The sequence below is a fragment of the Maylandia zebra genome, linkage group LG23 (assembly GCF_041146795.1).
Source record: "Maylandia zebra isolate NMK-2024a linkage group LG23, Mzebra_GT3a, whole genome shotgun sequence".
NCBI lineage: Eukaryota > Metazoa > Chordata > Actinopteri > Cichliformes > Cichlidae > Maylandia > Maylandia zebra.
The window spans coordinates 9612861-9684949 of NC_135188.1; the positions used below are offsets into that span (position 1 = coordinate 9612861).

General features: G+C 40.4%; 1 protein-coding gene across 2 annotated transcripts; it reads left to right on the top strand.

Annotated features, from left to right (window-relative positions):
• The first annotated feature begins 8781 nt into the window (after positions 1-8781).
• On the top strand, positions 8782-51873 carry prdm5 (PR domain containing 5). Of its 2 annotated transcripts, XM_004557085.3 has the most exons (16): positions 8783-9065; positions 9779-9862; positions 12304-12426; positions 14961-15126; positions 15253-15430; positions 16216-16308; positions 16431-16552; positions 17240-17319; positions 20702-20786; positions 20883-21040; positions 21538-21631; positions 24113-24273; positions 28309-28402; positions 39472-39557; positions 46473-46577; positions 50140-51873. In XM_004557085.3, exons 1-16 carry the CDS (start codon positions 8967-8969, stop codon positions 50302-50304), a joined length of 1893 nt encoding a protein of 630 aa, XP_004557142.1. In that variant the 5' UTR covers positions 8783-8966; the 3' UTR covers positions 50305-51873. The 2 variants fall into 2 exon arrangements, 1 of the variants encoding a protein (XP_004557142.1); XR_013095625.1 differs by lacking the exon at positions 39472-39557 and having other exon boundaries at positions 8782-9065; positions 50140-50271.
• The last annotated feature ends 20216 nt before the right edge of the window (positions 51874-72089 follow it).

Consider the following 72089-nt stretch of genomic DNA (forward strand, 5'->3'; position numbering starts at 1 on the left):
CTAGCTAGTGGCCGAGCCTCTGGAAATTAAAGCAACAGTCACAAAGGGAACCACTTTTCACTGGGAAAATGCAAAAATTAGTGTTCCTCAGATGATAAGTGGGTAACTGTAGGAGGTTGTTTGCTAGTCGCAAGCAAACCTCCTGCAGTCGTCCTGCTTGTTGCAAAGAGGTGTATGGTACCACACCTAAAATATCCCAACTTGATCTGAGGTTGCACAGTTTGAAAGTTGGGCTTTTTAAAATGACTTGTTTTCAGCTTCAAACTTTTACTTTGAAAGCAAACATTCTTTTCAAGTTTAACTCATGCTTGGTGGTTAGCGAGTGTGTGCAGGCATGCCATTATCTTCTCTAAATACTGTGAGCAAGCTTGGCAATATGCTAGCAACCAAAGCATTCACACGGAGGGTTTTGTACATTGCCAGGTGGGGTCGCCAACCAGTCTTTATGCCTCTGTGACTGGAGTCTAGGTCTTCTTTCGTCTGTTTTATCGTAGTTACAGAGAATACAGAGCTAGGTTCTTCTTATAGCTAGCTAAAGACCCATAGTTTGTGGCAGTGGTATCACTCAGTGAGTCTAATGAACGTCTCTTTCGCAGAAATCAAAAACGCCATTTTTGAAACCTGGCATTGAGAAAAATGGCAACACTGTGGTCTCTGAGTCTGTCAAAAGCCATTTGCATAGCAGCAGGTACACCATCGACTTGACTTCCTCCATTGTTGTGGTGTTCATGTTGCACAAATGATGTCACAGAAATATCGGCTAATTGGCACGCACATTAAGTGGAACTTAATTGTAATGGAAAACAACATAAACCGAGTCGAGTCACGTCAAATCAACCAGGTACTAGTGGAAAAGGGCTTTATGTGTTCACCCAACTTAGATCTAAGAAGCCCTTCTCACTTTTACAGGGCAGTGTACCATCAAAAGGAATTTTAAGCTAAAATTGTTTCTTAATCAAAACTAAAAATTGTAAAAATACCTTTACCCAAAATGATTATTTAACTGCCAGTCTAACTAGCTAGCAGTTGCTAGCAGCATGATAAATAAAACTGCCTCCTAGAGTTTTAAAGCTCACCAGTGACCATTGTTAAGGACTTTACACACAAGACGCATAAAATTCATGTGAAAATTTTGCATGTTAGAAATATCTTTTGAACTCACCTAATCTTAACGCAGCCATTCGCACCGACTCTGGAATTTTGTTGGATGAATTTGCAGCATTTATTTTTCAGATTTTTTGCATGAAAATAAACAGATCTGACCAATCAGATCTTTTTGAAGATTAATTTAACAACTGAGTCAGCGATTATTTATCGCCACTCTAATGAATAATTTAACCTCATTCTCAACAAGAAACGCAAAAAGATTATTTTAAAAGAATTTCAACTGCTGTTAAAGTAGTGTAACATTTCAGCAGATGCAGAGGCCTAAGAAAATAAACGTTTGTACTGTTAAACTGAGCAAGCCAATGTAATGTCACAGATGTGCTTTGTAGTCCTATAGCTGTTAATTTGTTGCAGAATTTCCATCACCCTCTCTTCAGGGAGGTTTCAGGAGTTGGCATTTGTGCGAGCGTTTTGTGTAAGTGTGCATGAATGCACTTGCTGCTCAACTTAGAGCTGAGTGACACTTTTGGACAGAGATCGTGAAAAGAGAGTCGAGGCTCGAACAGAATCCAAACAGAGACAGACAGCAACCAGACGGGCACGCTGGGGGGGCTTTGACTCCAGCTTCTGTTGTAGAGAAAAGTAGGGAAACACTGTTTTGTGTAAACTCAATAGCAAAGTGAATGAAGGGCTTCTGCTATCTATTGGGTTGGTACTATACTTGTGGGTGGTTAAATTAAATGATTCAGTTTCACACTGGTGCAATGTGCTGCAAATCACCAAAGTAAACAGTGTGAAATGAAATTATAATGCTTGAAAACTTGACACATGCACACAGAGGGAACCCCTTCTAGGGACTAAAGAGGCATAGACCATGATGAAAATGATTCCACTTCAGCAGTTCCAGGGATAGATCATTACCAAGGCTCAGGTCCAAACCAGCTCTACAAAGCTCTGATTTAGCAGAGGGCCAGGCAAAAAAATCGGAGGCTTCCTTCCAAACCCATCCTGACCAAGAGCCCATTCCCAGGAAGGGTGGAGAGGGACCAGTGGCCCTCGGGCATTACTCGTCTCAGCCGATCTCCATTAGGATAACTCAAGCAGTGAAAAAACACAATGACTGGCTCCTGAATATGACTTTCATTTAACTCCACCATGTACTTAACTGTAAGGTCAATTTTATTATCGTACACAGAAAAACAATCCTCAACACATGATACGCATTTGAGGATGAGGAAACTGTTATGGTGCTGATTCATCTGCACTTGAGGGAGATATGTGTGTGTGTGGGGGGGCATGTGTGTGTGCGGATGTGTTTATATATTAACACTGTGCACATGCAAGGCCATGTGTGTTTGTGTACTCACTGCCATCGGTCCCTCTTGCCTGCATGGGGGTGGTCCCTAAGCTCTCTTGTGCTCATGAAATCACTTCTAAGTGCCTGTAATTTCTCACGCTTCATCAGTACTGTAATTTCAAAAGGCTCCCTCTGAAGACCCTCCTTTAGCGGCGACCTGGGGTTGTCAAATGAAAACATCATTTATCCAGTGACCTCGGAGCTTCAGGAAATGGTTTGCTGGCTATTCAACGACAGCCTTGAAATAGGGAGCTGTGGTAAGGAACTGTGGGGGTTTGTGAAACATGAAACAAAAGGTGGTCTGGCCCCTAAATCTACAGTATCAGGTTTGAGAGATTTCAGAAAAATGCACCCATCCATTTGGAAAATCTTGTGTGGAACCATTTGTATGTTTGCCAAACTGAGGCTTTTTCCCCAGTGAAAATATTTACTTAGAAAAAAAGGAATGCTGAGAGTATTTATTTCAATGCAGTGCTTTCCTTCACTGTGCCCTAAATGTGGTTTCTGTAGTTTTTGGCCTTCAGAGTCTCAACCAGCAGCACAGCAATGAGTGGCTCAGTTCCAGGGCTGGGTACGTTCACGTTCAAAGGGAATGTCCTATGGTGACCCTAACCCTCTCTTTTGGCAGTATTTTTTTTTTAAAGTCCCCCCCGTTTTGCATTGTTTTCTCATAGCTTTAATCTTGCAAGGCATGTTGGTTAAACGGGTTGGTCCATCATTTATCGTGTGTTGGTGATTTTCCTCCAGCATTTTCATAACTGACCTGTCCTGTTGCTGTAATGACACAACTTTGCAACTTTAAAGAAACAGGCCGAGGAAATGTAGACGAGGAAGTTTGGTGTTAAGTTAGGTCTGGCAGAATGACGGAACAAAGTCATCCTGAGGAACAGGCTGTGGTGGAGGAATTGATCTATTTCACTTGGAAGACACTTTTTGTTTGACTTTTTTGTAATTTAGTTGGATTATTTATTTATTTTTCATCTTTTGTTTCAGCTTTTAGTTGAAATGAACTGGTTAAGATTAGGACCTGACCATTGTTTGGATTAAACTATGCCTTTTCACAAAAATCATTTGTTGTTAGAAAAACAAAAAAACCCCAGCTATAACTGAGTGAAGCTCAGCCATAATCCCAGCAGATCAGCTGATCTCGGTAACCCACAGTTTCTACAAATTTGCAGCCTACTTCAGCAGAGAGATTTCTTGTGTGCGTGCTACTGTTTAACTTGAAGCTCTGCTGTGATGCCTTACTGAGCTGCTAGCATGTCTGTGGAGTCCTGAGCAATTTTCCCATATGAACTAAAGGTGGTGTTTGTCTTCAATCAGGTCAGGATATTGTTAATATTTCTTATATTAAGCATACAACAATAGATCTGGACTGGATGTGTAGTGGCGAATTTCTGTCCCAAGCTTTGAAAAAAAAATTCTTTCACTTCTTAATATGAGCTGTCCAGATTTATTTCTAACTTGTACATACAAACAAACGATATCACGGTCAATAAACTATTTGCTGCTACAGCGCACATTTCCATTACCGTCCTGGCTCATTCTAACCTGCTACCACACATGCGCTGTGCATATATTCTCTAACCACATATTATACAAAATCATACATGTAACATAATAACTGAAACAGTATCAAAAATATTTCTCTGTAGATTGGCTCTAACATTTCCAGCCCCCTCATTGGAGGGCGTCAAGACTGACAGTTAGCGAACACTTACAAAAGAGCCAAATAACGTTAACACTTCCGGTATCACACAAAATATTTCTCTATAGATTGGCTCTAACAGGATGTGTTCTCACTGAAATACTGTTTTTGGTTTAGGGAAGGGTTGATTGTTAAACAGAGTGCAGAAGCTTCGAAAGATAACAGCCTCAAGCACATTGTGCATCCACTGAACACTTACCTGAACTCTTCTCAAATGAGTCCAAGAGTGGATTAGACTTTTGTATTTACCCATGCAGCACTTCTAGGTAAAGTCTAGAAAGATTTAGAGGTGTAGTGCATGTGTGAAATTGGCCTTCTCAGTGTAGTAGTAGTAGGCTAGCAATACAATGCTGTCCTTCGTTTTTGTGCTTAAAAACGCTGATGGAGCACATTTACGGACAGAGCCTGGCCAGTTTTTTTTAGACGACTTATTTAGCAAGTCACAAATATACCAAAAAGTAGTACAGATGACAAGTTTGACAGTTTTACTACTATTCATGCAAACTGCTGCCATCTTGAATTGTGAAGTTGGTGTTGGTGGGGCTTCTCCAACTTTCTGACTGGAACTCTGACCTGAGGGGTCAGAATTTAGTAGAGCATTGCAGGTTTATGCCTTGAAGAACTATCTGCACTTAATCTAGCTGATTTATGTCATTTTGCTTCATAGATGACTACAACTTCATGTCATCTGCATGACATCTAGGCACTGAACCCTGTGCAACTCCATGACTATTTTATTAAACGAGGACAACTTAAAATCTAACATGAAAAAATTCAATTTTCTCACATTTAGTAGTAAATGTTTTGAGATTCTTGCTTAGACCATGGGATTTTTGGATGATTCCAGTATGCCTAAACTTAGCTCAAGATACGCTAACACCAAAAATATTGAATTATCTGTACAGACCACCACAGACTCTCACTGATCCTAAAATAACGTAATGGTGTCCCTGCTTTCAGGGAAGACTCCTCTGCGAGCCTCTTTGTGTCTTCAATGCAGGTGTTGGGGATAACCAAGGGATCTTAGTGAAAGCCGAGTGAAAGTTAATGGGTTTGAGGGTCCTCAGAGGGCACAGAGGGAAAAAGGGGTCATGACATTTGATCGTCCTGCCCTGACAGGCCAAGGCACTGACAGAGAGGTCGGGGTTGGAGGGGGAGCAGAAATGTACCAAGAAGCACATGGGTGGGGCAGGCACGCACAAAGACCCTCTCAGTGCAGTGATCAGGCTTGTCACCCAAGTGTAACCCTCTCCTATGGCTTAACTCTCCGGAATACACTGGGAATATGACTCCAAGCCACTGATGAAAACATTTCGAATACAAAAGTGACCTGGGAGGAAAAAAATCCCTATTGAAGGACATGTTTATCCCCGTTTTGAAGCGCAAATCCTGTAAAAACAGCAGTCGAGACATTCAAGCGCACCAGCTCATTGACTCTGATGTAAACGCGTACATCATGATTCAGTCTTCTTCGTAGCCGTCTACCAACGCTTGTCATATGGACCAATCATGGAGCAGTTGGGCATAGAGCCACAACATAACAGGAAGCAAGTGGCATAAACACGGGCTATAAACACAGTAAACAAAACCAACAGAGCACTGACATGCTGCTGATTAAAAGGGTGAGACGTTTGCTGAAGAGGTGTTCAGAAAAAGAATGTACACAAACAGTCGGTGATTAGAGATGATACTAATCTCTCTCTGCAGGGCGAAAGTCAACAAATCAAGGTGAGGGGGAGATAAAAAAAAGAACATAATGGAGATAATGCGAGGTCTGTTACTTTCAGCGTTTCCACAGCACCATATTCAAGAGTTATGGTTGTTGTGAAACCACAACCAGTGTTGGCTGCTTGAACTGTTTGTCAGATAAAGAACAAAAGAAAAGTCATCTGGCATCACTTTAAAGAGCTTTAATTTCAAATGTCATGTATTCGCTTTACACTGATCCAGTCTGAAGTCCATTTTCTCAGCCTCCTCAAATAATAGTGATGCTATTCAACGTTGTTTTCTTTTTTGAGAAGTAAAGTTTTGACTTGCAGTCCATTTTAAATGAACATTTTTACAATTACATAGTTAAACCAGCACTTTAATAGGACAGTAATGCTGCTTTTACTGGAAAACAGAACCAATAAGATAATAATCCAATGTTCCCTTTGAGGAATAATGACTCACCGGCCACTTTATTAGGTACACACTGATAGTATATGGTTGTACCCTGGAACTACTGCAAACATTCATTTTGATCCAAATTGACGTGACAGTATCACACAGTTGCTGCAGACTTGTGGGTTGCACATCCATAATAGGACTCTCTCGTTCCACCACATCACAGAGGTACCGTTTTTGGATTGAAATCTGGTGACTAGAAGCCATTTGAGTACACTGAATTTATTGTCAAGCACAAGAAACCATTTTTAGGTGATTTGAGCTGCTGGAGTTGGTACACTGTGGTCATAAACGGACGGACATGGTCATCAACAATACACAGCCGGGCTGTAGCTGTAGATGCTCAGTCGACACTAAGGGAACCAAAGTTTGCCAAGAAAAGATTCCCCACACCATTACACCACCGCCAGCCTAAACTGTTGATACAAAGGAGGATGGGTCCATGCTTTCATGTGGTTCACATGAAATTCTGGCCCTAACATCTGAAGGTCACAGCAGATATTGGCACTCAGCAGACAAGGCAATGTTTTTCCTCTTTCTATTGTCCAATTTTACTGAGCCCATGTGAACTGTAGCCTCAGTTTCTTTGTCTTTGCTGCTGTAGCCACATCTGCTTCAAGGTTCGACATGTTGTGCATTCAACCACAGGACGTTCAACGTCACTTAAATAACCCGTCTTCTCAATTCTGATGCTCAGTTTAAATTAAGTGGGTTGTTTTGACTATGTCTACATTCATAAATGCACACAACTGCTGCCACGTAATTGGCTAATTAGATATTTGCATTAATGAGCATTTAAAAACGAGCCGGTGAATGAAAAACATATCAAAAGAAATATAATCTGTTTGATTTTTAATTTATATATAACAGAAAGATGTGAATTAAACAGGCCAAACACATATGTACCATTATTTTGTTTTATTTCATTATTATAAAACAAAGGTTCAAAGACGTTGAGATTATGAAATGTTGGACATCATTTACCAACAATGGAAAACCATCATCCTCACTTGCAGGACACTGTCTACTTTGAAATAAATGTTTGGTTCACATGGTTGTTGAGCATTGTGGTTGAGTCTATAACAGACATCTAGAAATCTGTCTTAGCAGCCTGAGTTTGTTGGTAAACTGTGGTTTCTGGCCTGCTGTTAGGACTGTTTTAGACTGAAAGGGTCTGTCAGGCCTCTGGTCTTCTGCTTGTTGGTACAGTGTGGTTTCTGAATTACAGAACAGATATGTTCAAGCCAAAACACACAGAACATCACAATATTGTGAGGTTTCTGGGGTTAATGGAGAATGGAGTAATTGAGGGGGGCTGTATTTCTGTGCTATGTGAAGTGCAGGATTGAAGTGTATTGCAACATTTTTCTATGTAATAACTAATCTCTGCGAGCTAACGGTAAGTAGTTTTAGTGATGATCAAACTGGCACATGAAGCTCCTACAGTCTACACAACAACTGCATTAGTGTAATATATTTTCTCATTGGATGGTATGTATGAATTCATTTCAGTCTTACTTAAATGGGCAAACAGATGCTCAATAACATATCCATCTAGTTACCCTTTATGGTAGTTACATTGTTACTAAGATCCAGCATTTGTATATAGAGAATACTCAGTGCTAAAATACAACTAAGTACATTTACTCAACTACACAAAATGACTCTGAAGTATTCTGTTTTATATTACTTCTTTTTTTTTTGGGTGGGAATTATTTCCCACCAAACAGTAACATCTGTTTTTTTTTTTTTTTTTTACCTTATTCTTGCCATATAATACAGTGATAGTGCTGCAACCTCATATTTAGTCATGGCCAAAGATTCAAATAATGAGGTCAGTGTATGTATAAGTAATCCCTGAGAGCACAAAGCTCAAGCTTCAGTCTGCTCTTTCAGCGGTTGTTCTGGTCTTAGCTCTGATGATCTCAAAGAGAGTAGATATCACTCAAATTATTTAGGCGCATGAGTCCTACCCACCAGCTTTTCAAACCTTTTTCTTGCTAGTAATAGCCAATCAACAAAGTTGGCTCAAAGGTAAAACAGCTTGTACGATCTGAGGGACTGCACCAAGTATTGGTGTCAGATAACCACCGATTACTTTAACCTGGGAATCATGAAAAACTACTGTTGTAATGTATAAGAATAAACATATAAATGTGGAAATGAGCATAAGATGTCCACTTAGAGTTAAAAATTTGCAGAACATTAAATAAAAGTATGGAAACTTTTATCTATTCCTAAAGCTAAAAGATTCATTAAACTAATCCATGAGCTCTTAATGGAGCCTTTCATTAAGTGAGCTGTCTTTATTAAATAATGTCATTACTTTCATTTCTGTAGCTCCTCTGATACTCCTGCACAACCATCGTCAGACTGGGTAAGCTGGGAGTGCAGGCTGAATGAAACAGGCAGCAGCGTGTTGCTCGACAGAAAAGGTAGCTTCTGGTTACAAACTTTGGACCAATCAGGGCGCTGCTTCGCTTTCCTGCAGCAGGAGCAACAGAAGTTCAACCTGGACCCCTTCACGAAGAAACTATCTGCTCTAAATTCATACTGACAATGCCTTTTCACTTCCGCTGACATATCTGATAGCCAACTAATTGTCACCGAAGGAAACATTTCCGAGCGATGACAATGTTGGGCATGTATGTGCCAGACAGATTTTCCCTGAAGTCGTCAAAGGTCCAGGATGGAATCGGTCTATACACGGCGAGGCGAGTCAAAAAGGTTTGTAGTTTCTGACTCGGGCAACTTTGTAACCAGGTTTACACGCGAGAAAAGTTTCGTGTTGCTTTTTAAGAGACTCCCAGAGGTGTAGATACTTTTTTCTGTTCGCCTTTTCCCACTGATAGTCGCTGTCAAAATCTCAGCCAGAAGCCAAGGCGTCTGTGACGTGAAGTGCCACGTAGCTACAGTAACTGCGGCTGTTTCTCCGGGTTCACTTCACGTATTCCTGCCTGCAAAGAAGGCTCGTTCCGCGGATAGACATCCATGTTAAATCCAACGTAAAGATTTTAACTGTTCACGCCAATTAACTTATACATTCACATTCATGTCCCCCCACCCTTTGTTGCCATATATGCAGAAAAGGAGGTGGGAATGTTGCGGAGGATGAGTGGGTTGAAGTGTCTGTACTGGGGATGTTTGGTCATTTAAATGTGTGGTAAAAGTTGCAGAGTGTGAACATGAATACAACAAGAAGAGCGGCACAATTTGACCACGCCCCCTGGGAAGTCAAAAGGAAAAATGTCCGTACTGAGGGACACATGTACATGTCACATTAAACAGTAGGCGGGCCCACCATCCACCCAACACTCATCAGTGCAGAAATCATGTCCTCTGGGGTGTATTATTATGGTTTAATGTCATTCATTTTTGGCTGCCACTGTTTTCTTTAAAGGCATCGTGTTTGACAAGTGATCCCTCTGTTTGTGTTAAAGGGAGAAAAGTTTGGCCCCTTTGCTGGTGAGAAAAAGCTGCCCAGTGAGTTGGATGAAAGCTCGGACACCAGGCTGATGTGGGAGGTGAATGCGCTTCTTTTTTAAAAATTTAAAACCTCAGGGAATGGAAATGCTGAATCTTCAGCCAGTTTGACAGACATCCTTCAGACCAAGTAGTTTTAACTCCAGAGTTCCCACGACTGCACCTCTGATAGCAAAAACCAAACATGTAAAATGCTGTAACGTACCCGAATCTTTCCAATTACTACAAAAGTGTTATTTCTGTGATGCTGCATAACACGACAGCTATAGCTACAAGCTATATTTCAGAATAAAATCTTATGTTTAATAAGAATTTAACAGATACCGCAATCCAATACCCTGTTCAAGATTAATCCGGTATTTCTCTGCATTTTGGCCTGTGATTTTTAACCATAATAATCAGGGTGTTGTGGTGTCTTGTTGTCATGTTTAAAATGTCTGTAAGAAGTCAGTGTTGGTCTTGTCACATGGTTTCATTTAAATTTCTGTTCAAAGTCCAAAGAGATACATTTGTCAAAAAATGTCACCACCCCTGACAATAAATAGTACCCAATCCTGCAGTCTCACAATGTCAAAGCATCATTCCAAAAAATCTTTCACTGGATTGGGATCAACTCCAAGTGTTAACCACATTGGGCCAAGACCAGTCTTTGGTGAAAATTTCATTCAAATCCATTTCTAACTGGATGAGTAATCTTGCAGTACTGTGCAAACATCTATAGCCAGCCCTCATTTCCTTATCCTTTGCTAGGAAATTTGGAAATGGGTGTAACAGTTTATTGAAACATGTGCAAACATACAAGGAAATACAGTATAAATAACAGTATATATTGCATATATACATTTTGTAAGTCAATATTTGTTATGCCTGCCCTCATTCATCATCACAGTCAGCACTCTCTGATTCATGACTGATAGTGTTGCACATCTTTTTAATCCAGTTATGCTTTTACTGTATTGAAAGTGTGTTTGGGATCACTGTCACGTGAAAAAATCAAGCTGTTGCCAATCACACTTAACAGATGGTACTGATGGTGTCAAAATCCATCAATTTTGACAAGATTCCCAATGCCACTGGGTGAAATGCAGCTCCAAACCATGACAGCCTCCATCCCGTTTTACAGATGGATGCAGACGCTCAGTGTTGTTCCTCTCTACTGACCTCCATAAATACTGATGATGATTTGAACCAAAAATTACAGGTTTGGATGCAGGTCTTGTGTAACTTGGCATACCTCAGTTTTTTCTCCCTGGTTCCCTTTACTAAGAATGGCTTCCTGACAGCCACGGTTCCACTGTGACCATTTCTGGTGATGCTTCAGTGAACAGTAGATGGATCAACTGAAGGGCCAGAGGCACCTCTCAGGTCCTTTGTCAGGTCTTTGCTGGATTTTTTTCTATTTCTTAAAGTCATTACTTTCAGATATTGCTTGTCTGATGCCTAACATGTCTTCTTTTATTCTCCACTTGTCCTATTTCCACATATTTTTTAAGGAAACACTGCAACCCATGCCAAGTTTTCAGCTAATAGCTCTTTGAGAGCTATTATTTGGTCCATAAAAACAATTTTATGTCTTTCAAACTGTGTTATATTTGGCTTTTCCCGCATAGATTCAACTAAAGCGCCTAAAGATGTAATTTAAACTTGGTTCTTTGCTTCTTTTAGTTATGTTGTAAGCTTTGTGCCTGTTTATGCTTGAATGAGTCAGTGTTTTAATGCTGACCAAACCAAACTAAACCAAAACATTCCTTTAAAAATGGTCACATACAAGGACTGGACTGAAAATGAGTGAAAAAGCAGCCAATGTTCAGATAAAAAGTTCAGAAAGTCTGTAGAACTATTTCTCAAGACCACTTTAAAGAATTACAAGAAAGTCTGGATCACTGGAAGCTAAATTTATAGAAAGGTGACTCAAGACCTTTTGCACAGTACTGTATAAAAAAGGAGACAAACTGAACCAATCAAATAACCGCTCTGGTGGAAGCAGCTAGTCAACTGTATTAAGACCAGTTTAACCATAAACAGCTGCAGCGGAGAAAACAGACACATAACAACTTTAAGAAACATGTTTTTGTGTAGCATTAATACAACTAAACACAGTAAATATTCTTATAAAAACCTGTATGACAATTCAATGCAAAAAAGCCCCAGATCAGTCCTTTATCACACGATGCAGCTGCTTGTGGGTCTGTCTGAGTACATTCTTGTTTTTTCTGTGATAAAGGAAACATTTAATTACGTTGCAGACAAATGAACCATAATGCCTGACTGAAAGTCAGTCTTATCTCGTCTTGTGTAGAAACGCTGTGATGTAGTTATCTGTAGCTGCCACACTGGTGTTCATATGTAAGGCCAGCACGCTTTGATGTACAGAAGACGAACCTTCAAAGAAGGCAATGAGAGCAGAAGAAGAAGAAAAAGAATCAGTTGTTCTCATCTGACAGCTCATGTCGTTGCTGTTTCTTTTTTTCCCCCTCTCTAGGTCCGTGGCAGTAAAGGAGATGTTCTGTATATTCTGGATGCGAGCAATCCCCGCTATGCCAACTGGCTGCGGTTTGTCCATCAGGCGCCTTCACAGGAGCAGAAGAACTTGGCAGCCATTCAGGTACATTTCCACTCTGCAGACAATGAATCCCTCAGACCTTCCTGAAAGAAAGAAAATGATAAATATTACAGACATCTGTCAAACCTCCAAACCCGAAGTTCGAAATTATGTAAATTATTTCAAATTTGATCTCAGAAAATACGGAAATCTTATTTTCTTCTGGAAAAAACCTTGAAAACAAGATCGAAATGACAGGCTTTTTTCAGCAGCTATTTATTGTTTTTGTTGTGTGAAAAATCACAGATGTGCATGCGAGATAAAGTAGTTGCAAAAGAGCAACGTTAGTAGAAAAAGCACGGGTAAGAAAAAAGTCTGGAGACCTACAAGCTGAACTGAAATGGAATACTGCTTGAAAATTGATTGTTTTTCTAATGATTAAAGGTTTAAGGCAAAAAGGGAAATTTCTGCCAAAAAAATTCAGAGTTCATTTATATTGCAAAACAAATTACTTTGGCTCGAAGTCTCTTTGTTGCCAGATGTTTAAACTGTTAAAGGCTGTTATTAACGTAAAAAGGACATTAAGTTGGAGAAAGAGAGAAGTGTATTTGTTTCTTTTCTCTGTTTTTATCCTTGGTGTCCTTAGGATTTATACATTTTTCTGGATTTTGTTGAGGGAATATTTTGCAGCTGCAAAATTCCTTTTCTTAATTTATTTCCAAGACCAGCTTTTATAAAGTTATTATATTGACAAATAATGTGTTAACTACAGTTATGCGGGAAATGAGAATCGGAAAATATGCAGAATTTTCCAAACGCACAATGTCGATTTTCACAGTCTTGTGAATACAGTACAGTGGATATGGGAAAGTTCAGCTTCTGCGCTTCTATGTGAAAGATGAAAAGAGGTTATCCGCTCATCTTGGGAGAAAAATGAAAGTCCAAGGAAGAGAAGATGAACATTTGAGGTCTGAGGGCCAAGTTGCTGCCATTAATAGTTGAATACACGGAGTGATCGGTCTTTTAAAGGTCACACATGTGAGTTAAATCTCTGTGTTTCATCAACGGTGACATTTATTGTGTAGCTTTCATCCTCTTAATCGTTATTTATGTATATTTAGGGTCCCATAGTTAAAAACCAAATGACAGTTTGATTTTATTAACATGACCTTTAAGGCAGGGAAGTGAATGACAATATTTTTAAGAGTTTCACCGTTTGACCTGTGGCCTCAATCAAGCATTAACAGACTGCTGTCAGGGTGTAATAAGTTCAGCTAGCCTTACCGCAGAAGGTTAAAACTGTTAGCAACTGACTTTAATTTTTAATTTTTTAATTTTTAATTTTTAATTTTTAATTTTTAATTTTTAATTTTTAATTTTTAATTTTTTTTTGTCCCGTTTGGATCTTTAGCCATCAGAATTGTTGTCTTAAGGCCAAGAAAGATGCCAAGCGGATTTATTTTACCAAGTGGATCATCATGGCCTTGCCATATTGGTCCATTTGATTGACCTTTATTATAATTATGAATTTATTTTATTTTCGGTTGCTACAAACGGGACAGACATGACTGGGGGATAGGACAGGGAGAAAGAATGAAAGAAAGAGAGGGAGAGAAAGCAAACCAAAGGGGAGAAGAGACGGTGAGAAAGGGGGGAAGAAAGAAAGAAAAACAAACAAAACACCTGGATCACCTGTATGGAGAAAAAAAAAACAGAAGAGAAAGCAAACCAAAAAAAGAGCAACATAATAAAAAAAGCAGCACCATCACAATAAACTAGCTAGCAGTAGATAACAGTAGATACTAAATATTAAACGATATTATGCAGCACGCAAGATAAACAGCGCACAATGTGCTTTGAGGCAGCAGCCAAGAAAGCTGTAGTCCGCGTCTGTGAACACCCGTCTGTACACCTGTGTGCATACCTGTGTGGATCAGCATGCTTGTATTCCAAAGGTTTCTCCATGTAACGATCTGCTAGGGAGTGTGGGGAGCCATAGCCCCGTCCACCAGGGTATGAAGCTCCCCCGCTGACCCCAGTAGGCACCCCCACACTCTGGAACCCACCAGGGCAAGGGGGCCCAGGCCCATCCGGACCGGGGCCCGCAGCAGCAGCACCGCCCAGCCCCACAGAGTCCGGGGCAGCCCACCTGACTCCACCCCAGAGAAAACTGCACCCACCCCATCATCCAACCATCTCCCAAACTACACAAGACAATAGACACCCAGGTTGAGTTCATTCTCCACCTCTCCTATATCTCTCCCCCCACCTGCAGAGTGAGCTCCTGTAGTGAGGAGACCACCTGCAAAGATATAACAACCTCCCCACCAGTTAGAGAGCCCCCTAGTTGGGCCGATGCACCAGAGGTCCCCTGCACCCACCCGCCCACTGCTCCGGCGACACAACAGCCAGGACCCAAGCCCCCAAGGCCCGGCCAGCACCCCAGACCAGGGGGCGGAGCACCCCCAGACCCCCAAGCCTCCACGCCCGTCCCGGACCCCCCCAGGGGCAGCCAGGCTTAATTTTTTATTTTTACATTGTTAAATATATCGAGTCACGTTCAGCCAATGTTCAGGCTGTGTTTGTGTTTTTTTTAGGACGGGGAGAACATCTTCTACCTGGCTGTGGATGACATAGAGACAGACACGGAGCTCCTGATAGGCTACCTGGACAGTGATATGGAAGAGGAGGAAGAAGAAGAGGAAGAGGATATTAAAGATGAAGATGAGAACAGTAAAGAGGCCAAGCACCTTGTAGAAATGGGTACAGTGGAATGTTTTAGTTTGCCTTCTTATGTATACACATTTACAGGTGATCAGTTTATAGCACACACATAAAAAAAAAAACTTGCCCTACAGTATGTCGTACTGTGTTCATTAACCTTAATAGAACTAGTAATAAAGAAGGAGGACCACCCCTGCTTGCTGTGTGAGAGCAGTTTTCCGAGTGAAGAGATCCTGGCTGCCCACCTCCAGAGTCTGCACCAGAGGCCCAGCACAGAGGAGAAGGAGTTCAAATGCAGGAACTGTGGCAAAAAGTTTCCCATCAAACAGGCTCTGCAGCGCCAGTGGGTTTACTCTTTCATTACTTCTAGTGTAGTTTTATTTCATGCTCAACGTTTCTCTGATCTCTGAGAAGTCTGAAGTTTGAAGAGATGCTAAATCAATCCAGGGAACTGATTAGATTATGTGTTAGATAGATAAAAGTTTGGCCCAATTTTTGATTTCGAGTCGAGGATGAAGTATGTGTATCACTTTGACCCCACAAAACATTAATATGGCATAAAGCAACAGTTTATACGCTATTATTTGACACAATCTAACACAAACATATAATAACATCAAGTAAATACATTTGATCACATTGCACAAAACACTGGCCAATATTTAAAGCCATAATCAGGTAAAATTAATGTCATATTTCATCTTTGGCCCAAAACTGAATTAGCAACAGTCTTTGGTGCCTGGCTATTACAAGTCTTTACAAAATATTTAACATTAGTCTGGGCAGGCATAGAGACCTAGAGGCTTGAACGTGAGTGGTTAGTGGAGGCATTCATTCTAGTTTTACCTTTTGAAATAGATATGCTAACTGCTCTCCCTTCTTTTAACTCTTAATGCTAATTTAAGCTAAATGGGTGCTAGCTTTAGCTTTATTTTGCAGTATTTGAATGAAGAGTCTGTTTCAAAAAATGTTTAAATTCAGTTTTTTTTTAAAATTTACTTAAAAGAAGAAAATAATTTGACTTTTTTCAGTGGAAAATCTTTTAATAATGTTACGCTGATGTTTTTCTGCTCTTGATTATTTGTGGTAGTCATCCTGGACTTGTTTTTATTTTCAATCCTCCCCCAGTGTTTTGCATTGTTCTGAGTCACTAGACCCATCAGCTGACTCCAAAGCCCATCAGTGCTCCCTGTGCCATTACACATTCGGCTCAGAGTCCAGGTAACATGCATCATCCAAACCATAGTACAGGACAGTGTAAAGCATGCAGTTGCACCACTGTTACTCTGTAACTCATAACTCTTCCTCTTCTCCTTTCGTCTTTGATATCTCTGTGTGTGCAGTTTTGAACAACATAAGGAAGCCTGTAAAGGAGATGCCAGGTTTATATGTAAAGCCGAGAGCTGCGGCAAAAGATTTAAGAGCAAAGACGCTCTGAAGAAGCATAAAGGAAATGTTCACACAGGTTGGCACCTCTGTCTCTCTCTGTTTCGCAGTGTTTCTCTGTGATGTTCACTGCCTCGTTCTCTCTGTTGTACACATGCGTAGCACTTTCATGTAATAAAGATAATCGTCCATTAGCAGCCTCAGCACTCAAGGAACTGCAGTTAGAGTGCATGACCTCGATCAGTTAAAATCTCTGCGATGTTAAGACACATCTCTAATTACTTGTGTTCCATAATTGCTGACCTGTGTGTGCTGGGGCAGCTCACTCTTTCAGATAATTGGACTTCCATAGCTATTTATGATGGGATGTAGGGCAGTGGGAATCTGTGCAGCCTTACATATCAACCCGAGATTAAGACATTAATCTGAGAGGCTGATGGAGCTGAGATCTGCGCCTTTATGTTTTTTCCCAGTGCAGTCAGAACTAAGTGGTGTGTGTGTGTGTGTGAATGTGTGGGCGAAGGGGGAAGTGGATCAGACGCAACAGATGTGGGTCATGTAATTCAGACGGGGATAAAGGGAGGGTGTCACTGGTCCCAAAATGGTGGGATCACTGGGGCTATGAGTAAGGGAGTTCAATGACAAATAAAACATTTGGTGTTTTTCTTTAACCACGTAATGATGTGTTAGTGTACCAAAATTGTTGTTCATTGCTAACAGCTCTGTACGTGGAGTTTTGTAATGCACTTTGTTTGTTTCTTTATAGGGAGTGCACGACGGAAACTCACATGCACCATATGCAACAGAAAATGCTCCTCTTCCCTGAATTTACAAGAACACAGGAAGGTGAGCTTCTCTAACATCTTCTGTACAGCTCAGTTTATCCCAGGCGGATACTTTGCATTGGATCTGAGAGGATTTGCTCAGCTTACGCAGTTTTGCATGATCCATTTTTACAGCGATGTCTCTTTGGTGCCGTTTCTCGCTCTACAGTGGTATCCGTCAATCTCCACTGTTTCTGTAACCCAGTCTAACCTCTTAATCTTGCGTCTGCTTCACATGCTTTAGGGTTCATTTATTCCCTCTTTACGATCAGGTTTAAACTTATTTGGGATGACAGAGCAGAGAGAGGACGGCGGTTTCTTTTTCACTAGCTCATCCCACAGGTCTGTTGAAATTGACGAGGCTCTGCTTGCCGAGCACAAGGTTTTAACAGGGTCCCCTTTCTCACTGATGGATTACAGATTTGAATTTAGCTGTTTAAATAGTTCTTTAAAACATTTTTATACAGCTAAAATTAATTTTATTGCTGTGTATATAAACCCTTTTTCAGTACATGATTTTTCTATGTCTAACACATGCGATTAGACAAGTTTTTCCAAGCTACATTCCTCTGTTGAGTAGGCTAATGGGTCATCCAAAGATGTATTTTCTTTGCAATTACATTCTATTAAATTAATTGCATTAACTAGTTATTAATAATGTAGCTGACATGATTGAGGGGTTAACGTTTGCTATGACAATGCCAAGATAAACACTAGAGAATGGTATTTATGTAAAAAAAGTAAATGCGTGGTCACACTACAGCTATTTGGCTTTCGCTTATATTCTCTTCTATTTATGTGTAAATGCTGCAGTAAGAGCAGATGTGGCTGAATGTCTTGATTTGCCAGATGGGCTTTAAGGCATGTAAAACATGGTGCACAATATTTGTAAAGACATTAGATATTATCATTTTATTTTTTATTCCAGCCTGTTTTGCTACATTTTTAAACATTTTTATCGTCAAACTATAGACTGTATATAAAAAATGGACACAGCCACTGTGACATTACCCATTAGCTGTGAAGCTCTGTTTTGAAACTTTGATTTTGGCACTTTGGATTCTTCTATGCTGTTCTTGTTTTTTGTGAACATATTTTAACCAGATGGTGATGTGTTAAATTATTAGCTAATGCTAGCATGTCTGGTTATTAAAGTGATCCCTGGTACTTAGTATAATTAGACAAACGCGTTCAGGATCACATAGTTTGTGATGTTTGCTGACGACATAGTGATCTGTAGTGAGAGTATGGACCATGTGGAAGAGAGCCTGCGGCAGATGGCCCCGCCCCTCCCTGAGCCTGGTTCTGCTGGAGGTTTCTTCCTGTTAAAAGGGAGTTTTTCCTTCCCACTATCGCCAAAGTTCTTGCTCATAGGGGGTTGCATGATTGTTGGATTTTTCTCTGTATGTCTACCTTACAATATGAAGTGCCCTGAGGTGACTGTTGTTGTGATTTAGCGCTATAAAAATAAAACTGAAAAAAATTGAATTGAATTGAATTGAGGTGGTGGTATGCACTGGAGAAAAGAAGAAGGAAAGTCAGTAGAAGTGAGACAGAATAAATGTGTGTGAATGAGAGAGAGACAGTTTGAATGGTGAAGTTGCAAGGAGTAGACATAGTGAATGTGGATGAGTCAAATACCTGGGGTCAACCATCCACAGCAATGGTCAGCGCACGAGGGGGAAGAGTGTCCAGCCGAGGTGCAGCAGGTGGAAACGAGTGCCAGGGGTCATTTGTTACATCACCCCTTTGTTTACAAGATGATAGTGAGATCTGCTGCGATGTATCATAGCAGATTAAAATGCATATATGCAAATATCAATTTGGGGAAACTATCCGTTGAGACCAAAAAGGTTATACTCATGCTGGCCATGTTAACATGGGAATCTATGACTGTTCTAGTTTGTGTCCCTTCTGCATTAGCATAATGTGAACCAGCCTCGGACTGCAAGAAAACTCAAAACAAAACAATCTCAACTGCTCAAAACAATCTCTTACCAGATGGTCTTATACGCCAGCACAAGTTGAACCTGTTTAAGCATCTTTGCTGAGCTCAGTCATATTCAATTGAAGAAAAAGATGCCTTTTTTTTTCATTCTTTACACGCCGGTCAAGCCAGATCTTGATTTGCAGAGAAAAGTCTGAGGCATAAAATAAGCCTGCTGCTGTCAGCAATATCAAGCTGCTTTAATATTTTCAGTTGAAGACCATGTGCTTTTTTTGTGTAAGGGTCATGTTGTATGACTAGGCAAACTGCTCTCTATCCAGTTGTATGCATTTTATATATAATAGTAAGTCAAAGGTGTTAAGGAAAAACTATAATATCTTAGTCTACTGTTTTTTGTGCTAATTATCCCTTCATTTTAGTCTTGAGAACCTATTTTGTACAGCACTTTTCAGTGATGTTGGTTAATAAATTAGTTTGCAAGTTGTCTCAAATAATTTGTCTTATTAGAAGTCATTCATTAATTATCCCAGTTGGTGATTGTGAAATGTAATTTTCTGCTGTCAACATCTATCATCCAGATTAATCAGCTGACATTGTTCCATCCCTGTCCACTCATTCATCAGCAAGCTTCTTCCAAACCGTGCAACTGTTGTAAAGTCACCTGGAAGTGACACAGTTCTGCAGAGAATCATTTAACCTACTTCACCTGTCTATGCATCGGTATTCTCCAGTTTCAGATCTCCAAGGGGTTTTAAAATAGGAGTGTGTGATATTCCTGTGTGGCCTCTGGATCTGTCTGTGTACCAGTTTTACATCTTCTATTATAGTAAATGTGTTTTCTAATCGCACACTGTTGTCTGAAAGTAAAGTAAAGATGTTTCTATAAATTTAGGCCACAACCACATGGGGTTTATATAAATTACCTATTTTTTTTTTACAGTAAGAATCAAGTCCCATTAAAAGTGTTATTTTAAATATGTCACATTTCTGACAAAAATCTGACATGTTCTTATAGCTTCAATCAAAGCCAATGGGCATTTAGTATTATTCTTACAGAAGAGAAATCAAACTTTCCATACTGATAATTTGGCTCCAAAGCAGCTTAAAAACTGCCTTTATCATCATTTAGCTGAACAAGGTTTTGCAGAAGCAGCTGACAAGAGGAGCTGCGTTACATTAGCATATGCTATTGTAGCTGTACGCCGGGGAGCTATTGAATATGCAATTACTGGAACTGTGCTGTGAAGCAGAAAAGGGATTGAAAGTTTTCATCACTTTAATTGCTTTTCCGTCTGTAGACATCAGTCTAATGAAAGCGGACAAGATTTAGTTTCAGTTGACCATCGCACACTGAGATCCTTGAACTTTCGCAGCTCATTTCCCCTGAATTTTTTCAGTGGTCAGCAAGAACAAAACTTCAAATGCTCTCGCTCTGTTTTTTGCTCTTGTACCGTAGATACACGAAATATTTGAATGCCACGCTTGTGACAAAAAGTTCATCTCTACGAATCAACTGAAACGCCACATGATAACACACTCGGGTAAGACGATGACGCTGCAACGATGAGCTGACCTTTTTGCTTCATGCGTTCTCTCTGCTTCTCGGAGATAATCTCTGTTAATCTGTCACTGATCAGAGAAGCGACCGTACACCTGTGAGATCTGCAGTCGGTCATTCAAGCGTTTGGACCAGGTGACGGCTCATAAGATCATCCACAGCGAGGACAAACCGTACAAATGTAAGCTGTGTGGGAAGGAGTTTGCACACCGGAATGTCTACAAGAATCACAAGAAGGTGAGCAAGTGTATAAGATGTGAAGATCCACTTTAGATTTTTATGTTCTATAATTAGGTAAATTATGTTAACTATACCACTGTATCCAGACGATCGGTGCTTTCAAAGAGGAGATACTCCTTAAAAGTCAGTGTCACTTCAAAGCTAGAATTATTAGTGAAGCTGTGATCAATCAGGGTCTCGTTGGTTGCTGTTATCTGTGGGGTCTCTGGGCATTTCCACCCTTGAGGTTCCCTGTGTTTACTTTTGGGATTGAGCTGTCACTCAGACAGATATGTGGGGGGGGGGGGGACAGACGGGTGTCGCAAAAACAGAAGCACTTTGAATCTAAAGCCCCTCAAGCTGCTTGTCTTCATCAAGTCAACAAACTTAATTGGCTACGGAGCCTTAAGCAAAATCCTCCTGCATCAATTTACGAAGCCTCCCCGACGTCCACGTCGAGGCGGGAGACGGCTTGTGTTACACTTTATAAACATGCTGCTCGATTCTCTTTGCAGACGCACTCTGAGGAAAGGCCTTTCCAGTGTGAGGAATGCAAAGCGCTGTTCCGCACCCCCTTCTCTTTACAGCGTCATCTTCTCATCCACAATAGTAAGTATAACCATTTATGTGTCCATCAGACTCCTCAAACACTGTTGACATAGAAACCCCCTATCTGGGATGATAGTAGTAGATAAATCTGCTACTATCCAGTTGAAACTGCTGAAAACTGCTCCTGTGCACATACATGAGTACAGCAATATGACCAGCTCATACATTTCCTGGCTAATTGTGATCAGCTGCAGTGGAAACACAGTTACTCCCACAGGTTTCTGTTCAGGATTCTTTGAGCTCCATGTGTTCTCCTTATAATGCCTCAGAAGCTGTAAGTAGATATCTCCTTACAAAACATAGACATCTTTGATCTTAAAGTGACGAGTTCGCCACATTCTTTCACAACATTTTAAAATAAAATTGCCCCGTTAAAACCAGCCTACTAAGTTTTACAGGCTATAGTCCTGTATTTTTACTGTTTTTATTGCCGTCTCATCCCTACCACTGTGGATATTTCCAGACGCTGTAACCCCATCAAAAGTCTCCCTGTTAAGACATCAGTTGTCTGATTGTCTGGTCCCCCCTGAATGCTTTGCTTTGACAGAAACTTTCTCCCTGGACAGTTGAGCTGCAGATGAGTCTTGGCAGGATGCATTAGTCGTCCTCAAACTGTGCCAGATAACAAAAGGATTGTAAAGCTCAAGGCATTTCCTGCTGCTGTCTCAGGCGGCAAGAAGCAATATAATATCAGGACTTTTATTATGTATCAATGGGATATAGGGCTTGAGGATTGGATGTGTGATTTCATTGTGCTCTAGGCGAGAAAACAGAAATAATGTACCAGTAAAGCTATCCAGTAATTGGCCAATGAGTAATTTTCAAAGACTTTTTTTTAAGTGCTTCTTGGTCAGTTGGATCACAGACAGAGAACCAAGACACTCAAGTGTTTACACCTGAATCTAATATGTGTTACTATCAGTATCGCTTCCATAAGAAGGTCAAAAGTCTTTCCTCGAGGTCTCTGTGTTCACCAGTGAAGTGGCAGATTTTTGAGCAAAGAGGAGAAAATGTTTCGGGGAGTTTGCCCATTTTTGGACTTGACTTTTTAAGTCCTGCATTGATGGTATATTTTCCTGCTTTTCTAGCTGAGGATGTAAAATTTAACATAACAAAAGACATGTACACGCGCGCTTTAAAACCAAGTGTAAAAACCACCCATTTCTCACATTTTGCTCAAAACTGCAGAACTATTGTGTAAATGTGCCAAAAGAAACAAAAAAGGCCATATTTTGGGGTTATTATTGTGATAGAATAACAAAATGTGTTTCAGTATTTTTCAGTTGTTTTATAGATATGAAATTATTTATTAGATCTAAAAAATGCAATTCCAGAGATTATAGGTAGATGTTGCGGTGGTGGAGGGGTTAGAAGAGAAAGCAGCAGCATATTTATAAATGTATACTTATACATTTTGCAGCATATGTGGACCATCAAATTGAGAGGGTGTGTCTGGCATATGACGTGCCTGACATGAGAGTGTGTGTGAAGCAGTGCAGTTGAAGCTACCTGCCTGAACTGGCTCACGGGCTTCGCTCTATTTAAACCTTTGGTTCTTTCATATTATGTCATCATAATTCTTAAATCCCACATTCTTTAGCCCTTTTCTGTACACGACTTTAAAGTTGCAGTGTATTCGTAACAACGTGACAAATCAGTATGTAGTTCTTGCTTTGGGTAGGGCACATTTATGTGTTTAGACCCCATTTGTAGACCTTTGGCATAACCCCTGCGTGTGTGTGTGTGTTTGCATCTAAATTAAAGTTTGTGCATGCTTATGTAGGAGCGTGAGTACCTTATTATCAGACTGAAGCCTTGCTCTGTGTTTTCATGGAATCACTTTGCGAGTGTGCCGTTGACGTTAATTACCATCACGAGAGTGTTTCCATCTAAATTAAAAAACAAAGCGAGCCTCAGCTTTCGCTGGTGTTCCTTTTCACTGAGCTGACCATCATCTGCCTTGGTAATAGGAGAATGAGTGCAAGCTTGTAACCACTTGCTCCCTCCATCTAAACTACTCTGTGGAAATTGAATGATCTCCATATAATTGAAACATCTTTTCTTGAACAATAGAAGCTGTTGTGTGGAGGCAGAGAGCCGAGGCGTGAAGGAAAACATCAGGCTTCGCTATCCCAGCAGCTGACATAACTGTCTAAAAGCTGTCTGTCTGGAGTTTTAGGCCTGTTCAGGGAAATGATTAATAAAATAGGGCATGTTTTTTAACTTTTTGACGTACAGGCCAAACATATGGCAGAGTATTTTATTTTATTGTTTACTTTGGCGTGTGTTCAGCTACACATACACAATAAAAGGCAACCAGAGCTTTTTAAAAGATGGTTGTCTGGGTTTTCTTTGTAGTTATCTGCCCACACAATAGCCCTGGTGAAATTGGGTCCCCTCTTGTTGTGCGTGATGACTCTGTGTTCAGACGTTTAACAATAGCTGAGGCTCTTGCAAATGTTCATCTTTTCCTTGCTGCAGGTGAGAGAACATTCAAGTGTGACCAGTGTGATGCCACCTTCAAGAGGAAGGACACGCTCAACGTCCACATCCAGGTGGTGCACGACGGCCACAAGAAGTACAAGTGCGACCTGTGCGAGAAGGCTTTTGTCACTCCTTCTGTCCTCAAGAGCCACAAGAAGGTGGGTGAAAAGAGCTGGAGCCAGACGACCTCAATCATACGCGGTGATTGCACGTCTGCTGGGGCTTTGTCCTGAAATTGAGTTCAAACACAATTGTAGTTGCATTTATTTGAAATGCGCACAGACATAACAGACATTCTGTCCTGCTCCTTGCCCCTTGACACTGATTTCTCTAACTATACTAATATTTCAGACTATTGAATCTGCTGGAAACATCCATCTTGACCGTTGTTGCCTAAGCAGGCTTGGAAATCAGTTCATATGTTGATTAGAAATGGCAGTTAGTCCATTAGCGCCGCAGGCTTTCAGAGCCCCGAACAGATCTCGCTGCAGATTGCGAGCCCTAAATCTGACAACGTCCGGTGCAGTTATGGATCAAGATTGAAACCAAACAGTTTCTTGGCACACGGCAAAAGAAAATGTCTTGGAGGTTGTCTCAGAACAGTAGGGCTGAAGACAGGCATGTTGAACTGTCTCAGTGCTCGGGGTGTCTGGAGGCTGCTGAGAAATCTGGCGTTGATCAAAGTCAGGTTGTTGAGGAGATGACAACTTGCCGACTGTGTTTACACGCGTGGAGCAACCCCACTTTTGGCCGCGTTATTGTTGAAGTTGTTTTTAATATGCACTTTGATACTATGCAACTGTTTGTCTCTGCAAACCTGGCTTCACAAATAATTATCACACCCACGCTCTAACTGGAGCTCCGCTCACAATTCGGAACATATGACGAGAATCTAAAATATATGTAGAAGGATACGAATCTTTCTTAACCTCAGGAAACGTGTGAGTCAGACTTCTTATGATCACAGTAAGAGCTTACTTCCCTTTTTTAACTACCAAGGTCATGAGGCGTTTATGCAGGGCTGCAGCTGCAGGTTGATTAGAACAGATATTTTTCAATTACTGTCGTTCAGTTGGAGTTTTTGAAAAAAAGAAACTGTTAAACTTAAAAAAACACACACACACACAAAAATAATCGCTTGTTTATTAAAACTAGTTGCCGGTTATGTTTTTGTAAGCTGGCCACCATCTGACGTCTTTTAGAACAGAAACAGAAGCAGCCATTGAACTGGAATAATTTGATTTAGTTCATCAAGTGAATGAATCAGTTTCACTCATCGTCCGCGTCATTAGGTACCCATGCTCAGCCAGAATTTGCCATAAACAGCAAACACCACACCCTGAACTCTGTTGTCATTTGGTAGTTGCTTCAATTCTTTCTATTAGATATAAACTGATATATCAGGTTATAATGCCAAATAAAGTCATGTTTTTACAGTGTTTATCTGTTGTGACACATTAGTTGTGCTAAATATTCAAAGATGAGGAAGAATATAACCACTTATTTCAAGAGGCAAGGTAAACCCTGGACAGGACGCCCAATAAGTGCATGTCTTTGGGAGGAAGCCGGATGACAGGAGGAGAACATGTAAACTCCACACAGAACTCAGGATCTTCTTGCTGTGAACCACCATGCCACCCATGTTGAAAGTTTCTGTTAATTTCTAAATCAGTGCATCCCTACTCACTAGATTCAGTGAGTAGTTTTTTTAAATTCAGTGAATTCAGCATTGCTGTAGTTCTACTTAGTATCAGAAATAGTTAAATAAGCACAAGAAATGTGTGTGTTTGGTTTCTTTAACACATGTAGCCAAAAACCACAGGAAACAAGGGAAAGTATGAGTTGAGTGCTTGACCCTCGAGGGTTAATCAGTGTGAGTTTATTTAGTCGGCGCAATCGTTATGGAAACATTTCGTTTGACAAATGCTGTCATCTCACCTGAACCAAGATTTTATGTTACAAGAAGGAGGAAAAATCAAATATTTCAAGGTTGAAAGTGACACTGATTTGCTGAAACAAACAGTTTTTGCTTTCTTTTCTTCTTTGCTTGTTCAAGCAAAACTGAATGGATGGCATGAATTTGAGCTTCATTTTATATTGTACAGTGCAAATGTCTCGAGCAACCTCTTCTTTCTTGATATTGTACTTCCAAGCAGTAAGACTTTCTTATCCTATTTTAAAGTGGTCTTGAGCCATAGTTCTCCAGGCTTTGCTTAAAAATCCAAGGAAACTTACCGAGTGGAAGCGGCAGGCCTAAAAAGCTATTTGCAGCAGATAAACGATATGTTTAGGTTCTTAAGAAATAGAGAAATAGTTTTGGGGCTGCTTTTAAGCCAGTGGTTTGGGAATCTTGCCTAAATCAGATTTTTATCCATGAGGAAAGCATCTGTTTGGCAACAGCTTCATTTATCAGTATGACAACGATCCCAAACAAAGTGCCAGTGCAGTAAAAACATACCTTGGAACACACAATGGAACATTATAAGTCATGGACTGGCCTCCCCATTACTGAAGCAGTGACAGAAAATGGAATAAAAACCACCCAAAATCTAAAGAAAAGCTTTGAATGTCCTCCGGGAAACCTGGAAAACTATTCCTGAAGACTACTTAAAGGCTTGCCTAAGAGAGTCTGGGCTGCGTTAAAGAATGAAAGTGGTCACAGAAAGATTGACTTTGAAGCTCATTAGAATTTTTGCCTTATTTCCTTTGATGTTTTTATATGTTTCAATACATTGCTGCCCCTAGTTCCCATTTTCTGAAGCAGAATATAAAGAAATGAAGGGTGACTCAAGCACTACTCTGTGTGTGTGTGTGTGTGTGTGTGTGTGTGTGTGTGTGTGTGTGTGTGTGTGTGTGTGTGTAATGGTAGCTTATGTAAATGAACAGTAATGTACATATCTGGCAGAACAGGACAGCGGATTCACTGAGCTCTCTTGTATTACAGTAAATACTTTATCCTCAGTGAGCCTGAATTTAGGTTCTACATAGGGGGTGTGTGCGCTTGTGTGTGTGCGTGAAAGCATGTATGTGCACACAATGTGTGTTTTGCAATCTTATCTCTTTTAGTGGCATGCTGGAGGAATGTACAGATGAATGAAAATTGCCGGGTTACTCTGAATAGATACAGACATAAAAATCATTGTCATAAAAGAAATCCCCAGCCAATTGCACGTTTGTGATTTGAGACGTGATGTTCCCATGTGAAATCGCAGACGTCACTGCGGGCTGTCTGTTTATAAAGGTAGAATATGAATTGTATTTTCTCTGTTTGTATTAAATAATGCAACATTGCTCCATCTGGGATGCATGTGTTCATATAAATGGATTTGTTTGTGCTTGTTTGTGCGAGACTGAGTGTGTGTGTGTGTGTGTGTGTGTGTGTGTGTGTGTGTGTGTGTGTGTGTGTGTGGATGGAGCCTTTGTAACGAAACACCAGAGGTGTCAGAGGGACACAGTGGGGTGACGGAGGAAAGGATGGGGGCAGAGAGGAGGTGTTCCTGCATTGTTGTACTGCTGTTGAAACTGTCGCTCTGAGTTTGAGCCTTTCATACTCACGATTATTCTCGGGAATTTACAACAGGCCAGCAGGAAGAATTTAGAGTGTACTTTTCAGCAAGGAGCGGAGTGAGGGGGGTAGGGTGGGGAAAGGTAGAGGAGCTAGTGCACTCTTGCCACATGTTCTTCTTCTCTGTTTGCATGTGCGGCCCTTATGGGTCCATGGAACTCACCACGGTGGACAGCTGGGAGGTGAAGGGAGAGGAAGAAGAGGGAGAAGAAAAGGTCTCTTGGGTTTTGGACCCTGGCAAATGTGTATCGTCTGAATTCTTTGATCCAGCAAGCTTGCAGAATCAACTGTCATGTGAACATGAGCATCTCCATTTACTTGCATTATGAGAACTTGTTTATTCTGGACACAGTCATATAGTTCTGGAGTTGCTTTTACCAAATGAAAAAAGCACTAAAATCTGAGAGTGTTTGGTTGAACAGATGTATTCTAAGACCCGAGTATGAAAAAAAGCCCCTTAATTATCTTTTTTGATAACTTGGTTATGGACACATGTTCTGACTTTGAAATCCAGTTATTACCATTGATCACATTTTACTTTGTAATGTAGCAAAGATGTTAAAATGTGAATTTTCTAAATTTTTTCCTTAACATCCACCATATGTCTCTTTTATCATTTCTCTGCCAGACACACACGGGGGAGAAGGAGAAGATCTGCCCATACTGCGGGCAAAAGTTCGCCAGCAACGGCACGCTAAGGGTCCACATCCGCAGCCATACAGGTCAGCGGCCCTCCGTGGTTCAGTGCTTTGTTAAATCGACTTTACAGCCGCTGCACCTGCATTGGAAGTTGCAGAGTAACATATCAGTTCAGATTAGTACAAACTGATTAATTTGCAGTGCTTTCATTTCACTGAACTTTGTTTCATTTACTTTATTTATGATTATATTAAAAAGGTTAGTGTTTATTTAAAGTGTTTGGTTGGAAATTTGTTACCAACGTTATTCCTGAATTGGTTGGAAGAAGAGGCGAGCGCCTTAAAGCAGGACATCAGAGGCAAGTGTGTGCTTGTTCAGAACTCAAATGCTTAATCAACAGGCTGAAGTCATACGCAGGTTGACAGCTAGCATAGCAAGGAATCCAAGCGAAGAGCAGGCAAAAGGTTAAATCCAGAAATCAGGTGAAAGTCATACACATGCAGAATGAGATGAAACAGGGAACTGTGTTGGAAAAATACACAAGGAAAAAACTAGAATAAAAATCAAGAGAGGAAGGAAACCACAAGCAAATTCCTGTGAAGTACAAAGGCAGTCTGGTAGGGAGCAAATGCAAGCAGGAGAGTCCATAGAGTTTTGATTACTGGGCATACGTGATACCATTTGGGAAGAAGGTGGGAAATGTAACCTTGCAGAACTTGCTCCATAGAGTTGCATGTCCTGGGAGATCATATAAATGTGCTTTAAAGTCAGATTGTGAAAACAGAGTTCACACTGTAGCTGTTTATTATCTTCACATGCATGACTTGGTGTCAGGATTTCTGCAAATGAATCCATCTTCTAGGTCACTTGTATGTGAAGTAATTAAAAAAAGCAGAAAATAGCAAAAAAGCATTACATCATGCACATATTTTATGGTTTTACTTTCTGAGCGCAAAGTTAGATGAGAAGATCAAAACCACTCTCGTGTTTGTAGTTAAATATGAAGCTACAACCAACAGCTGGGTAGCTAAGCTGAGCATACATAAACCCTGGAGTTAAGGACAAACAGCCTGGCACCGTCTCATGGTAACAAAATCCAACAATAAGCACCTGCAAAGTTCACCAACTGAACATGTTTTGTTTATGTTATCCATGTTCACAGCCAAGAATTAGTCTAGCACATACATTCTCATAAAACCACTACTTGTAGTTATTTTTGTGCACAATTAACAAATGACATGTCTTATAATCTGCTTGCTGTGGCTTTATATCGAATGCACCCACACGAGATAGATGTTGTCTCACAAACAGACCCGTTCCTCGTTTGTTCTTCGTAGTATCCGTAGATCCTGTAGATCCAAACGCTCCTGTCCTCCCACCTTCGCTCTGCACATGTTACATCTAAGCAGTGAGACGGAGTGCATTTTAATGTTAGAAAATGGCAACGTGTTGGAGCGCTGGTTGCACTATCCTTTGCACCACCACAAAAATAAAGCCCTGCATGTTCATTAAACTGCCTTAAACTGGAAAGCTACACATTCCTGTGCGTTTCCTTACCAACAGACTGGTGCAGAGACCTGGCACGGCCACACACACACTTCTTGGCCTCACTCCCTCTTCTTCTTTCTGTCTGTCTCTGGAAATCTTCTTTTCCTCACTCCAACTTAAACTTCATCCACTGCTATTTTTTCCTCAGCCGTGTCCTCTTATTGTTGTCTGTCTATTTGAGCCTTACCTGTAGTAAGCCTCTTAAACTCAGTAAATGCAGTTTTTTATGAAGCCTACCTAATGTAATCAATGTTTAAACCCATTAAAGCTTCATCTTCCTTGTAGCGTTAGCTCCTCAAATTTAGGAATATTTGTGGAAGCCTGTTAGACTTTCTGTCCACCTGATGTATGTTTGAATTGCCATCCACAGACAAGCGTACCACGCTTTGTCAACAGCCCCCTTTGTATCTGTGTGTGCGTGCGCTGTGTTTGTGTGTTTGCGTACATGTGTATGTGCGAAGGACAAACCAACAGAAAGGGTGAATGTATACCAGTGTGGTCTGCAGCCCAGTCTGATCGTATTTATATAGAATAAACAAAAGAGAGGAATGCTGGGGGAGGGGTGGGAGCCTAGGGGACACCTAAAAGAAAGAAAGGAGGAAAGAGAGAAAAGACCACTCCAAGAAAGCATCTAGCCGGATGACCCTTGACCCCGACTAGCTGTAAATCTGTCCCCTCATTCTATAGGCCGGGTTTTTTGTTGTTGTTGTTATTTGTTGTGTTTTTGGGCAAAAGGGAAAAAAAAAAAAGCTCTGGTGAACAGCGTGAGTCGTTCCCTGAGCGACAACACTAACAAGAATCATCTTGTTCTCACACAGTGAAGAGTGATTTCACACAGCTCATGTAGCTCATCTGTGAATATGTAGATAAAATGAGCCTGTTAGTGTAAGTACAGATCTCCACAACCGCTTTCTGTTCCATGGGTGATCTCCTAAGAAGGCCACTAGCTGAGTTAGATGCCTGTAAATCGGCAGCTCCCCTGGATGGAAGGCGGGAAAGCTTGATCTTGTTTGTCTTTCCTGCTTCACAGGAACAAGACAGCATTGATTGTTTACCTGCTAAACACAGAGGACTTTGTAAGGATTCCTTGGAGATTTCCGTCCCGTATCACTTTACCATCAAACACTACGGAGCATTATGAGAGAAACAGGCGAATAACGAGGATAGAAAAAGTGTGAAATGGATTAAAGGGAAAATTGAAAGAAAATCAACCTGAGAGCATAAAATGTTTTGGAAGAGATGTAGCGCATATGTGACTTGGATTTAGTTTTAGTTTAATTTTGTTAGAACATCATGTTGGGCAAATTAGTTTTAGTGCCACAAAGACAGGCATCTTCTCACAGAGCACCCTTTATGAGATCACCCATAAAATGCGAGCTGTCAAAAAGCTGGATGAGGACGCTGTAGAAGTCTGTAGTCATGATGGATGTTTCTATCAAATTATTCTGTTTGGCCCTGTGATGGAGCGAATATGTTCTAATCCACATCACAGCTCAGTGAGAGCAGATTTTCCCACCACGTGTGCCATGAAGTGGTGAATAACCATAGTGGGGTCATGAAAATTATTTGTGCCAAGGGAAAATGTTGACAGAGCCCAGTGACTTGCTGTTATACTGACATCATAGGACATTTCAAGTTGGCAACGAGCAGTGTAAGCCCATGAGCTGCGTAACAACTAATTGGAGTGTCATTTTTAACCCTTTAACCCTTGTGTGGTGTTCGTATTTTTGTTACTCAGCCAGTGTTCATGGGTCTGGTGGACCCGCTAGAGTTTTGGCTTTCCAAATTAACACTATCAAACAATTTTATGTTAAATTACTCAACAGATGTTTACTTCATCCCAATTACAAGACATATGAACAGCAAACATGGTTAATTTTTTCCCTTTACCTTTGTTAGATCACATTTATGAATTAATGTGCTTCTCGTTTTTCTTTTATATAAAATGTTATAAATAAATCAGTTATAATCAAGTGGAGTGAGTGGAAAGACACAACACATTTACACGTGAAAAAATAATTAATTGTTTAATTTTTCTTTTGAAAAAAACTGAACACGGGTCTCACAGACCCGAACACCATACAAGGGTTAAAAATGACACTCCAACAGTCAGACTTTTGACACGTGCACTGGTCTCCAGTGTGCCATTCCTTTTTGACCATAAAGGAAATTGTGTTGTAAAATTAAGTTCATAATCACCCACATAACCAACTAATTACAAGCACATTTTTAATTAAATTTAACAAGAAGAAAGAAGACAACAAAACATGAGCTTTAAAGCTGACCTGACTTTTCCACATTTTCTGTCATACATAGTGTGTGCTCAGTAAAAATGGCCAGTTTTAAATAGTGATGTCAGCTTATGTGCAAAGGATCCCCTGTGAGCTAAAACATGAGCCTTCAGGTGCTCTAAATGCTTGCCGTTTTGCTCTATTTGATGTCAATTAGTGGGATTTTTGGGGTACATTTTAAACAGCACCCGTGTGCTCAAGGTTCTGCGTAAGATTTTGGCTTGAATATGTACAAGATTTCAGAAGTTTCCATTCCCAATTAAGAGTGAGGAATGATGTTCTGCTTGCAGAAGCCATGCGATAGAGGTAGCCCATCCAAAGAAAGATGACCTAGGCTACGCCTATACTAATCTGGATAAATTTGAAAAAGGTGTTTTCGTCTAAAAATGCACCACGTCCACACTATCGTTTTCAGTCATTTCTGAAGAGTTTTTCATCCACACTGAAACGACTGAAAACACTTACTTTCCCCGCGGATGCATGAAACGTAAGAGGATTCGACCTGCCTCATTTCAGTCTGCCATTTATTTATGTTCCGGCTCTTTGAAACATCACGGCAAAATGTCAAGGAAAAGCACCGAGTTTTTTAAATAGACTGACAATGAGGTGGAGTTCTTGCTGCGAGTAACACAAGAGTACAAAGTTGCAAAAGCGAGTGAGAATATAGACTGGGAGACGTACCAAATACACTGAAATTAACATTCCGTCTTCTTTGAAGAAAAGCTATGAGGAGCATGTACAAACTGATATCAATCTTTAATAGGGCTGAGAAAAATGGGGAAAAAACAAAACAACTGCCGTACAATGCCGTCCGCCATCTTAGTTGAATTGGTCACATGACTGCATCATATGACTAAAATGCGTCATCGTTTTTGAAAGCCTCCGTTTTTCACAATCCACACTGCAACACGAAAACAGCTTTCAAATGTATCCACTTTTGGGAGCGTTTTCAAAAAGCTCAGTTTTCCTTGACCAAAAACGCCGTCTCAGTGTGGAAGGCCAAAACGGAGAGAAAAAGATGTGTTTTCAAACGAAAACGTATTAGTGTGGACATGTCTTTAAAGGGAGGTTGGCGTTTAGGAACGTTTATTGTTGCCGTTGTCACCCTTACAAATGCTGCAGCCAGTTTGTTATTTATCGCAGTTTCAATTATCTATCAGTGTAGGTGCCTAGAGATTCCCAGATTACATAGTTGGAAACATCCTGAGAATGTGAGGAGGAAAAAAAACTCGGAACAAACATGGAATAATCTTGCTTCCTGTTTCATCTTTCTCTTTTCCTATACCACTGCTGATGCAGAGATCTTTATCTTAGTTACAGACATTATAGTTTTCACATGCAACAACTAATGTGGTGACCACAAACAAGGATTTAAAGGGTGGCTGCAGCACGCCAGGGAACAGCAGAAGATAAATAAGGATTAATTTGAACTGAAAATCATGTAAAACTACTCTTGTTGTTGGAGCTATAAGTGAGCGCAATAAGTCCTGTTTAAATGAGATGGGATGCATCAACACCACTATGTGTCACCTAGCACGATTGGGTTAAAAGGAACACATTAGCCCTAAATACCCTTAGATTAATCAAGTACTGGAACAGAACAAGGTTAAGCACACAGAGAGACATTGGAGAGAAGATTACTCTAATCAGATTTCTAATTTAAGCATCATCTTGTACGGCTTAAAGAAAACAAATAGTCAAGTTATTTGTAAGAGAGGGATCTTTCTTAGAGCTCCTTTTCTTAAAAAAATATATTTTCTGGTTGTGGTGCAGCTCGGTTCAGAGAACTAAGAAAAGCATCAAACCACCATAGCTGTCTTCATCTTTGTAGTTTTAGCTTTAATTTGTGTCATCTGGTTGGATAAATTAGATCTAAATAGATTAAATCACTGCCAGGCTTTGTGTGCGCACCGTCTGGTTATATGCATTTGTGTATGTTTTAATAATCCACATTAAAAATATGAAAATGATTCGCTAAACAGAAGCTTGACTTTAGCCCCTCATGCTGATAATAGATATTAATTAAGGCTTAAGTGACAAAACATCAATAACATTACATTTTTTCAGCTTACTGTAGCTTTTCTACTGTATGACTTATATCTATTTCCACAATCTGAGAGCCAGTAATCTAGTCTGCTAACTTAGTCTCTGGGGACAACTTTTAGGTTTTTGATATCAGTGGTCAAAGCTTCCTGTTTGACCTGTTGTTATAAATGTTGCTGTATTGTTATATTTAAATCATTGCCAGATAATAACCAATCAGTGTGCGGTTACATTTTGACAATCACAGTCCCTCTTTTGCTCACCGCACATATTGTGCGTCTCCATGCAACTTAATCGTGATTGGTCAGTAGAACTCACACTACAGGCTACAAATAGATACTTTGTATTCACAGGCGTGTATCTGCTTATGGAGATTACTCTTTTCATTAAGCACATTTACATACAAATAACCTGTTAATGTCATCATGTTTAACAGCTTGATGAACCCTGCCACGCCGACAATTTGAAAAGCCTGAGATCTCAGCCATGCAGGCCACCAGATAATCATTAGTGCCAAACACTGCATTCTAATATTAACAGGTTGTATACAGTAGATAATGTAAATACAGCTCTCTGTATATGGTTTCCACAGATGTAGAGCAAGGGCCAGTAAATGCTAGCATTTACTCAGAGGCGTGCGCTGCAGTTGTGTGCTCTGTATAACGTTGGTAAATCATTGCCACCTGAGTTTTGTAACATTTGTATAATTACACAGATGGCCGTGCCAGAAAACTAATATTCAATGTGCTTTTTTTAAACACTGGGTTGCTGTAATAGAGATTGCCCCCTGGCACAAGATAAGAAAGGCTCTGTTCTTTGTACAAATAAGTTTCTCAGCGAGACCACAAATTATATTAGAAGCAATACACATAGTAATACTATAATGTTTTAACTTATACTATCCATACTGCTGGCACAGCTTGGAGGTTACTAATTGTCTTGATCATGGTATCATTTTTTATAGTAATTATATGCAGCCCATATTTTGATGTTTTTAAAGCTACACGTTTCAGCTTGTAGCGGTCTCATGCCAGAACAGCTGCCCCTGAACTGACATCTGGCAGAACTCTGGAATCACTGAACCTATTTACGTACAGATGACTTTGTTTGTCTTGACTGTGGTCATGGTTACAATCTTGTAAAGCAAAATCACCATGTAGTGAATTATTGTTTGTCTCGATGATGAATAGTACGTCACTGTTGCATGGGTGTTGAGATGGTTAATTTGGATTGAGGGCTTGGTTTTGAGGTACGTCTGGATCAGATCTGCACCATGTGTGGCGAGGCTCGGGCACGGACTCGTCTCGATAGAGGTACCTTGGTATGGTACTTTGAGCGAATTGTTTGAGGAAGTGGTGAAAACTTCTGAGCCCTTTGCTATAATGGAAAGGTCAAGTGTAAAAGTTGTTGGACGTTCCTATGGCTCATCAAAGGCAATCTCTTATCATCTTTAACACACTGATATCACGTTACCTCCCTGGCCCCTGTCGGCATGTGGCACAGAGCGGAGAGAAGGACAGCGGAGGGCCACTGTCTCCCCCAAACTGGAGGAAGCCAGGAATTAATTTCTGATGGACAGCGCTAATGTCTTTCAGACTGGAGCCCCGAAGCTACAAAGCATTCTCCATAACACGAACGCCGTGCGGCAGGCAAAACGACAAAGCCGACCATCTGCTAACCAGATACACGGCCGTATGCGCACACATATACAACGCACGAGGGGTGCCAAACGGATCGATTAGCAGACAAGGAGTGTGAGGGCCACAGCAGGGGGCTGGGGGAGACACCCAGGGTCAAAGAGATGGTGTACTGTTTCAGCACATGCTAAATCAGTTACCATCTCCACACACATAAAGCCCTGGCTCAGTGCTGCAGCCACCCCTCATAATCCCCAAACAATCTGGCTCAATCTGGAGAATAAGTGGAGGGTTTCTAGTTACAGTAACACTCGGCAGAACAGACGCTGAATAATAGAGACCAATGTTCCAAAGTTACTGCTTTGGTTTCCAAGTAGCATTTGTTTATTTCCTGTTCCGCTAAGAGATTGAGGGGTTCTTGTTTTAGTCCAATCAGACTGAAACCCTGGAAAAGCCTTGACTGTTGAACAGAACTGATTTTGAGTAGGGTGTTTGAAGAGACCATATTTATTACTGACCTCTTTTTAAAATATTGGATACCATCAATTAATCTGTTTGTAGTTTCTTGATGAAACACACATGTTCAGAACCAAACAATGTATAGGTTAAGTAGGTGAATTGGTATGCACTTGTAGCAACGCTCAGTGTTAGCAGGGTGTGGTTGTCTGTGCTGTATATTTGCTGACAATAGCCAGCTCCTGGGAGGGATGTGATCCAAGCTGCAGAGTACACTAGCACTCTGTGCTCTGGTGCTATTAGCACACTAATGCCTTCCCCAGGACTCCCCAAGGCTAGCGCTGGGCCTTAACCTGATACCACACATGCTACATAAGACATAGGGTTTGTCTGAAAACACATCTGGGATTCAGATTTTCCTGTTTGTCAACAAAAGGCCTCCTAGAGGCTGAAATTGCTCAGAAGGGGATTTTGGGACAGAATGCCGAGCTGCCCTCGTGCACATGTTTCAGTACGTGTAATCAGTTCACATATGTCACGTAAATCCTTTGCACACCAACCTGAGGTTACACGTTGTATTACTAGAGCGCTCTTCCTCATGCCTCTTTAAAGCTGTCTTGCGGATGGGTGGGTGGGGTTATGGTGTGTTTAGAGCCCAATTTGTATGTTTTGCACATGACAGCTGCTGTAGCTTTAATGTTGAAAGATGCAGGCTTTGTAGGATGTATTAAGAATAAAGCCCTCGACCTTCTGTTTTTGTAACTTAGTCTTTAGAAAATAATATAAAAAAATTGCCATACCTTGCCCAAGCTTTCATTGTTGAAACAGAGATGGACCTAATGGTAGAAACAGAAGCACAAAATCACCCCAACACAGTCCTGTTTATAGCGGTAGGATAATATTACTCGTCTATTCCCGAGATGGATTTTCTGATTTAATAAGCATCTCTGCATTTTGAATCCCACGGAAACACGGCTAATTAACCTTATTACTTAAAGGGGTAAAACATCTCCCCCATCAATAAAATTCCTTGCTTGCCTGTTCAACAATTATTCACTAAAGAGAGATTACTGTGAAGCTGATAAGAAATTAGATGCTTGTAGTGAAGAAATGAACAACAAATGTGTAGCTTTAGGTATCTGTTTTTGATAGCGTTTCATTAAATAGTACTGTGAGCACTTGCGGGCAGAAATATATATATATATATATATATATATATATATATATATAAATTCAGCCAAGTTTCACATGGAGAAAAAAAATCCTGATCACTGTGATTTCCTGATGTATCTGTTTTCTAGACATAGGGGTGAATTTAATGTTTAGTTTGCAGAGTATGAATTAAATTAGGCAATAATGGAACCTGCATTTTTTGTCAGTTTTTGTACTGTATTATCCTGTCAGAATCTTTAATTTCAGCACAGTCCTATAGGTTACCTCATATCCCTTCTATAGATTAGAAATCCATTCTGTGACTCTTATCTGGCCCGTCGATCAGTGCAAGGTAAACAGATCCATGTGTCAGTGAACCGTTTGACTGACAGCTTGTCACTTTCTCTTTGTCATCAGCGGTGTGTGCTCAGATAGGATCTGCAGGAGGTTGGCTTAAATGTTTTTGATCCAACCAAGAGAAGCCACATTGCCTGTGATGTGCTCCTAAATGGTTGGCCAGTTGAAGCTAAGATAGCGAGCCAACACAAGCTTTAGCTCTGCAGTGGAAAGACAGTGTGCATCACAATGAATGAGAAGTTCTTCACCAGTAACCAGGTCAAATTTGTATTGGGGCAGGACAAAAACACAGTTTACTGAATAGGACAAAGGCAGCAGAATATATGAATAAGCAGGGGTAGTTTTAGACATCAAACCCAGCGTCGAGAAATGGTCAGAATGGGGAAAAAGTGATTTAAATGATTTTAACCTCCTAGGACCTGGCATTGACAAATGTGGACATCACATTTTGGGATGTCTAGACCAAAATACTAAATTTTGCTCTACAACGGCCTGATATCCACTTACGAGGACATTTTACTGCCACTGTTCTATTGAAATTTCAAATGAATGTCCTCTTATGTGGATCTCATTTTTCTCAGAGACAAAAATCAGGTAAAAAAAAAAAATTCTGGAAATTCTTTGTTTTTACATTCATCAGGTCCCAAACAGCCCAAATAGCAAAGAGAATTTATTTTTTTTATTTTTTTATTTATTTATTTATTTTTTCGCCTGTCCCATTTGGTTCTTTAGCCATCAGAATTGTTGTCTGAAGACCAACAAGGATACCCAATGGATTTACTTTGCCAAATGGATCATCGTGGCATTGCCGTATTGGTCCATTTGGTCGATCTTTGTTTTTATTATTTATTATATTTTATTTTCAGATGTTACAGACGGGACAGACACAGCAAAGAGAATTTAAAAATGCATGCCATGTAAGAGTTGGGGTCTTAGGAGGTTAAACATGACATGGCTGTTTGGTGTCTGAGTATTTCAGAATCTGCTGATCTACTACGAATTTTACTGTAAATCATCTTTAGGGTTTACAGAGAATAGTCTAAAAAAGACTAAATCTCTGGGTGAAAATGCCTTCTTGATGTCAGAGGTCAGAGGAAGAATGGTTAGACTGCTTTTAGCTAATAGCCAGGCAACAGCAACTGAAATAACCACATGTTACAATCAAGGTATGCAGAAGAGCTTCAAATAAACAGCATATTTAACCTAGACGCACATGAGCTACAGCATGAGAAGACAACACCTGGTGCTACTCTACTCCTGTCAGCTAAAATCAATCACAAGTTAGGCAAATGAACCTGTCGATATCTGATGACTCCACTGTAGTTTTCACAGTTTCCAAAGCCATCCACTGGGCCAGATTAGTCACATGTTTGATGGTCCCAATTAAAGGCTGTACACAAAGTAGTTACTTTCATGCCATTTATTTGCATGTGCAAGAACTAACTGCACTAGTTCTTGCACTGATGGTAGCTGTATCTCCCGACCTCTGTGCTGCTAGCGCTAGCCTTAAAGTGAGCAGCATACGTGTTCTTTCATATTTTCTTTGTGGGGTTCTTTACAAGTGATGCCTTACTGATATACGTACGAGTTTCAAAAACTGTTTACTCCTCTGTGATGCCATATCAAATTCATATACATATATGATGTATTATGGTGTTCCTTTCCTAGGTGAGCGCCCATATCAGTGTCCTTACTGTGACAAAGCATTTAGCAAGAACGATGGCCTGAAGATGCACATCCGCACACACACTCGTGTAAGTTTTTCCATTTCTTACTGAATTTTTCTTTCCTGTCTTTCCTAGTTTTGTATTGTTCGTTAATACTAACCATTGTACACGAAATGAAGCTGTTATACTCTTGGCTGTCACAGACAAAAGCTGACTGTTGTGGATGAATTATGGCGATGCCCAAAGAGCGGTTTCCAGACCTTTACCTTGTTTGCGTGTATTGTTTTGCCTTTTGTAGTATTTTTATGACTAATTTATGGCTGGCACAAACAAAAGATGTCCTTCTTTATATGTCCCATCCCACATTTTGAGACAATCCCCCCCAATTTTCTCAAATGTGGGACATTCTATAGCACATGCACTTTTCTAAAGTCTGGCTTTTAAGATAAGATAAGATAAGATAACCTTTATTAGTCCCACACGTGGGAAATTTGTTTTGTCACAGCAGGAAGTGGACAGTGCAAAAGTTATGACGCAAAAATTAGAATACAATAAGAATAAATACAGTACACAGCTGTACAGAATAGAATAAAATAATATACTATATACAGTAGAATAAAATAGAATAAAAATATACAATAAGATAACCTATTTACCTATAAAGGGAAAGCTTTTTACCCCTCAGCTGTCACCCTGTTGGGCAAAAAACAACATAGAAGTTTTAAATTGATACCTTAGGTGTATCAGCTAAAAATGTTAGACATGTTTGAATCTCAATGAACTCAACTTTAAGGTCAGATACAAAGTCTCCTCAAAATCTTGTGAATGCAGCATCTCGAGAAGGAAGTGACCTTGAATTTGGAAGTTTATACTATAGGTGCATCTACTAGGAGGCTGAGGGGTACTACAGACTGCCAGTACTTTTATTATAGTCAGAAAGTTAGTCTGTCTAATGCCACCAAGGAAATGTCCAAATAACCAAAAAAGCTGTGCAGATTTTGTTGAATATCATGGAAACAACAAGTTATTTTTCAGTTTTACACAAGGGAAAGCACTGTGTGAGGAGACTCGGCATATGTGTGTCATAATTGGATACAATTCTTAGATATGGCTCAAAAAAGGTGTGTCAGTCTATGGATACTTTCAAACTGAAACCCAAAAGTGTTATTAAACAGAAAAGCAGCAATAATATATTTGGACTGTCTGGTAAAATGGACAACTTATTGGTTTTTTTAGGTTAGATATGAACATTTCAGACTCTTTCAGCCTTGTTGACGTGTCCAACTTTGTCCCACACAAACAGGGTTTGACGAACATTTTAGTTTGTAGGATCTGGTCACCCTAGATTGTGCAGTTTTATCAGCCTGTTATCAAGTAGTTGATATGTGTGCGTGTGAGTTGTACCTGCATAGTTGATGAATGCAGCTTGCTAACCAAGTTAGCTAGCGGTAAATGATAAATTAGCATTCTAGCCTATAAGGTAACTTAAGTCCAAAACAAAATAAAACCAACATGGCAGCAACCGAATGTTAATTCTGAGAAGCCACCATCTCTATGCCTACCTTTTATACCGTCTATATTTAGTGATACAGTGGAACCCCGACTTATGAATACCCCATTTCCATTTAATGAAAAATTCAAGTTACGAAGGCACTTAACAGCAATATTTCTGCCCGTGTTACGGCAAAATGCCCACGTAACGAAATCCGCTGGCTCTGATTGGCTGAGCCCAGAATGCCTTCCGAATCATGTGACAACCCCTTGGCTTTCGTACTTGCGCTTCGCTGTTCCACTTGAACGAAGTATTGTTGTTGCAGTTAGCAATTAGCCTATAGCCTATCGTTCACTCAAAAGGAGCGATGGGTGCTTCGACTTACAAAAGACCCTCGGGAACGATTTAATTTCGTAAGTCGGGGTTCCACTGTAGTTTTGAAACAGTGGTCGTTTGTCTCAAAGTTGCCCAGAGAAAAATTTCCTAGAAAAAGCTGCACTTGGTTGGCCTAGTTAGCACTTGCTGTATATTTTAGTGCTACATCCCAGAGCAAATCTTTTGCCCAACTTCAGAGTTGTGTGGCTCCACGTCCGGCCATCAGACACCTTAACATTCTTTCTTTGCTAGATTTTGGCTACGTTCACACTGCAGGTGTTAATGCTCAATTCCGATTTTTTGATCAAGTCCGATTTTTTTTGTCTGCTTGTTCACACTACAAATAAAATGCAACAGCAAACGCTCTCTAGTGTGAACGCTCAAAGCGGCCCGCATGCGCAAAAGAAGACGTCACTCACAACGCGCTCTGTTTAGACCCAGAGCAAACAGTATTATTTAACTGATGGCCCTTAATATAAAGACTTTGGACTTTACGTTTCCCAATTTTTGCTTTAAGTTATTTTGTTATTTACATAATAATGTAAATAACCTAATAATTATCCTTATTGCTGTTTTAGAGAGAGGCGGTGCTTCAAAGGATAGTTGGTGATTTCTGTCAGAATCTGCAGATTATACAGTACAAATAAAATGTTCACGTTGTCTTCCCAACAGTTTCACTAACATCTACACGGGATGGCCAGGAAGCGTTCACGATGTCTTCTCCGGCGCTGATAATTAGCGTCTGTCTTGTGTCAGTGACGTAAAAGATGGATTTAATGCGACATAACCATTCAAACAGCGGTCGCTTTCTACAACATCGGATATGTATCGGATTCAGTACCGCATACGAAAGTGACCCAGATCGGATTTGAAAATATCGGATTTGTGCCGTTCACACTGTCACACCATGATCGGATATGGGTCGCATAGGATCAAAAAAATCGGATTTGATGCGCTTTCGCCTGCAGTGTGAACGTAGCCTTTGTCAGGCCATTGTCTGCTGCCAGTTAACGCATAATTACACCTCTGTCAGTGGTTTGCCATTCTCCAGAAGACATAATCTTTGCTTGTCTGTCTGTGAGGTTTTTTTTAGGTTCACTGATATTATTAACAAGCCAACCAGGTGGCTGGTACTATTCTTTTTGACCTCAAAAAGTAAATAGATCAGCATATGTGATGTCTGCTTAATAGACATTTGACCTGCCATGCATAATTCAGACGGATTAGATAAAGGATGATAAGACAGTGAATAGGTGCAGACACAGAAAGAGTGAATGGGATGCCGGCTCTGTTCCACGGTTACCTTGAGCGCACACTTTGGGTTTTTCTTTTGTGTACCACTGTGTAAAGTGCAGCGTTTGCATGAAGAATGAATTAACTCTCACACACCTTGCCTAATGCAAGATAGTGTGAGAACTCCGTGTCTAACATATGTGACTTTCCCAGTAAATTTAATTATAAGGCAATAACCACCAGTTTCATAATTTGTCCAGTAAGGCCTATGGATAAAAAGGCAGCAGTGGTGTAGTGAAGACAGGAGAGAGAATTGGAAAAATAATGCTTGCACTTTGCTTTGAACACATTCAGAGATTTTTTTTTTTACTTCATTATAAACAGACACAGCTGTTTGAGGATGTAGAAAATTCATAACAAGCATTTGTTTTATGGTGTGAACATGTAATTGCAAAATGAGGCCATGTTTGGGATGGAGAAAAGAAAAGGTAGGCTTCCCTCTAAATGTCATGAGGTCATTTCCTGTGCTGGGACACGGCTCATTTTCCTGCGTCATTTCTCAACCCACTAAAGTTCTCTGCCAAAGCGACACTTTCCATGCGCTCTTTGTAACCATCTGGATGTGTGCGTTAGTGTCACTTTTGACGAATGAGACCTAATATGCGTTTCATCATAGACTTCCATCATCAGTTTATACAACTCTGACTGTGACAATCGAAGCCTGTCAGCATAGTTAATTTCAAAGATTTGTTCTTCTTTAATGCTGTCCAGAGCACATCGCTCTGTTACACTGTGCCGATAATGAAGGTAACCTGCCCAGGTTGCTGTGACTCCGTAAGAACATGCAGGTATGATTTTGTAGCGTGCAGCTGATTAAACTGACTGATGTTTTGTTCCCAGCGTCCCAGATCTGCCTTCGCTCACAGCGCTCGGAGAAATGGGCTGAACAGTTACACACAGCAGAGGCAGATGAAGTCACTGTTGAGAAAAATTAATGTCATTTGGCTGAAAGAGCTGCAGCTCACTGTTAATGTACAGATGATGTGAGATGGATGTGACTAGAGATTGTGTGATTTGTGTTTATACCGCAAACCACATCATCTGCAAACCAAAATGGAACACGTCTGATGACGATATTTTGGAAGTTAAAGGATTTTTAAAACAATTTTGATCTTCAATGAAAACTGATATGGCTGTTTGTTCTGTGGTTACAGAAACACTAGCCAGTCATCTTTCAGCCATATGGAATAGAATTTCCAATTCCCCAGTTTCCTATTTTCTAAATGCTAATGCTTTATATGTAAGTTTAATAAGACTAATGTGTCACACTAAGGTTTACTCATGAAATTAGCCCCTTTCACTTTTTCCCAAAAGGCAAAAGCTTTACCTGATTCATGCGTGAGTCTCAGAGGTGATCTATTATGCCTTTCTTTAGTTTCTGTTAATATGTATTTTGCCAGTGTGGATGCTCATACTAAACATGGCCAAGTTTCAAAAAGTGAGGTCTGTAAATGTACAGTTAATTAATGTGAGAAATACAGTACATTAAAAAAATAGATAGAATTAAAAATGAATAAAATTAAATGGAGTTGAGTTAAAACTGTTTGTTTAAGATAGCGGATGACCTGAGTGGGTGCATCAAGCTCAATTAGTCATTCATTCATACACGCATTCATCCATCCACTAACAGTGCCGGTCTCAACCTTTCTCTCCTTGGACATCTCCTCCAGCTCATCCAGGAGCTACACTCAGGCACTCTCAAGCCAGCTAAGAGATATAATTTCTCCAGCGTGTCCTGGTTCTGAATTATTTATCTTTCGGATTCATCTTTCATTCAAAAGATAAATAAAGAATAACTTTAATAATTAATCATGCAAAGCTACTCTAGTAGAGATCAAGAAAAAGCTAGAGCTATGCTTGTCATTTTGATAATGTCACCACCTTTATAATTAAAACAATTTTAAGTTAAACCACAAAATGAACGATGTTGAATACATTCAGTTTCTCCTTGTTTTCTGGGCAACATCTTAATCAAGTCAGTTTTTGCACATTAACTCAAAGCTGACACTGCACCTTTGCAAATTTTTTGGACCGACTAATATTGATTAAAGCCATAATATCATAAAGACCTGGGTGAGATTTCTTGTTTTTGGCATTTCACTGTGAACCACAATAATACAATCTTGTTGTGGTTCTAGACAAAAAAGGACAGCGCATGTTTGCACAAAAGAACACGGCACTCCATCCAGTATTTGTTAAGATATTCCGTTCTCGATCAAAGGAGAGGAAAAAAACAACCAAGCAGACAGACTGGCAGACTGACACAGCCTGGAGCCGTGCTGCTAGCATGTCTGAAAACCATTCAAACCTACAATGGGCTGTTTGTTGATATCTGGTTGGAGCCTGAAGCCTAATAGAGTACAACAACGTGCCGTTGGCATGCTGCTTTACAAATACCAGCTTTTCAAATGTCATACGAGAAGATGTGCTCTGTCGGAGTAATTAAACGAGACTCCATCCTTGCATGTATAGATGTGCACATTTTTGGAGAGTGGTCAGATCCAGAAGAATGGCCAGGTCAGATGTCAAAGGGGGAACAGCTGCTGAACAGTGAAGGCCACCAGGTACAGATGTTCAATGTTACCGGGGTCGTAGTGATGCATTCTGGGTACACCACATCACCTAAGTCCATCCATGTGTTTCGGGACCTTTGAACACTGACCTTTTCAGTCTTTCATAGAAGAACCCTCCTCCCCTGATGGAAAAAGAAGTGAACTTGTTATGGCTGCAGGTTTAAGTGGAAATTTGCATCACACTGATCAAGACAGAGTTTGTTTCCTTGAGACGGCGGTCTCTCGCCCACACACACACACACACACACACACACACACACACACACACACACACACACACACACACACACACACACACACACACACACACACACACACACACAGATCCAGCTTTATCGTCCCTTTTATTCAGTCACATTCACACAAACTGTTGCATACTTAAAGCCGCTCATGCAGTGGACCTGATCTTTACCTCCTTTTGTGTCCTGTGTCATTGGGCGCTCCTTGCCCCGCCCACATGATAGTGCCTTTCCCAGGACCCTAACTTCCTGCATTCACCCTGTTCCCATGACAACTAAGCTTTAAATGGGTAGAGTCGCTGCTATCAGCCAGACTCGTCAAAAACAGCTTTCCAAAGAGTGACACTGGGAAACAGCTCCTCGCTATCTACATGCGTCTTACTTCTCTTCAAGTCTTTTAGGTGTCACCGCCGTTTCCCCTCGAAGTGGGGAGCACACGCCTACCGTTCGACTGTACATACACACACAGGCATACTTGGGAGATTTTTGTGAACACACCCACTGTGATATAGCAGCTTTGACTGACAGTGAGACAGGCCTCCGAAAGGCATAGAGGAAATGTTCTTCGGTAAACCGATGAGGTGTGGAGACGCAGGAGTGATATTCTACAGCCCCAGAGTGCCAGTGCACTGATACGCGTTCAAAGAGATTTTCTCTCCTTTGTTTTCCTTTCTCTTTTGAGGAATCCATGTGTTTTTGATGGCCTCTATGGTGCTCATTTCCTCTCTACTGCAGGCACTGTACAATCTTTCATTTCATATCTTCATAAACGCACAGGGAGACCGCTGTGGTGTGAAGTGAGAAAACATCAGTGCGTGAAGGTGAATGTATGTGTTTCCACATCTTATTGTGTTTTCCACTGTGCTGTGCATGCCTGTTTGTACATATGTCTGTCATTACACTTTTCCCTCCAGATTTTGTCCATATGTGACCAAAGCTGGTGAATTATTGTTTAATGTATTTTTCTGCTGTACACTGACAGACAAAGTGCCCTCTTTAAATTTGTGCCTTTGTGTGTTTTTCACTGCAGGAGAAGCCGTATAAATGCAGCGAGTGCAACAAGGCCTTCAGTCAGAAACGAGGACTGGACGAGCACATGAGGACTCACACAGGAGAGAAGCCTTTTCAATGTGATGTGAGTGCGCAGCTCTGTGGAACACTGCAACTGCCTAAAATATATAAATTGACTCAGTAAATTAATTATAGCTATAAATGTGCCTAAAGAATTAAAAGAAAAATAAATTCAACTAATTATTCATCATTTATTTCAACTTTGTGTCTATTGGTTGACTGATGCGAGCATCACAACAGAAATGGAAAATTAATAAAAATAAATACAAAGGAAATTTACTCAAAAAGAAAATAAATGGGGGAGTTATTACAACATTTATTTCCCCAAAAAACAAGTTAAACCAGAAATATCAATTTATGTCATATCTAATTCTTAATTTAATTACATTTTAAACAATTTATTGGTCTTTTTAAAAAAATTTGGCGGTTTTGGTCCTCCGTACCATCAACCACTGTCTGTTCTTTCTTGTTTTGCTGGCATAGGGCCAGATGTGTGGAAGAGTTGGGGCTCAGTTAGAGGCAGATAGCGATCTTTCTTCTTTAGAGGGGCCCAGTGGGCTGATTCACATAAACACATTTAGAGGATCAGAGGGAGAAATTACTCTCTGCTTATAATGCTGCAGGAGTAATAATTATTCTCAGAGATTGAGGAGAGAACACGCGACAGAATTTGTTTTTAGTGTTTGGAAAAATTTTCTCCCTGCTTTTGTTTTTGTCCAATTTTGTGTTTTCTGTTTTTCATTTATAAAGCCACAACTGTCCTGGAAGTTGAACTCGCCGAACTATGGTGCTGGCTAAACAATACAGGGGTCTGGGTTGCAGGACACCTTTAAACATTATTAACATTGCGATTGCTTTTTTATTCCCAAGCAACGGTTTACAGACTTTGAAAAGAAAGTTATTTTGTTGGAGCTTTTTCTGTTGATTTGACCTGGTCACAGAGACACTCATTCATGTAAGCCGCTTCTGCTAGTCATAACAGTCCAATCTGTACACACAGATGCTACACATATTTTTTTGGTTTAGTGTGACTAACACTTTCCAAGAACATCATTATCTCTCATGTCTATCGTGAATAAATATACATAAGTCTCTTTGAAATCACAGAAAAAGAGATGTTATTTAAAACTTGCCTAATAATTGTGAGGTTTTCAAGGGATTTCAGTATGAAAAGCAGTTACTGTTTCTTGTTTATTCGTCAGTACACAACAAACAGGAGCTGAAAATGCCTTTTTTCAAAATTAGGAATGTAACTCTGAAAGCGAAATCATGACACAAATCTTCACCGACTCATCAAGCAGGTCCATTTTCCCATGTGACAACTCCCTTAACTCCCTATTTTCTTTGCTTTCATTACCTTCATATTACCTTCACAATGGAGCCATCAATATGACATTGATGTATTAAAAAGTGCAGCAACTTGGTACATAAATATAAACATACATAAAACAGTAAGAGGATTAGGTGACAGAGACATATCAGTAGGATCATGTGACAGCCACGGCAGAGAAACAAAGGGGTTGCGTCACTGCTTCAGCAAGCGTCAGCAAATCATTCATCCATCCATCCACAGTTGTGGTCTGAAGTTTCCATACACTCATCACGAGCCTGAATGTCATGTTAATTTGGGGCTTTTAATGACTTCTTTGAACTGTGCTTTCTCCAGGGTGGAATGATTATACAGAATATATTATTAATTACTAAAAAACAAATTTGAATTTATTGGGGATTTTAATTAATCCACACAGGGTCAAAAGTATAGATACACACTGCAATATATACATACATCCCCCCTAATATTTGGTTAAATGCCCTTTAGCAAGACAGTTTTGTTAGCCATTAACAAACTTCTGGCAGAATTTTGGTTGGATATTTGACCACTAAGTCATTTAAGCTGGCTGTATCCTGGGTGAATTTGGTGGTGGTCAGCGGCAGAGGCCTGTCTGACCCCCACCTGCCAAAAATGGCTACTGGGATATGAAATGAGAAACAGTAAGAATTAGTAACCTGCATTATATAATAAAGATAAACCATGGCATGTTTTCATGTTGCTTACAATAGTTTTCCATGTGGAGTTGATAATGCATATTTAAATCATTCTAGTCTTGTGAAATATGAATGTTTATTTCTTATGCAAATTTATTTTAGCCTAAAGTTCAACAAAAACATGGCCTGTTACAGTAGACCCTAAAAATGCTACCATTGGGCTCAAGTTGAAGCAAATATTGAGCAAACTTATGCTATGTATAAAGAAAATAAAACAACACAATCACAGGAAATACAGGAAAAAGCTCAACACTAAGAAATAAGGTGAGTGATCTAACTAAAAAGAGACACTGACTAAAACTGCTACAAAACCAAAACTATGATAATAATACGACTCGCATGGATTTTCCCTGTGCTGAAAGTCTTCAAGGCAAAAGCTCAGAAGATTTCAAACTGATGCAACTTCTGTTATCCCGTTTTTGTTGACTTTTGATGTGGACGCTGAAGTCACGCAGAGTACTTTAAGCTCGTAACTGTAGATTCCAAGCATGTCTTATTCAAACAAAGCTTAAAGCACCAGTCTGGATTCCTAAATTATCATTTGAGCTTTAACACGCCACTAATCCTCTATCCACAAGATCATTGAATTCTAAAACAGCATATGCGCCCATATTCACTGAGAATCATCTACAGTTGTCGTTTGAGGACACACAATCAGTATCCCATTCATCTCCAGTGAAGCATCACTGGAACGTGTCTCTCGGCAACATCAAGCGTTCATCTGGATCCTTTTTCCCAGCTTTGGAAGAAATAATTCAACATATAAACTATTAGAAATAATAGAAATAACATGTGGATTTTATTTTGGGGTGGATTTTGAGTCAGACAAAGAGATCACACAGTCCCAGGAACATTTTCCAGACGAGCTGGAGGGGTTCTGAATGCAGCGTCTGTCAAACCAGCATTAAAATGTTGTCGAAGCATCAAGCAACATCTGGGATACCATGAGAAGTGGAGGCCCCTCTCTCTCTCTCGCTCTCATCAGCTGCTGTCCTTCTTTCACTTTGCAAAATTGAAAATATTTTTCCTGACACAGCAGCAGATTTATAGATTGCTGGAGCAACATAAATGACAACATGATAGCGCATCAATGAAAATGTGGAAGTCCACCTGATAAACTATTGGAATGGTATCATGTGATGGTTCTGCTGTTTTCATTCATAGCTTCTATATTTGCCGTTCACCCACAGATGTAAGCTGTCTGTGAGATTTTCTGAATGTAATTCATAGCGCTGACGTTCTTCGCAGATGGAGCGAGGAGGACACATGCTGCGATTCTCCAAGCTGTATGTTAAACTGCAGCTGAACGCCAGCCATTGGCGGATTATCCTGATTGATAGAGGGCCCTGAAGTCATTTGTACAGTGTAAAATGCCTCATTTAAGATGGATGTTAAGTTGCGTGCATCCCCCCTCCCCCTGCTACCAGTGTGGAGAAAAGAGACGTTTCTGTTGCCAAGTGCGTGTCCCATTTTTGTTGCACCGAGGCTCTACAGTGAGCAGATATTGCCAGATTTAAATAAAGTGTGTTTAAATAGTGTAATTATGACTCCTATAATCCTCTATTTGTTGTTTTCTGTAGGTCTGCGACCTTTCATTCAGCTTGAAGAAGATGCTCAGCAGGCACAAGCTGACGCACAACCCCAACCGACCGATGGCAGAGTGCCAGCTGTGCCACAAGAAGTTCACCAGGAACGACTACCTCAAAGTCCATATGGAGAATGTCCACGGGGAAACGGAGAGTTAGAGCCAATTAAGGAAGCACTGGCTAAAAACGAGATCTTATTCTTCAGATAAACTTAAGTCTTGTGCTCTAAGATGATATGCAGATAGAAAGATAGCAGAAATGTTGCTAATAATGATACATGCATGTAGGACATGGAAAAGATTAAGGCGAGTATTTCAAAATTGAAACACTGACTGTGTATTTGTACTTTCTTTCGGTCATACTGTTTCCATATTGTTTTTGGAGATCTGAACAAACAGAATCCCAGATATGTTTGATCTGCCTCCGGAGCCTCTGTGTCTGCTCCGGTCTTTCTGAACTCTAACCAGTGTTACTGTACATACTGCCACAACATGACCCATTCCACTGTTCTCTGAATACCTTACTGTACAGTTGTGGCCAGTTGCCAAATGATGAAGACAAGTTGTGACCAAAAACTTTTCTGTGCACTTTAGTTTTATCTGTACACTTTCTACATATTTTCCTGTTGGGAGGCTAAACCCTTTTGTTCAGGAGGCAAAACAAAGCATGGGTCTCAAGGGCAGAAAAATAAAGCCAGCGAAGTGACAAAAACTGCAGGCCTCGGCTAAAATTGTTTAGCTAAATGGAGCCACTAAACTAGATTCTGACCATATTTGTGGTGTTGGTGCTGTTTTGAGTATTTGAATACATTTATCTGACAAATTTCACAGCCTGGTCTGTGGCAGAGAAGTGTATTTCACTTTTGGTGAGTAAAATCTAGTAGTTTATTAATTTATCGATATCCATAATCTATGGATTTGAATGTCAACTTAACACTTTAGTCTTTCACCCAAATATTGTCGTTTTTGGCTCCAAAAAATAACAAACTCTAGTAGCCATAATGGTGAATTACAGGCCTTAAAACAGGACAATGATTGGTGTCAAGATGTCCATGTCAGTTGTTTTTTATGCAGACTTTCTATTGAGCTTTATGGTTCCTATAGCAACACAGAGCACAGGCCAGAAGTCTTATTTAAATTAATAAACACAAAAAATTCATTCATTCACTTCATGTTTTACTGATTTAAATGGAAGATTATATGTAAAGATGAAAATACAAGGCACAGGTCCAAACCTGTTCAGATGTACTGTACTTTTTAGAAGCATGCTATAGCATTATGAGTTCTGAAAATGCCTAGAAAATCTGAAATAGGTCCTAAATAGTTTTTACACAATAGCTGTAAACATATTGCTATTGCATCTTTCTTGAAATCTGTTTTTGGATGAATGTGTTGGGTGTGACCTTCATCTTTACCTTGAGGAATGGGTTGAGCAGTTCCTTCGTTTCCCACACCTTGTTGTATGAAAACCAGCGGTGCTTAAAGCCTGTTAGCATACCTGTGTCACAGATTCTGGACAAATGTTTCCCAAATCTGGGGCAAATAAAAAATGCAAAGTACTGTTTCTGTTGATTCTGGTAATGATTTGTAGAGTATGGTTTCATATAAATGTCCCAAGGGTTTTGTGCCTTAAAATATGTGTTTACATTGTTCTTTTTTAAATCATTGTTCAAACCAGAACTTCATGCATTTCAATAAAAGTGCACTTCTTTTCTGTTTTTTCCATCTACTTCCATTTGCTCCTTCAATTACTCCCCATTTGATTAATGCCCATTTTCCAGCAGTTTATTCTGAGACTGTGAATTGTCACTTCACACCTTTGTATTTTAAAATGTATAAAACCTCATCACCTATGAAACATCCATTTCCTCTACTCTTTGTAATTATGTGTTTGTAGATTGTTGACATTAAGGTGGGGGTGGGTACAAGGAAAAAGAGGCTTTGAGAGTTGATTAAAAGTGTTCAGTTCTCGTTGTTAATCTATCCCCTATTCTTAGGTTGGCAGTCTGCTGGGAGTGAAGGCTAATTAAGGCTTTTTTTTTCCCTTTCTGAAGCCACAGTCACCACTTGCCTGATCTGTAAAACCACACACTAAAGAGTGCCTCTGATGGTTTCTCTCTGTGGATGTAGGGACTCTTTCTCACATCTGTCCTTGTGCAGAGGCTATCTGGTATCCCAGGATATGACTGTGAGAATCGTACTGAAGCGGGAGAGCTGTGTGTCTTATTCAAACTTGGTAAATCTTGCCACATGTGCCTTTGGCTTCCTGAAATCATACAAATGTTGCAGTATGCTGCAGTAAACTTCACATTTTAGCTCATGTGCATTTTTTTTAAAACTATTAACTAATTCCAGGTATTTGTGTTTAGTTACATTTTAGCTCCCCTGCACATAAATATAAACTTGCAGGGTGTCTCTGAGCTCCTGACATGCTTCGAGGGGAGCATGGTTAGTGAGGATTCTCAGATCACATGTGGCCGGGTTAACTGGCTTTCCCTCTGGAGTTTGGTTCACCACATGGGCATGCAGGGCATGGCCTGAGCCGCCCGGCCACGCTGAGGCCCACGCTCTCCGCGAAGCTCGTGCTGTGCACCGTCTGCTCTTTAGTGGCGAGGCCTCCAGGCCATACTGACGCAATCTTAAATACAGTGGCATTTATATTGCATCTTGTAAACAGTAGTAATAGTAGGGATTTGCAGCAGTGGAATATTATTGTCTGCCACATATCAAACTAAAGTGGCTGACAGGTCAGATTGGGTGTTGAGATGTCCCTGCTTTTGATTATCGCTCTGCTCTCTTAAGCTTGTGTCTGTAACAACATGTCACAGTCCATGTCTCTGCTTTTCCATTTTAGTCTTACAACACTGGATTTTCTCATGGGACTTTCCCAGTGACCCAGTGATCTTGTCCTCCACTTCAATCACTTAAAAAAAAAAAAAAAAACCTACGTGCATCCCTGCCTGCATGTGTCTCTCCCTTCCTGATGGGTGTATCATGCCAGAGCTCCCAGTCAATGTGTTTCTAATTACATGTTTTTACTGGAAGCCCCAGTTTCCTGTGTTGCCTCCCCATTTGTGAGTGTGGGCCAGACTGGGCTCCAACCAGCGATCACAGAGCCAAACACCAGCCACGCCCACTGCGCAGGAGTATTATTACCGTGCCGGTACAGATTTATGGCAAACCACTGTCATGTTAGGAATGACACGGACACGCTTGTCTGACCCGTGTGTTTGGCTGGTGTTTCGTAGCAACAGGTACCCTTCCCGTCTATAGACTAGAATAAAGTGGAATGTGTGTGCCATGCAGAGGAATTTTAATACGATTGGGCAGGGTGTGTTTGGGTATTCTGGGTCACCCTTTCGGCAGTGATGGACATGCCCTCAAGCCATATTTCCATGGAAGCAGACTGTGGCTCTTGAGTACCTAAAAATCCTTGACACTAAAAAACCAGCAAAGAGGTCAAATGCTTGACACAAGAGCCTCAGATGAAAACCTGCCTGCCTGAGGAAATAAAAAAAAAAAACACACTCACCATTCTCATAATATTCTTTCTCGCTCTGTGATTTACACGATGGTTTTAATTTAATCTCCAAACACCACTCCAGGCAAAAAAAGTGGTGTATCACTGCAGGTAGATGGGAATTATTTCATTAGGTGGAAATTAGGAAGGGGACCATCATTAAAAACCAAACCCTCCACCGCCACCATACTCAAGATAACCCAGCACTTAAACATGAGTTCTTCCTTCCTTTTTTCCTGTGAATTGTTTACTTTGTAACACTAAAACTATTGCTTGGTTTTATAAACCAGCAAACAAGGCTACCCACCAAACATTGTCATAAAGGTGACTTTAAAAAATGTTGTAGACAAACTTCCCCTTAACAGAAAGTAAATGGCCTGTATTTGTATAGCGCTTTACTAGTCCTTAAGGACCCCAAAGCGCTTTACACATCCAGTCATCAACCCATTCACACACTGGTGATGGTAAGCTACATTGTAGCCACAGCCACCCTGGGGCGCACTGACAGAGGCGAGGCTGCCGGACACTGGCGCCACCGGGCCCTCCGACCACCACCAGTAGGCAACGGGTGAAGTGTCTCGCCCAAGGAAACCACGACCGAGACTGTCCAAGCCGGGGCTCGAACCAGCAACCTTCCGATTACAAGGCGAACTCCCAACTCTTGAGCCACGATCGCCACAAAAGTACAAGTATAACAGTGAGAAGAAGGTGTGTGATGTCATGAGGGCTGGTAAAGCTTTCATCATGAAATTACTTTTTTCAATCAACTTAATCAAAAGAAAGAAAACAGAACAGGATACAGAGTAGAAACACACACAAAGTTTACAGAAAAAATATTTACATCATGGACAATAGTTACAAAAACAGTACTGTACAGTTATTAAGTTTAAAGTACAGAGTTTTTATATGAACTGAGAAAAATAATCTAAGAGTTATAACAGTAGTAGTTGTTTGGTTGATTAGTGCAAATTACAGCGCTGATGTAAACATTTATGTTTGTTGGGAGTAGTTTTGATTGTACAGTCTGACAGCTGCAGGGAGGAAGGACCTGCGGAAACGCTCCTTCATGCATCTAGGATGCAGCAGTCTGTCACATGCTAGAATACAAAACAATCTTGAGAGCTTGAAAAGAAGACATCTGGACTTCTTTAGTTTTTTGAAGACAATCACTTCTCATCCAAGAAGATTTTTCAGTTCTAGAACAACTGGTGGAGAGACGCAGGTAATTAACCCCTAATGGGGGCTGTCCCGTAACAGGCAGTCCTGAGGGTCATTAACCCACTATTGATCAAGCGAGTCTTCACATGACCCAAGGTGCGAAAAAAAAGCATGGGTCATTACCATCACTGGGGCCGACAGGTGAAACCTCTGAGACATTGCTCAGCCCGCCATCAGGTGAGCTATTGAGGTCAATTGAAGCAAGGTGTGAAAGGAGATTGAGACACCTGGGAAGGGATCTCAGGATTGCATTGAAGTTGGCTGGTGTCGTAAGCCACCACCTCAGTTCAATGATGGTCATTCTCAGTGGATATAGATGGCCTCCTTTACTCCTCTCTAACACTATCTGTCTTCTCTGTACAAAATGTGAACATCGGCATCCTCAAAGAGAGTCCTTTCTTCCCGACTAGAAATACTCTGTTAGTAAATGTGTTAATAGGTCAGTTTTGTTTTACAGCCTATTTCTACTGCACCAAACACATCACTCCATACTGGCTTGAATATTGATCTACTGTTCTGTCATTTTGCATCTGATTGTGTTTCCATCCATGAAAATCTTATTCAAAAACCAGAAGTATGGGAAGTGGCATGCCCTGGTTGTTTATGTTTTAACAGCCTTCAGGAAATGTAACCACATTTAAAGCTCTGGAGCACAATGGTGCCTTGGACACCGAGTCGTGAGAAAGACGATAACTTAACCGAATACTAAAGCAAAAAGCTGGCCAGGAAATGCTCCATAAGAATAATAGAGAATTAACTCATTTTCACATTTTTTGTCCTCTTTGGGAAGGAAAACCCTGTAAGAACGGCTCAGCCTAAACCAAGCTGATGATTCCAGTAAACAAGAATGTTTATTGGAATTTGCTGACTTTTCCTCATTGTGAAGAAAAACACGCGTTAAAAAGCCCTGCAGTGTGTTGCTGAGCATAGAGGCTCATTTTGAAAAGCTTGAGAGTTAAAGAGATCAGTCAGCGTGCTGGTCCACCTCTGGAGCTTTAGCGTTGGTCAGTTCTGTCAGCACGTTGTTGCTGTGAGCGATCACTCCTCGGCCTCATTAGGAACTACAGCGCTGTCTTCACTTCAGACATGCTGAGCAGCGTCTTGTGTCCATTACGTGGCCATGCATTGCACTGTAGCAACAGAGTAAATGCAAAAGCTCAGAAAACTCTCCGGCACAAATTCTGCGAGCTAGCTCGGCTGTCGAAGTAGAAATTCAACTTGGCAGAAAATGTTCAACAAAACAGAAAATCCAATAAGATGTTGACCTATTCTATGGTTCATTGTGAACCGCAGAGGAGAAAAACTCTATGATGGACTGCCAGAAAACCAAATTCAACCCATTCTTTTCATTATTCAGTGAATATTTGAAAATGCTGTGTGAAAAGCACCCTTCTCTTGCAGACAGAGTCATCTCTCTAGATCTTTACTTCACTACCAAGAGCTGCTCGGGGATTTATTGTTAGCTGATTAGTGATGACAGAGAAGACTCAACTAGTCTAGCCAAAACATTTGTGCAAATGTGTTGAGAGATATGCCGTAATTCCTCTCTTTCTCTTTGTTCTGATTGCTGCTCATCCTCCCCTGTGCAGTTGTTGTCTCAGCCCTCATGATCCATGATGTTTAGGGAGACCTGCGTTACACACACAAATAATACCAATCTCCTGCTGAGGTGAATAACCTGGTGTATAGGAACTGTAAAGAGGATTTAGTTTGAATAGATACGAAACACAGGGAAAATAAACAATTAAACAACTCTTAAAAACCTTTGAGGCTCTGATATATGCAAACTATCTCAGTTTTTTTTTTCATAATGCAAAATTGAAATACTTGGAACAGAAGTGAGTAATCTGTGGCATTAAATTTAACTAGTGACATAACATTGGCCTCATTGTTCCCACTCATGCTGCATTTCTGTTTTAAATTTTGCACCATGTTTGAAACCGAGTCCTGTGTGGGAGCTTGGAGAAACCATACACCGCAGCCAAGGTCTGTTTCCTGTCAGAGCAGCAGGAGAAGCAACACTGAGATACACACCTTTCATGTGCTGATTTAAGTTTCAGTCCGTTGCACAATCACACGTGCGCACACACACATGCATACGCAGGCAAAAGTGCACTGTGTTCCTGCTTTATGGAGCGAGGGCTTCTAGTGTGGGTGACCCTTCTGAAAAGTGTGAGGTGGAATTGGGGGTTTCTGTCTGGGCCCTGTGAATTACCCACCCGGACCACACACACATACACTGAATGACGCACAAACATGCGCTGAATGACAATTCCCTCACCACACAGGAATATCATGTGAGGGGAATGACTATTGTCAGAGCGAACAGCTGCTCAAGCCAAAAGACATCTATCTCCCACAGGAAGTTATTGATCAAACAAACGTAATGAATCTGTTGATCTTGCCTTGTTGACCGTGACCCTGTCTGTCTCTCCCTCACACACACGGCCCAATTGTACAATATATGTGCGCTCAAAAAACAAAACAGAACAAACAAACAAAAAAGAAAAAGTGCATGTTTGTATTTTCACTCTCACTTCCTCTTTCTCTCGCCACTTTAAAAGACATGGTGGTGAGGACAGATCGTCAAGGTCACTTGAATAAAAGATGGCTGGCTCACTTCCAAACTCATTCCGTTTCAGCACCGAGTCAACAAATGCTGTAGCAGTAGTTTGTATAAACATGCAATATGCACATATAGACAGTGTTATAAGATGGTTTATTAGTTGTAACAGGTCCTAATATACATATGGTGTCACCTAGTCAGTGGTCCAATAGAAAGAGAGTAGGCTGCACATGTGTTGCTCCCTTTTCTGTCGCAGAAGTATAAAAGTTCAAGTACAACTATTGAACTTTACATAAAAATCCAACAAGGTCAAGATGGATTTGAACTTTTAAGGTGTAGCAGTTTTACTCAAAATCTGAATTATTGATCAACAGTAGTAATTTCTGTTTTTAGAGTACAGAATTATAGCCTTAAATACTTATTAAGTTGTTCAATTAAAACACCCATCTGGAACTTTTATGATGTGAAGGCAATAAAAATTGATCTTTTTAATGTAACACTTTGTCATATATAAATAATAATAATAAATTATATATAGAAAGTAAGAACAAAGTATTATTAAGAGAGAATGAAGTCTTGGTTTTAGTGTAATGAAGAAGTAAGTAAGGTCACGTCGGATGCCACTGGGATTACAATGTAAGGTGTAAAAATGTGTAAAAGTCAAGATTTTAGACTTTAAAAAAAAAGAATCAATTATATATTTTATGTATCTATATATTATGTTTAGACTTTAGTACAGTGAAAGTGGCAGCTTGTCTAGTACACTAGTCTCCTATCAATTTCCTGTGAAAGACTAGAGGTTTATCCACAACGTGCATCTGCAAACAACCAGAAAAAGCTGCAGGCCTCACAGCTAGACCAGCTCAAGCCTTTGTTAACAGGACAGGCACATGATAAATGGCAGATGCTACAAGATTCCTATGGCTCCCAGTCAAGCAGAGTTAATGCTTGCTTCCAGAGACAACTGCCAACCGTGGTCACAGAAGGCAGTAATCTAAAGGATGAATGCAAACAGTTAAGACTCTTTATGAAAGAAAAATGTTTGCGGTAAAAGGAAAGAGATTTTTCTTTTTAACTGCAATATGTGTTAAATTGATGTCTGTTTTTACATTTCACTGGACAAGCAGTGCCTTTCTTGCCTTGCTTGCCCTGATAGAACACCACTATTTCTTTCACACCTACTATAATGACACCCTTGAAGACAATGTGGAATATTTTAGTAGCTTTTTATTGCTACACTGACAGAAATCTAAAACAAGAGAAACAACTGATTTCCCCCTGCAAACTTTAATAAAAACAACAAAAATAAAAAGACTGTCACCAAAAAAGTGCAGCTCAAGAGATACCAAAGGAACTGACTTTGATGAACTTGCTAACTCGACTTCAGTTCACAGACCAGAGGTACCAGACTTGAACTTTAAACATTTCCATTAGTATAACTTACCAGAAGACGATTGCTGAAATAATAAAGCAACTATCAACCAATTAAGAAGTCAATTATTGCCCACTCTACGCAGGTGTACACCCACACAGAGCCCTAAGAGAGGCTCAGCCTGTCATGCTTCATTTCTTAAAGGCAAAAAAATGACGGCACACATGTAGAACATCAGACGATGCTGTGCCTTCCTGCCTCTCGGCTGTCATCAGGAGCAAATGATTTATAGTGGCCCTTGTTCATGTTCACTTGTTGGAGGGCTGATAAAATAAGGAAGTGCAGATACCTGTTCCCCCGAGCGGTGCTCTGTAAGACATCAGCCTTGATCCCATAACTCCAGGAGCCCAGCCCTGTCAAGCTGAAGAATGAGTGAGTCTGACCTGGGTTATGGAGTAGTCAGGGCCTTCAGATTCTCATAAATTACATCCTTGTTATAAATAAAATCCCCCGTGCAGAGCGAAACTGGGAGAAGCAGTGAAATCTGGCATTTACAATGAAAAGCAAGGCATAACACAAGACAGAGAATAGTGCTTTTGTCTACAGATACACCATGGTAGTATTGACTTTTTGAGACAATACCTGCACCAAAGGGACAAAAAGCCTTTCTTTCTCTGAAATAAAAATATCTAGATAGTGACTCAAGAAAGACCTCACTTTCTTTCTCACGTTTCAGAGTGTGTTAGGTCTGAGACAGTTTACCTCCGTGTCCTTGAATGAGCCTTTGATGATATAACCTCTAGTCTTTGTGGCTCAGTAGCACACAATGATGTTTGTGTAGGACTTTCCGCTTGTTTCTCCTGGCAAATGTGGGCAACCCGTATATTTAACCTCTGCATCAAATCTTTACAGCCACTGGTCTCACATCCCCCTTATCCGTTAAGCTGATACAATCACAAGGCTATGTAAGCACACCAGAAGCGGAGAGCCGCTGACACTATGAAGGGCTATCTGGGAGTCATTGTGCTCCAAGTCCTTTCAAAGCCTCTGCTTGTGGCAAATGAGCGAGGCCATCTTAAGCTCCATTAAGCAGAGGAGGGGTTATTTACTGTATTTGTTTTCTTTTCCAGAGCTGTGTACGCGACCAGCCACAGGTGCAGGCTGAGCTCTGAGACCTTGAGGCAGTGGACCACCAAACACAGCAGTCTCTGAGGGGAAAGTAATAAACCTTCCTGTTTGTCTGACTGGGAGGACGCGGCTGAGATACGGATCATTTGAATTTGATTTTTGCTCCCTAAAGAATTGTGTGTCATGTTGACGTAGAAAGGATGATGTCCTTTTCACCTGAAAGAGCTTTAATGTCCAAAGGAATGGTACTGTTGCGACTTTCATCCGTAAATAAAGCCGCGGCCGGCTGAGTTGGTTGTGTCCCTGTGACGCGCCTCCAATAATCCATAATGAGTCGTACTTGTACTTTGCGCATTTATTTTAAGAACAAAACAAAAACAAACATTTGCGTTTTCAATCAATTTACAAATAGCGCATGGATTAACTGGTGTGCCAAAAAATGACGGTCAACAGACCAACACCCAACACACCTGCTGCAAACGCAGGTAAATAGACTGTGACCACACCCACATACCATCACCTGAGACGCAGGTAAAGCTATACACCTGTGCCACCAAAACAAAAAGGAAAAACATAAACATTGACTTTGGCTCTTACAGGTACCTTGGGATTAACCAATTGTTTTAAGGAAAAAAAAAATACTTATAGGCTTTCATGTCAAAACTTTGATAAGAAGAAGAAGATGGTGGTATACAGAAACCTAGAGTTAGCAGCAGGTTGACTTCCCTTAGCATAAGGTGCATGTGCATAAGGACTTTTAAAGGGTAACAACTTGATGTAGTTTAAAATATACAGATATTTTTAACTAAAATTAACCATTTTGAGAATTAGAAACATAACTATTTTTAAATCATGTTAGATGTGTGAAAAACCTCATCTTTAATGTCATATCATATCGTATCATATCGACACTAATTAGTCTGCCAAGTCTTGTACGTAAAGCAGAAGATTTTAACCCAACCCATTACAAATAGCCAGATTTTTTGGAACTGCGATGTTTATTAACCCTTACAACAAAATACACATTTTCTTTTGCTATATCATTTTTTGGATGATATATTTTTATTATATATTTATTCATTTTTTTGTATCACATTTGAAACACTGGGAATTTCTGGCAACTTTTTGTTAACAACAATGTTAATTTTAGACAAAAAAGAAGAGTTTTGTCCATAACATTTTGAAATTATGGCACATATTGATCACGTTGATGTCTCAGAAACTCGTGTATCAAATATGATACAAAGGGCATTATAGGGTTAAGACACTTTGTGAGTACCCCAAGCACAAAAGAGCCCCCAGAAGTAATTTGCTGAAGCAGTTTTAATGATCCATAGTTGCTTTAAACTGAAGCTGCTTCCTGTACTGTGTAAATACAAGCATGTAGAATCTGCTCTAGGTTTAAACCAGAAAATATAGTTTTTGTTTCGGTTAAAATAGACCTTTGGACAAAGCCTTATCCTTCCTCTGACCCTGACCCATAAGTTTAAACAGTGATTGAAAACTCTGGTTTGAATGATACTTAAAATCCAGTGTCAAAAGTTGGGTGTGTGTTTGCTATCTACTTTTGATCTTGCTTTAAATATCTGTTGTTTCCGATGTTTTTACTACATAGGGTGTTTCAAGTACCGGCAACGAGGAGTGAAAACAAATATGACGGTGAAATTTTTGGACATTTTGAGGATTATATGCCAACATTTTTTAAACAGTTTTTGTACAAACTAAGCAAAGAAGAAATTCTGAGCTGCGTCTCTGATTGTGATATCAACTTCCTCTCTAAAATCTCTGTAAGACTGCAGCCAAGCATTCACTAGAAGGAAGAGCTATTGATTTAAATACAGCCATTTTTAAAAGAAAAATTCTACAAGTTAAAATGTTTTTTTTGTACATCTGGTTAACTTGATATGAGAAAAAGAGCTTTTGATTCAAAAGTAAGATGCAGTTCATTCAACTGATATTTAAGCTGTTTCTTGTCTTCAAAGTGTTTCAAGGTTTCAGTAGCCTCAGTTTTTTGTTCTTACATCTCTGGAGGCAATAAGCAAACTAAACTGTAGTTTATCCATATGTCACAGACTTTTCAAAACAAACTGTAATTCTAGATAGCAAAGGCACAAAGTCTGGCTACATTTGCCAGGCTGCTTTGCAGTATTTCGGGAACAGGACGCTTCAGTGGGGCCTTGTTTGGAGTTGGCCTTTTGTGAAGAGCTGGTGTTTAAAGCTGCGAGCGTGCCTCGGCCCGGGTCACCTCTGCAACAGTTTTCGATTCCCCCCTCTTTGTTCTCCAATCAGAAACGCGCTTCAGTTTGAGTTTCATTAAAAGCATGTCCTGAAATTGGATCCGTTTCTTTGTACACCCAGCGAACAGGAACAGTGTGCGACCTAACTGGAAGCAGATCATCCTAACCTTCATCAGCGGACCACGCTGCACATGTTAAATATCTTTGAGTGTGTGTGGCGTGTGGGTGTGCACCTATGTTGTCTGTGTGCGTATATTTTGAACGTATATATTTCAGCGTGCTTGTGAAAACCTATATTCCAAAGTATCAGTCTCCCTACAAATGTCTCCCACAGCTTTACCACAACAAGTTGTATATTCACTGTGCATGACATCATTTACCCTTAAGACATATTAATGATTATTTCATTCTCTCCTCTTGCCAAGGAAACTCCCTTTTCTGTAACAGTACAGCCCATGCAAACATTTTCCACAGGAAACAGAGACTTGAAGAGGCTCTCTTGCTGCAAGTGTCCAGAACATTTCATGCTTTGCTTACAGTGGATGTTAGCATGCCATCAAAAATGCCACAGAGCACCTCATCTTTGTCGACTTAGAAAAAATAGGTTTCACTTTTCTAACATTCTACAAAGCACCAAGTGTTAAACACTCTGGGTCTCAAAGTCATTTGCTACCATTTTGATCTGCCCGTGTTTTTCACCTACTGAGGAAACCGATCCCGTAAGATCGAGGGAGGAATGTGTCCTGAATGCATTCATTAGCCCAGAACTGTTAAGTACAAATCTCAAGTCTCATTTTTCTACATCATTACAGAAGCTTCACAATCAGGCCTCCTGGGACGGGGAAAGTGAGCAGAGAAACGTCTATGCATCACATGTAGGGAAGAGTTTCCAGATGTAACATGTCAGCATTAAAGACACTCAATGACGAGGTGAGGATGTTGAGGGGGTTGAGTGACTGACGGGCTCTTGGCGCGATCGAAAATATCCCTCCAGAGGAGAGAAAAATAGTCACCTTTGCAATAGTAAACTGTGTTTATGTCTGCTAACATTTGAATGATTACATTTGAGTTTGTGTCCATGTTTTGTGGACATCATGTGATGTGAAAATGACATCAGAACATGTGAGTGAAAACATGACACACCAACAGAATCACCATCACACGGCTTTTTATATCCTATGTATACACAATATAAATGGTTAGGTCGAGGGAATGCATTACATAGTATATTCAATATATAGATACAGTTTAGTATCAAAATCACTTCTCAATCATGTATCTTTGTGATAGTGTTGACGCTGGAGCGCTGTATTTATGGTCCAAAGAATTTAATCTTGAGAGTTCAAAATAGAAGAAGCTGTTAAATCTCATTGGCAATGTAATATCCTCTGTTGGTTTACCGAGTTATAAGAAAATGAAATAAAGGTGCCAAAGTCTTTAATGTAGAAATCATACTCTCTTTAGAGACCTTTACTTTTCTACAACTGAAGATGGATAAAATGCCAAACATGAATATCAGAAAAGCAATATAACATCAGTTAACCAAAACCTTGTGGCTCTGATTTATTGTATCTCACTTTCATTTCCATTCGTAAATTACCTTCAAATGATGTGTGCATGTATTTCAGTATTTAGCAGGTTGCAAATGTATGTTATTGTTAGAAGTAAACACAGGCTCATTTTTGCAAATGGTGTAATGAATAAAATAATTAAAAGCCACAGTGGATTGTTTACTGATCAACTGGAGCTAAATAACTTTACTTTGTTCTGCTAATGTGTGGAAATCTACTGAAACCGTGTTCAGCATAAAATCTGATTGTTAATGTCAAAACAAAAGCGTGTTTGGCTGCCCTGTAAACAAAAATGGCTGTTCTGTTATATTTCTGGGAAATGATGCTGAAAACTCAAGGACTGTAACTAGTAAACCATTAGTCTCTACATCGTATAAAAGATGATAGCCCCTGAACCCCAGCCATTACTTTCTGGTCTTAGCATTTTTGAAGCGATGATATTGGAATTGTTTTTATAGACCAGAGGGTGAAGTTATCAGTGAGCTGCATAAACTGTACAAGTCCAATCCATCCATCCGCTTCCGCTTATCCTTTTTAGGGTTGCAGGGGCGCTGGAGCTGTCATAGAGCAAGAGGTGGGGTACACCCTGGACAGTTCACCAGTCTGTCACAGGGCTAACACACAGAGACAGACAACAATTCGCACTCACATTCACAGCTATGGGCAATTTAGACTGATCACCTAACCTATGCCCACTAAGTGCACGTCTTTGGAGAGTGGGAGGAAGCCGGAGTACCTGGAGAGAATCCATGCAAACACGGAACATGGAAACTCCACACAGAAAGACCCCGGCCTGATGCTGGAGTTGAACTCAGGAGAACTCATCTCTGGTTCTTTTCCACAGCATGTCTTTTATCCTGTTTTCCTTCTATCACCCCAACCGGTCGCGGCAGATGGCCGCCTCTCCATGAGCCTGGTTCTGCCGGAGGTTTCTTCCTGTTCAAAGGCAGTTTTTCCTTTCCACTGTCGCCAAAATGCTTGCTCATAGAGGGTCATATGATTGTTGGGTTTTTCTCTGTATGTATTATTGTAGGGTCTACCTTGAGGTGACTATTGTTGTGACTTGGCGCTGTATAAATAAAATTGAATTGAAATTGAAAATGGGAGCACACAATTCTTCTATGGGGTGTACCTTATGGCTATTTTTTGACTTTATCCCATTAAAATGCTCAGACACCATCTATTGGCTACAGCTTCCTATGCTGACTTATCTGTCAATCACAGCTACTACACCTGTAATTTTAAGCCCCAGTAAAACCCAACTGAGTGAATAATAAGAAAGTGTAGCCGTGATCAGTTGTTAGGAATGAGAGAAATAGTTGCAGAAGACAAACCTGTTCCTCCCGTATCAGGATGAAAACATATTATTGTCATGGTGACGAGAATCTACGGGGACTGTCACTTTTGGAGCCAGCCTCAAGTGAAATACACTATTTGGCACATGACTTTGGTGACTTTTTCAGCCCTGGAGGTTGCTGCTTGGCCTACATAAAAAGCTCTTTGCTTCTTGGAATGGCACTTTTAGTTGGCACTGGAAATAAATGGTGAGGTGCGGAATCGTCCATAAGATCTGATAGGTGTGTCTGATGGAAGTACTCATCTTTGTTTGTTCATTACTGCACACTACACAAATACTTAAGTGTTGTAGGTCTGTTTGTGCTTACCATTACTGGGCCTGTAGGCCATATGCAATATACTGAAAGAAACCGGTGCAGCTTAAAAGAGCAGAGATTCAGTTAGGCCCAAACATGTGCAGGAAGGGACCTAATCTAATTCAGCCACCAGGTCCGCTTCATTACCTAAGAAGCATGACTTAGACCACAGCGATTTGGCCAAATGGGCAGTGGAGCGTTGATCAGGGCCGCAGTTTCCTGCTGGGCACAATGTTGCTCTCACAAGCATCGAGCCATATGTCAGCCAGATGCTTTTGGCCTCACTCCCCTTCAAAGAAACAATTAAACACAATTATCACAACATATAAATGAATTTCATCCATGATTAAAATGTTTGGGGTAAGGGGCGAGAAGGACGCACAGCCAGGTGGTTGTAATCTCAATGGTAGTCGCAGTGGGCTTCACCCTCAGAGGGTGGAAGAAAGAAAAACCTGCTGCTCTGTTTATTCAGGCACTTGAACGTCTGGACAAGTGCTCTCGCTCCCTCCTTCTCACTGCATGTTTAGCCTACGAACAAAGGCATCTGTCCCTTAATACCGCTGTAATGAAGGTCATTCATTTTAATGGAGCCTCATTTCAAACTCCTGTCATTAAAGCTTGTAGTGCACTTGACTGGGAGGTTGTTGAGATACTGTGAGAGAGCAAGTTCTACAAATAAACAGTTCCCCCTGCAACCGAGCGGGCATCTGAACATGATAATCCAGTTCACAGCGGTGGAAAGAGGAGAAAGCAGCTCACCTCGGAGGAGAAATCCAAACCATGTTAGAAAGATGAAAACCACATTTAGTTAAGTGGTAAAAAGGATGACAGGTGGCTCCAGCATGTTCCGAGGATAAGAGAACAATCACGAATAATCAGGTTTGAAAGGTTGAGAACACGAAGAGGGACTGAGGATACAATGAGATTCTGATGTCAAGTGTTTGTCAGGCCACAACTGGAAACTCAGATCAAACTCAAACTGTCTGCGAGTGTGAGCTGTCATTGGGATGTTTATAGCATCCTGGAGGGCAATGCATGGAGCCACAGAAAAAAAATGGCCTGTAAGCCGAGGTGAAAGATGAAGACCTATAAAGTCATTTCTCTCTGCCTCCTCTGCACAAGATCATCAAGGTCTGCTGAAAAATCACAGTGCGGTCGATCTTAAAGAGACACGCGCATGCAGCACGTGGTGGAGATGTGAAGATGATGCATTTTGACTCCCAGATGAAGAGTGTGATGAAGGAAGCTGCTATATATGTACTTGTCAGGCTTTCAAGTCCCAGTAGTCCCAGTAGGTAAGTGACATGTTACTGTCTCTCTCTCACACACGGAATATCGCCATGGTTAAAAACGTCACAGGACATGAGATGTGTGTTTAAAAAATATATATCTATCTTTATATCTAAGCTTTAAAAACTGTATGTAGAAGTGTGCGACAAGAAAAATCTCAGCTAAATTGAAACCTACTCCCCATGCAAGTGTTTAAATATATCCGTGGATAATTTATGTGTTTACTCCTCAGATTAGAGAGATCCATCTTCCTAGGTGTGTCAGCTACCCAGCATGCTTTGCTGCTTCCTGGCGTCAGATGGAATAATGTTGATGTATGACCTGTAAAGAGGAGTCTCTTTTTTCTCTCCTGCATGGTGACATGGTAAGGTTGTTTTATCTCCCTGTGAGAAGGAATGGGATGCTCAGCCCATCTCCCTGCCTGCTGAGGGCCTGATGAAAGCACAGGGCCACCTTGTCCAGACGGCAAACATCCATCAGAGGGGCAACATGTCAAACGATGAGGGCAGTGAAGAGTCATCCACAGGGCAAAGGAACGCTATAGGCCTGGTCAGACAGAGGTTTAAACCTAATAAACACCACAGAAGTGTGTGTTTGTGCAGCTCATAGTTGTTACTTTTTATGTATAAGGGCATTTTATGCTAAATCAATCACGTTATTACATTATCTATTAATACTAGCTATATTTTGTTGTGTTTCCAGAAAAATAAGAACAAAGAAATCAAGCAGAAGTCTGTAAAAGTGATATAACCTCCAACTCTCAGCAGCAGAGACACTATGAAATACTAAAGACTGTGTTAACCTGATCTCAAAGAAATATTAAAATGACCAAATTAAGACAGAAACCAAGGACGCTGCACTCTCATACTGTAGCATGTTGTCAACCACAAACCATGTAATAATATCTATTTAGCTCGAAATGGGACAACAATTACATTACACCACATAAATACAAATTGAGCATCATAGTGCATTAAGTAAGATGAGCAACTAAGGCCACAACCAGGTTATTTACTGAGCTAATAAAACAAGTGAATATTAGAATCAATTCTATGCAATATGATGTTGTTTTTCCAACCACAATACCTGTCAGCCACTGGAAAGAATGCATGGTTAAGGTATGCATGGGCCCTTTATGCTCACTGTTTGTGCAAATAAGAAGAAGTAATGTCACATCCATGGGACCATATTGCACTCCGGTATAACTTCAGTTGCACCAGTTTCCTCTCTTCTTGTAATCTTGCATGGTGCCACTGTTGTCATAGCCGTGTTAAAGACATAAGTGGATGATTGTGTTGTATTTTACTGCCATTTTAATGTTTTCTGAATGCAGAAGCTCAGAGATTTACAAATTATATAGATGACTAGAAGATGATAGGCATCACTGAGGCGGCAACACCTATCTTTCAGAAAGAGAAAAGCATTCCAAAGTGAGTAATCGTGCCCATCGAGCTGTGGTGATGTCACGTTTTTCACACAACATGACCAATATAGTGAGTATAATGGTCCATTAGGCACTGGCTTCACACTTCATATACAGTCTATAATACCATGAAACTATTAAATGCATTTGCAGGTGGAGCTTGGCAGTAGTATTAGAATTTTTAAAAAACAGCCGAGTTATGCTGGTGTAGACTCAGAGAGACAATCAAAAAGAGTAGATGATCTGACAGAAAAGTGACAAGGTTGGTAGTAAGCAGCATACTCCAGGACTAAAGAAGAAAATCAAGTGCAGTTAACTGCAGTTTTTTCATTGCCACTCGAGTCCAAGTTAATAGAGATTAAAATGTTAAAATGTCCAACTTTAGAGAAGAAATTAAAATGTTTACAGGCAAAAAAAAAAATCTAATTTCCCACCTCATAAAAATAAAGATGATATTTATAACTTACCTACTGAAATTATATAAAATGTTGGTAGTGTCGGTGCCGTTATCTACATGCACTGGCCGCATTGTTATGAATACTACTTGCAGATATCCAATCAGCTCATCACATTGCATCACCACATCCATTTAGGCATGTAAACATGGATAGGATGACCTGCTGATGTTCAAACTGAGCATCAGAATGGGAAATAAAGGTGATCTAAATAACTTGTGATGATCTACTGGGATTTTCCCACACAATCATCTCTGGGGTTTACAGAAGATGATCCAAAAAGGAGAAAATATCTAGTGAGCGGCAGTTCTCTGGGAAAAAATGCCTTGTTGATGCCAGAAGTTTGTCGAGAATCATCAGACTGCTTTGAGCCTATAGGAAGGCAAGAGTAACTGAAATATGCACTTGTTACAATGACAGCAGGCAAAAGCTGTTGAGCCTTGAAGCAGATGGGCTACAGCAGCAGAAGACTACACTGGGTGGCCACTCCTACCAGTTAAGAATGGGAAACTGAGGCTACAATTCACACAGGCTCACCAAAGTGAACAAAGATTATTGGCAAAATGTTGTCTTTTCTGATATTTCTCAACTTCTGCTGTGAAATTCAATGGTAGGGTCAGAATTTGGTATAAACAACTCCAGCTCCAGGTTGACTATGTCACTATGTACACCCAGAGCCAGACACAGTGTACCCATCTAATGATGGCTGCCTCCAGCAGGCTAACACACAATGTCGCAAAGATCAAATAGTCTCAAACTGGTTTCTTGAACATGACAAAGAGTTCTCTATGCTCAACAGTCATTAGATCTCAATCCAGTGGAGCACCATTGAGATGTGGTCGAACAGGAGATTCACATCATGGATCTGCCGACAAATCTGCAGCAACTACAGCAAAAAATCTGATGCTATTGTCCTGGACAATCCAGACCTTTTAAGTAATCAAAAAATGAGACAGAATTTATGTAGACAAACCGAAATTTGAAAAGAAATTTACCAATGAATTTTGAAGCTCTGAAAATGGGTGACTGTGTGTAAAAATGGCTCTAATCCCTAAACAGTTCATGCAATATTCTGTTAAAAAAAACAAAAAATAAAAATAAAACAACCGCCCCTGCTATGTGTTCCATACTGTGCGTATTCCCTGCGCACAGTATTGAGAAAGCACTTTATAAATGAAAACAAATGAACACAAAGACATGAAAACGATCAGAGCTTTCTCTTGTTTTTCTCCACTAAGCGATCAACACACCAGCACACTTTGATGTGGGTTTTAAGGGGTAATGATCGGCACGTTGCACGCTCTCACAAACCAAATGTTTCTATTTTTGTAAAGTATCCCTCCCCCTTGCCACCCCCAACCCCCCCATCTCAGCAAATAAAGACAAAATGCGACATCCATTTGGAGGCAATTGCCCAAGTAGGCCGATCATTTCAGTTGGGCCTTTATACATTTCTATAGTTTATCCTCGAGGCTTAGTGACATTTGAATCTGTGATCATAATTTCTTTCCCTCTCTCTTTGTGTGTTTCCTGATTGCTTCCACACACTCGAAGCCAGTCCAGCTGGAGACTGTAAAAATAAACTTCATGTTCAAGAATGGGTAGATTAGCCCTTTTAAATTGTTTTCTTTTCATGTTTTTGCTTCCCTGTGCGTCCAACCTGGCAGGAGCCAGCAGGCTGAGAATATAGACTCAGTGTGTGTGTGTGTGTGTGTGTGTGTGTGTGTGTGTGTGTGTGTGTGTGTGTGTGTGTGTGTGTGTGTGTGTGTGGACTGTATGGGAACACAGAGGAGTCCAGAGAAACACTAATTGGCACAAAAGACATGTCACCTACCAGATGTTTCTTTAAAAGCAGTTAGCGAGGCACAGGTCCATAGCGAGGTGTTGGAGGCCTATATATGCATCAGAGGGAGCCGTCAGGATCCTGGACCACTCCTGCTGGACACCTGGCTTCCTGCTTCCCTGCGCAGCTGTGCACTGGCATGTGCTACATCATACTCAGACTATTCCGCTTTGTTCACGTTACATATTGTTCATGTTGTCAGCTTTTGTTCAGTGTTAAACAGAGATATCACGCAGAATTGTTTTTATTATTGCATCAAACACATGGGAACGATAAGTCCGAAGAAAGACTTTATCTCATTCTGAGGTTTATTACATCATAACTTTGCCTTTGGAGAAGGCTGCACGGGAGACGTGTTTGGATAAACAATGAGAGAATGTATTTCTAACCACACTCGAAATGTTTCCGGTTTCCCTTTTCAGTCTTTATTGTGCAGCCGGTGCTGTAATTACATTGTATAATCATTTTGCATATGGCATCACTAGAGGGGTAAGATCAGGACAGTGATGATTACAAGTTGAATTTTTTGAGCGCGCGCTCTCACGGCCACCTCTTGTTTTTCGACAGTCTGTCATTTTTCTGTGGCACATTTTGAAACCTATTACTCTTCACTCGTCACTTTTAGGGAGACAGATGGAGAAAGAAGCTTAACACGAACCTCAAGCAAAACCCATCTGGGAAGCTTAATTACAAGTAAGCTCTGTTTAATAAGCGGTGGATCACATATCCTGGTTCAGCATGTAGAGCAGGAGAGAAGAACCTCCAGAGGCTCAGGAATGTCAGTGTTTGTATATGATTGCACATGGTTGCATGCCGGCAGTGCTGCACATAGAAGCTGTTTAAAGTAGGCACTGTAATCCATTCTGACAGAAAAAGTTTGGCTACAGAACATGAATGAGTAACTCTCCCCCTTCTGTGAATGACTGTTGATGAGGCTCTCTTAAGCAAGGCACTTAACCTTTGATACACCAACGATCTCGGTGTAAAGATTCAGATCTAGACATATTCTGAAATTTGTTACTCTCAAAGAGGGCAAAAACTCAGCTTGAGCGATAAGAGGGGATGGATGGATGGATGGATGGATGGATGGATGGGCGTAACTTTGTGCAGAACACTGGGGGGGTCAAGATCTCTGTCTAAATAAATAAATACATCTGGGTAAATTCCCAGATGTTTAAACATGCAACTATTTTGCTGGTAATAACTGAAATGAGTAAAGAAAATCAACAGCCTATTTATGCAACATAACTCATAATTTTATTGGGCCATAACCCCCCCTAACCCCCCGGGAAATTACGCCCCTGGATGGATGGATAGATGGATGGATGGATGGATCCCATGAGACCTAAGTGTTGGGACTAATTGTAGTAGCTCAGTAGATGCAGTGCATTTCCCTCGGTGAATTGAGTGGTTGCAGCTAGTTCAGTAAAAGAGTTAGAGTCCAAATTAAAAACAAAAAAATCGACGAGATCATTGGATATGGGAAAATACAAGCTACCATAATGCAGTGCTCCTGTTTCAATCTCAGATTCCACAGCTCAGTCACATAGTCTCTCAAGAAGCTATAAAGAAAGACCTCAAATGGACACTGGATACTACAGCAAATCATCAGGTTACACAGTAAAAACCTCCGCAGAGAGTGGTGTCACAGGAGTGTGACCTATAAATGC

What these genes read in the sequence shown, in the direction of transcription:
- prdm5 (XM_004557085.3), top strand. Translation starts at nt 8,967, where the DNA reads ATGACAATGTTGGGCATGTATGTGCCAGACAGATTTTCCCTGAAGTCG. An exon ending in AGAACTTGGCAGCCATTCAG is followed by an intron (nt 12,427 to 14,960) that starts GTACATTTCCAC and finishes TGTTTTTTTTAG; the next exon opens with GACGGGGAGAACATCTTCTA. An exon ending in ATTTACAAGAACACAGGAAG is followed by an intron (nt 17,320 to 20,701) that starts GTGAGCTTCTCT and finishes CTTGTACCGTAG; the next exon opens with ATACACGAAATATTTGAATG.